The sequence below is a fragment of the Anguilla anguilla genome, chromosome 16, assembly GCF_013347855.1.
Source record: "Anguilla anguilla isolate fAngAng1 chromosome 16, fAngAng1.pri, whole genome shotgun sequence".
Lineage (NCBI taxonomy): Eukaryota > Metazoa > Chordata > Actinopteri > Anguilliformes > Anguillidae > Anguilla > Anguilla anguilla.
This window is the reverse complement of record NC_049216.1, coordinates 25,151,208-25,212,155: the sequence shown is the minus strand read 5'-3', so window position 1 is coordinate 25,212,155 and position 60,948 is coordinate 25,151,208. Positions and strand designations below refer to the sequence as shown.

General features: G+C 45.7%; 1 protein-coding gene across 3 annotated transcripts; it reads left to right on the top strand.

The window, feature by feature from the left end:
* The first annotated feature begins 876 nt into the window (after positions 1 to 876).
* On the top strand, positions 877 to 58,669 carry LOC118214720 (immunoglobulin superfamily DCC subclass member 3-like). 3 transcript variants are annotated; one of them, XM_035394892.1, is made up of 14 exons: positions 877 to 1,279; positions 8,573 to 8,878; positions 34,624 to 34,768; positions 35,538 to 35,668; positions 36,505 to 36,642; positions 42,389 to 42,547; positions 45,721 to 45,886; positions 52,535 to 52,782; positions 53,891 to 54,055; positions 54,703 to 54,891; positions 55,246 to 55,350; positions 55,690 to 55,825; positions 55,945 to 56,149; positions 57,020 to 58,669. In XM_035394892.1, the coding sequence occupies exons 1-14, from the start codon at positions 1,216 to 1,218 to the stop codon at positions 57,167 to 57,169; spliced, it is 2,307 nt and encodes a 768-aa protein (XP_035250783.1). In that variant the 5' UTR covers positions 877 to 1,215; the 3' UTR covers positions 57,170 to 58,669. The 3 variants fall into 3 exon arrangements, with proteins under 3 accessions (XP_035250783.1, XP_035250782.1, XP_035250781.1); XM_035394891.1 differs by having other exon boundaries at positions 55,246 to 55,368; XM_035394890.1 differs by having other exon boundaries at positions 55,246 to 55,380.
* Positions 58,670 to 60,948: the final 2,279 nt, after the last annotated feature.

The following is a 60,948-nucleotide window of genomic DNA, read 5'->3' as shown; positions in this document are numbered from 1 at the left end:
TGAGTAAAAGTTTGCAAAATGGCGACTTACTACTGCTATTACCATGGCTCCTGCTATTACTACTACTACTATTAGTACTACTACTGCTACAAATAATAATAATAATAATAATAATAATAATAATAATAATAATGTAGGTAATTATATTTACATAGGAAATAGTCTCCCCTCAGCTGGTTAAACCTGACAAAGAAACATCCGAAATTTCCATGATATGTTGCGCCGCAGATATTAAATCATTCATTACAAACCATGGTTTATACAGAATCCAAACATATATTTTGCGACTGCAGTAATCATACGATGTGTGAGTTTTCACTTTGCCAGTAGGTGTCGCTCCCCGTTGGCTATTCCATTCCTATTTCTGTCAAATTCGTTTATTGCTGGGCTTTGTTTACTGCAATCTATCTGAACTTCACCAATGAAACATGCAGAAATACACATGTGCCTATTATCTCTTATTTAAAATGTACAAACCGTGCTAATTACATTGCTGACCCATTCAAAGTTTGCATTAATTCGTAACAATGCATTTACTGATTAGTATGCTGCAATTAAGTCGTTTTTACGTTGCATTTGCGATTACATGGAGCAATATGAAAATCCAGGACTACTAACCCCCTCTGTGAAGCATTGCTATATCATTTACAGTAAATTATGTGATTTTTTATTTTTATGGTAACGTTTCATGATGTTAGTGATGCGCAATTAATAGCCAATTAATATGGTACTCCATCAGCATCGTATTTGCTATGGGACTATCATGGCCGCCATATTAAAATAATTTAACTGTAATTTTCACAATGTGCAACACTGGAGATTCAAATAAGCAAATCTAAGCTACCCTGCATTAGTCTTGAAAGTGGTCAGGTCTTTTGTTCCCCCAAGTGGAGCCTCTTAAAAGGAGACAGCGAGAGGCAGTGGGAGGAGAGAGAGAGGTGGGGAGAAGGAGAGAAAACGGTGTGGTTGTGGAAAAGGCAGCAACGTGAGCGAATGTTTGCAAGTGAAAAGGAAAGACAGTGGACACAGAAGGGAAAATAAAGGGAGAGCGCGAGATGCTGACAGATTCCTGATAGATGTGCAAAATGGCGCAAGCATGTTCGACCTCCGCGAGCCACCAATTGTTGTAGCTTGGATCATGAAGAGCTAGCTAACTGCTTGCCACCTTTTGCCTTGCTTTGTTTTTCCAAGCCTCGTATTATTTTAAGTGCTTAAATGGCTACCAGAAAGCGCTGCTGGGTTTCATGCTTACTTGGATTACTCTTGAGTGCTTTAGTCGGTGAGTGTTAATTGATATCACTTATAGCGTAGGCTACTGCTCTTGCTCCTTAAGTAACACCTGCTTTTTGTTTGGTGTTTATTGAATAGTGAGCTTTGTGCAGGAATGAACATTAACTTGCTGACCTGTTTTTTCCCCCTCATCGCTACTGTGTGGCATGCTGTTTCTATGTGGTTTAAGGAGCATGCAGCTTGTTAATATATGTGTAAGTCCCAGATCTACTTGTGCTGCTGCTGCTGCTGCTGTAGTTGACTGTACAGTAGCCATGTGTAGCGGTATGCGTGTTTAATCTTATTTCTGTTTTTCATTTTGACACTAGGACGCAGTTGTTTCCGTTAAGCTTAAAAGCGATCCTTCCCAAGATTTGCACTACTTACCTTTTTTTAGAGATACAGTGTTCTTTTGAAAAGCAAATTAACCATACTATATGTTTACGTTCATTGTTTCTTACGAAGCGTGTATGTATATCCCATTGGATTTATTATTATTATTATTTTATTTCTTTTCTTTTTTTTTGTACGAAATTCTACTTAAAACAGTGACACGTGATTTTTTAGGTAATGTTAAATTAATCTCCACATGAGCCAGATTAGCAACTTGAAATCGCTTCTGATCCTTTAACTAAAAGTCTGCATAGTTTGGGAATTTCTTTAAATATGGTGTGTACAGTAGTGTGTATTTATACTTGGTCAATTGCAGTTGCAATGAACAAAGATATGTATGTGGTTGAACCACCGTTTAAAAAAAGAAACTACTGGAACGTGCGCGTCAGTTTTCTTGTCGGTCTTTAGCCCTGACAGCACAGAATTCTTCTGGATGTGATTCCTGAAAATATTGATTTACGAGGTTCCGTGGCCGAGCCTATATTTAACGTGTAGACTATCCGTCATTTAACATGCAGGCTTTCACCAAAGAAAGGTCGGGAGTTCACTAAAAAGAGTTTGATTTGAACCCCCCCCCCCCCAGCCCTTTAAAAAAAAATTATTTATTTATTTGTTTGTTTGTTTGTTTGTTTTATGCAGTTATGCTGTGCAGTTCCTAATTATTCGCACACTGAAAATATTTTTCGCCCTGTACTCCAGCTCATTGGACTAGAAATTAAACAATTACATTTTAAAGTTCAGACTGTCAACTTTAAATGCATGTTTGGTGAACCTTGTAGGAATTACAGCCCTGTTATACAAAGTCCCCCCCATTTTGGAGCACAAAAAGTATTTGGACTGTTGACTGCTCAGCTGTTTCTTGGCAGCTGTGTATCATTACTTCACGCATAAGAAGGCAAACAAAAGGTTTAGAGTTGATTGTATGTGTGGCATTTGCATTTGAAGTCTGTTACTGTTGTCTCAACTTGAGGACCAATGAATTGGCAATGCCAGTGAAGCCAGCCATCCTGAGGCTGAAGAATCAGAGCCATAGCCAAAGAATTGGCTGGTTTGATACATGGTTAGGCAGCAAGAAAGCACTGAGCTCAGCAATAGCAAACAATGTGGTAGACCACGGAAGACCACTGTAGTGGATGACCAAAGAAAACTTTCTATTGTGCAGAAAAACCCCTTTTCAACTGTCGAACAGACGAGGAACACTCTCCAGGATTTTGGCATAGATGTGTCAGACTACAATAGGGATGTCTGCACCTGCATAACCTTAGAGTATTCACCACTGGATGCATACCACTGGCAAGCCTCAAGAACAGAACGACCAGGTTAGCGTTTGCTTAAAAGTACATTAGAAAAACTGTATAGTTCTGGAACAAAGTCTTATGGACAGATGTAATGAGTATTAACATGTACCAAAGTAATGGAAAGATGAAAGTATGCAGAAAGAAAGGAACTGATCATGGTACAAAGCCCCCCCCCCCCCCCCCCCCCCCCCCCCCATCTGTGCTGTGAAACATGGTGGAGGTAGTGTTATGGCTTGGGCATGTATGGCCGCCACTGGAACTGCCTCACTTGTATTCATTGATGATGTGACTGCTGACGACAGCAGCAGGATGAATTCTGAACTGTTCTGCTCAGAGCCAACCAAATGACTTAAAACTCATTGGATGGTGCATCACCTTGAAGAAGGACAATGACCCCAAATATACGCTGAAGCAACCAATTAGTTTTTCAGTGCTGTAACGTGGAACGTTTTTGACTGAACATGTGCTGCATTTGCTGAAGACTAGGCAACAAACCCCTGAAACAAACAGCAACTGAAGATGGCTGCAGTACAGGCTTGGCGAAGCATCACCAGGGCAGATATTCAGCATCTGGTGATGTCTGTGACTTCCAGACTACAGGCAGTCATCGACTGAAAAGGATTTAGGCACTAAATATGTCCACATTATTTAAGATTATGTTAATTTTTCCTCTCACTTTGGGCCCCCCAACAAAGTATAAATAGGGCTACTTACATGGTTCAGCCAATATAGATGTAGCCTAAATACCTATAAATTAAAGCTGATGATTTGCACTTAATAAAACTCATTCATTGTTTAATTTCAAATACATTGTGCTGGAGTACAGATCTAAAACAACAAAAATTGTATCACTGTCCAGATACTTTTAGACTGCGCTGTAGGTTGTTCTTACACCATTCACATCTCTCTCTCATTTTGATTGTGGAAATTCCTGATCGTTTGCTTCAGGGAACTGGGGGAAGGTAGAACATGAGGAAATTAACCTGTTTTGAACATGTAATAGGCTGTACATGCATCAACATCCCCTCATTATGAAGACACAATATTGTGAAGATTAAACTGATACCTTTCAGTTCATTTAATTTAATATTGAATGTATATGTGATGTAGATAAGCACATATGCAATATAATGTCTGCTGGTGTGACTAGCGGCACAGCACTATACAATCTCATAATCTCTCATCTGTTTTGCCGGTGTTATCATGTTGCAGAAGATGTGTATGTGGACTATAGAGTGAAAAGTGCTCATGGGAGTGTTTTCATACGGTAAAATTACACATAGAGCATTTAAATAATATATATTACCTGTATACAAATTTCTGAGCCTTCTTACAAACCCATTTTTAATCTTTGCATCAGTGGAGATGTACACTGGAAAAGGGATCACCTGTATCTGCACTTGGGTAGATATGATCTAGTACTATGACAAAACTCTGGATGCCTGAAACTGTGAAATTAGGGACTTCTTTGTCACATCATTAAAATCAAGAAGGCATGGCATGAGTACATAATTGAAAATGAATGTCACCTGTCTGCAGAAGACTGAGAGCTTACTGGCCCATGTTTATCAGAAGAGTTGTACCTCTGTTCTGGCTTTTGGGTGCGCTGGGCTCTGCCAGATGTCAGGTGTAAGTTAAGCCACTCGGTTCTTAAAGAGAGGCCGCCTCCTTCCTCCCGTCAGGTCCCTGCGCTTCTGCTGAGGTAATCCAAAACCCTGCAGAGCTTGATGGAATCGGTAACCCATTCCCATTTTAGAGCATGCATTAAGCGTGGTCTTTCTCGCTAATGTTCCCCACGTCTTGCTTGCATGGGCTGAGAATCCCTTGAAAACGTCCCCAGTGTAAGAGTGATTGTTGTCAAGTGCTGAAATTATGGCAAGCTCTGTAATGACCCAGGGATTGGGTTGAACCTGAGGGATTGTCATTGTGTGATAGAGATTCTGATTGTAGCATTTAGCTTTTTTCACCCCCTCTGCCCCTGTGAGTGTTATATGTGTAGGTTATCAGCAATGGTGAGGTAAAAAGAAAAGAGCTCTAGCAAAGGTAAAAATGCTTGCTTGTGTTCTTTATGTAGGAGTAGCAGACATTTTAAGAAATGGCCCCAAGTTGAAGACTTGTGGTATAAGCCCACAGTGGCTACTGCCTCTTATGGCTAAAGAACAACGTTGTTGTCATATCAAGCGATGGTAAAGATAAGTGGTTTTCTTTTTCCAAGTGCAGTGGCACTCGCTGCCTGTGTTGCTGTCCCTGTTCTCCGCAAACCAAGACTCAGCAGTGGGGCCAATGTCACTGAGCTGCTGGTAGTGACCCCATTTCAACTGTGCCTTTCCCACACGTCCTTCATTCCATGTTACATTACTCACTTCTTTCTTCTCAATTCAGGCCTTTGAATGCAAAAACAATGACATCCATTTCCCCTGTTCTGAGAGTGAAATGTTTGCACAGTGATCAATATCTCTCCCATGCACAGCTGCAGCTTGCAGAGACCTGATCCTGTTGGATTATGCTGCCGAGCCAGTTTTAACACCAGGGAAAGGCAGTGCTTTGTGAAATGCTGCTTCTTCCTGCTTTCACTGCATAATTCAGTGCATTTTCCTTGCGTGTTTTGAATGTATTAACTTTGCATCTGTTTTTTGACAGTAACAAGTAAGTGTTTAACAAGTGATAAACACTGGTCATACCCAACTTTCATTAGTATGGGATAAAATGGATTATCTTCCTATGGCATTTGTTTAATTATTTTGAAGTAAACGCCTCTGAAGGAAGGCAGGAGTCAAAGGCATCCAACATTTCGCTTAAAAGATTAGATTTTTTTGTTTGTTTGTGTCTTAAGTCATGGCATTTACAGTAGGTTTTTTTTTTTTCCCGCACGTGTTTCTCTCCAAACAGAAAGCGCCCTGATCGCTGTGCTCTAGGGCTCATCATGTGCTGTTTGTGTGCTGACATCCCAAGTTAAACTCTAAAAGTGAAGAACATAGACTGCCTGCAGCACTCTGGACAGAGCTACTGTGGCACATTTCCCCCTGCAAGCTCTCAGTTATTGTAGTTGAGTGTGACATGTTGTATGGACACAAATTGCAGGCCAGCCATTTCATTTCTCTTCATTTCCACGAGAGCCTGTGTTTATGGTCCCATTGGTTAAATGTTTGGTAGACTTGGGGGAGAGGGGGGAAAAGGCTATAGTGAGAGAGAGTGAGAGACCGACTGAGAGACAGACAGGGAGAGAGAGAGAGAGAGAGAGAGAGAGAGAGAGAGAGAGAGAAGTTTTTTTAATGATTTTTGTGTCCCATTTCTTTGAACATCACAAAAGATAATTGCAGATTTAAAAAGAAACGATTAAATTCACAATCAAAACAATACAGAGCAATGAAACCATCAGAAACGTAGCTCCAGTAAGACAAAGGTAAAACCAATAAATAAAATAAGTCAAAACACATTAAAACCAGAGTAAAAGAGTAAAACCATTTCTATTTGTCTTACATAATGTTGCTTAGAAACATATACATTGTGCCCCCCTTCCTCATCCACCACACACATACCCTCATTTGCACACCAAATTTTCAGGAAATGACTTGCATTGCTATGCAAACTAAAATACACATTCTGTGCAAAGACCATCCCCCTAAAAGCCAGCAATGGATCTGTTACGTCCCCCTCCTGTACCGTGTTCCTCCTTGTGATCCAAATTGCATTAACCAAGGAGAGTTTAAGCTTGTGTTTTGCACTGTACCCCGGACCCAGAATGAGGACCCCTGTGCTCAAAGAGAGAGTGCCATGGTACAGTGAACTTCACAGTGTGTTCCTGGGCTGCTCCTAAAGGCTAATATTTTGGGGGCTGGTATGTTAGTGATTATGTTGGAGGTACCCATCCCTCTCTCTGCTGAATCACCCCCCCCCCCCCACCCCACCTCACCCCACCCCTTTCCTACCACCACTGCACCCGCCCACCCACCTTCTCCAGCCTGCTTCTACGAGTAGAGGCTGCTCCCTGTCCTCCTGCCAGCTGAAACCTAATACTCTGAGCCATGAAAGCAGGAGAGAGTCCCCTGAGCTTTCCCTTTCATCAGAGACAGCGCTGGGCAGACTTCTTTACCTGACTGCGTTTAGTCACTGTTTTTTTTTTTGTTTTTTTAAACTCAGTTTCAATTTACCACCCGCCACATTAAGTAAAGCAAGGGCATTGAATCATTATGCTGTCACCTCAGCTTTTAGATAGCGAAGAAAAAAACCTTGTCATGCTGCACAAGTGTTTGACAAAGAACTTTTTTTTGAATGACAACAGGTTTTTAGAGAAAAGAAAAAATATTTTCTGGTTTTGATGTGGTGAAATGGTTGCTCTTTCTTGAGGTCACAAATAAATAAAAGATGGAGTGAGATGTGAGAGTTACCATGCGTTCGCCTTCTACTTTTGAGCTTTTGATGAAAACCGAGGGAGCTTTTTGTTAGTAAAAGCATGGGAGGGTTGTCCTTGATCAGCATTGATGAGCTGTACTTTCTCCACTTTTAGTTGGGCAGAAGTGGAAATATCACTAGAAATTAAGAGATCTGTAAAGAAGGAGAATAAAGGCATTGCACGACTGGAGAAGAGTCTGAGCAGGAGAAGAGCACAGAGGTTATCTCAGGGAATTAGGCTTCCTTTTCCTCAGTGCAGAAGGTGAAATCTGGATTTTTAAAAATGTGTCCTTTATTAAATGATAATCTTACATTTATTTTTATTTACCCTGACCCTAAGTAGTCTTAAGGCTTCCCCCCCCCACATTTTAGAAAACCCCATATCTCTGAAGTCCTGTATTTAATCATCCTTTTATCAGGAATCTTGTGCCCTTTGAGGTCCTCCGACCCCATCTAAATTCTCTGTTATCTGTCCTAGGACAAAGAGAATTCAAGGTGAAGGGGAAAGATGTTCAGATAATTGCTTTTGTACGGCTCTTGGCTTTGACCACCGAACCGACTTGCTTACAAAAGTGTGGAAGAGTATTTTATGTTTATAGGTAATACACAGTGTTTAATGCAAGACGAACATCAAAGTTATTGTGCAGAATTTTGCATAGATCACGTAACATCAAAGCTCTTTACATATCTTTGAACACAATCAGAAAATGCCGTTCAGATATGATCATGTCTGAGCTGAAAAGAGTCCCTTGGATGGTAAACACCTGGGCCCATAGCAACAGTGAAACTTACCATGTTGACTCTGACATCATGGAGAAATTAGGATGTATGGTGGCCGTTCCATTCTGTGTCTATTGAACATTAACTTCCTTTCCACTTGCCTTGCGGAAAACCCATACAGAAGCTTTAAACTCTAGGGAAACTGGAAGCACCCCACTGGGGTATTCTATAAAGGGAGAAATGATCAATAATGATGTAACTATTGTTTTTATTTGTGCCTTGCCTATTTGATGGTTTGATAATGGAAATTGGTTATGTGTTCAGGATAAGCTGGGGCTGAACGCTTCCGAGCCGTTACAGTAGCATGTGTTGTATATTTTACAACCTTAGAGATTGAAAAGTGGGATTTTATAAGTGTTCTTCACATATGATTTACATTAATCTGTGTGTGTGTGTGTGTGTGTGTATGTGTATGTTTGTGTGTGCGCGCGTGTGCACAGGTGTAACTTTAGGGGCAGAGCTATCCTTCACTTTGGAGCCCAGTGACATCATCGCCGTCCAGGAGCAGCCCCTCATGCTCCACTGTCAGGTGGATGGCATCCCACCGATCACCACGCAGTGGAGGAGGAATGGCATGCTCCTGTTGGAGGACCAGGACTATGCCATGTTTGCAAATGGCTCTCTCCTGATTGGTCGGTTTCAGAGGACCAAGTTGGATGGCTCTTCTGACGAGGGGGACTATGAGTGCGTGGCTCAGAACTCCTTTGGGCTGGTGGTGAGCCGCAAGGCCCGGGTGCAGGCCGCAAGTAAGTGTCTCCCTCCGATACTCCTGCCTCTCGTGTTTCTTGGGTGCTTTCGTGTCAACAAGGCCGCATATTTGATTTTGGGAGTCAATTGTAGCAATTATGTTATTTTCACTGTTATTAACCAACAAATCGATCTCCCCTTAAGTAATTTATTAGTGTTTCATTTTTTTATGATCCATATTATTATCTTGATTGTAAAGCAGCTCTTCTGCCCATTTTACAGATCTCCTTTTCAAACCAGCTTACTGCAAATGATATACACATACGTATAATTGTGTTTATGTAACATTTTTCATATCACAATCTCAGAGTGCTTTATGGTGAATGAGTGGGTGTTGGATAAAATGCATGCCCATTATTGTGCATGTCCTCCAAGTCAAATTACTTATTTTCTGGCATATTATTGTGTTGAACGTCTTCAGTTGAATGTGCGTTCAGCTCTTTCATGGCAAGGTGATAGCTCTTGTCAGCATTAACCATGGAAAGGCACAATCAATGAGGACAGAAGGCTTGGGAATTCCATTTCCTCAACATTTTAACAATATTAACACTTGCTCTGTATTAGCACTTGCTCTTGCAGAAACAAATAACACCACAAGCTCGATCTGAATAATACTTACTGGCAGATATACACTGCTAATACCAAATGCAGTGCTAGCTATTTAATGTAGCTGGTAGCATACTGGTTAAAGAACCAGGCTCGTAACTCAAAGGTTTAAAGCTGAGCTGCCAATGCACCCTTGAGCAGTGTACTTTATCTGAATTTCCTCAGTAGAATATCCAGCAGTATAAATGGATAGTTTGTACATAATTTAAGTTGTGAGAGTGTCTCTGGGTACGCGAGACTGCTAAGCAAACCAATAATGTAACAACGGTAATGTTCTGCCGCAGCCCGGTATGTCACAGTAAATTTAGAGCCTCTGCACCTCAGAAGCGCAGTCCACATAGTGAACATGTTTCCTCATGTACTGCATGAAAATATCTCTGCTTGTACATTCACTCCACTCATTTTTAATATGTTTTTTTTTCTTTTTCTAAATGAATTCTCTGTGCAACCTTACGGGCTAGACAGGTGTTTAGAGCTTGTGAGCTCCTCTTGCCTGCTGAACCCTGGTCGCCTGAGACTTTATCTGTCTTTCCATCAAAGCTGTGAAACGCGAAATGTCTGCCTGCCTCTCTCAACATATGTGCCCATCTATCCATATAAATAACCATACCCCTGTCAGCCTGTATGTCAGTCTATTGATTTATCCTGGCAGTCTCCAGAAGCCATTAATGAGGAGGAAAAACACTGCCATGCTGGACTCTGTCCTCTTCAGTGGCTTGGTCTTCGCCTTTCATGTCTGGTGTGTGTACATCATTGGTGCATCATGTAGGCACAGCTATAATATACTGTAAATTATTTAAAATGACTAATCAAAAATGACAAATGGGGCTCTCAAATGGAAAGGTTGGCACAAGCCTTGCTTTATATGTAGAGAACGAACAATTCCATTCCCCCTTTATTGATTTAATTTAATTGTGTGCTGGACAGGGAGGTGAATTGGGGAGGGATGGGGTATTTATTGAAAGTTAGTGGAGGGGTGAGAGATAAGGGGAGCATCTGGATTCTTTTAGCTTTCTGATAGTACTCACTGACCATTTCACAATGCAGCTCCAGAGTGCTGTGTGCCTAGGTCTGTTCCAGGCCTGTTCCCTGGCTCCAGTAGCAGAGCTGTGATGTAGTCTGACACTGAAACACAAGCACGGGGCCACAGAACCTCCCCAGGCTCAAAACCAGTGCAGGGTGCTGGGGCACACATGTGGTAAGGTACTCAGGCCACGAGCACTGGCTGTGTCCACTTCATGCAGGGCCCTCCTGAACAGAAGGCCTAGAAGTGATCCATTCCAGCAGAGGCCATAAAGATATTCTTGACCTGATTGGATGAACATCCAGGACAAAAATAACCTCATTCTCCTCGGTTCTTCTGTAAAGAGGTCACAAAGCAAGTATTGACACCGACACCGGGCCAAACCCCAGAGAAGCAATCTGTGGCCCGAGCTTTAAGATCTATTGTTTAAATCACTGGACACATGTTTGTTATTGATCACACTGCAAAGTAAAGCCATTCATCTTTGTTGATCTTCTGCTTTTGAAAATCATCCCCTTGCTCTCTATATTCTCCTTTCTCTCTTTCTATTTTTCTCTCTCTCTCTCTCTATCTCTCTCTGTCCTGCACGCACACACACACACACACACAATACTTGATCCTACAAAAATCTATATGTTCTAATAGAAACACCTTATTGTACATGCATTTTAACTCAATACAAGCTTGATACACCTAACAGATAATTTATTTGAGTGATGTTGTTCACTCCCATTCAGTAAACATGTTTACTTTCCTAGTTATTTCGTCTCGGTTACCACATTTGATATGTGGCACGTTGGAATGAATGTGTTTAGACAGTCAGGCTAGATGCTGTTCGTGTGAGTATATTTAGACTGTGTGCGATCGGGAGTGCAGGCCGTGGAGACGGTGGCCTGCTATGTGTGTGGACAGCTCTCTGCTGTGCTGTTTAAGGGCTCCTGGCGCTGTTCACTGTGAGAAGGCCTGTGCAGTCTTTGTCCGTCTGCTGCACATGGGAAAGGTTCCACTACACACACCAGTGCCGTCAGACATAAGAAACCTTTTCTCATAAGACGTTCTCCCCAGGGAGTCCTTTTCAAAAGGTCAGGCTATAGCTGCTTTTTCTTTTGCACATTTTGAATTTAATATCGGTGGAAAATCTTTAATGCCCGTCTTTGTATGATTTATGAATTAACCGCTGAACAGACTGACAGAATTGCTCATCCCTGGCAGAGTTTTCATGAGAGGGACCTATTGTCTCAACTGTCTGCTCACACCATGATGATAAGTAAATCAAGAAATGGTAGAATGGAAAGCAACCATATTAACAATGTAAATACTGTTTGAATTATGCATCGGGTTACAATTCACAGTATCAGATTGCCCTTGATTCTATTAACATTTAGGTTGCTTTTCATTTCAAAAGGAATGTGGAGATTATCGCTAGCAAATGTTAATAGGAGTGACTAGATTGGTACGTACATGACAGCACATAGACAGCACACGTGTGCTCAAACACACAGACACACACACACACACACACACACACGGATTTGCATATGCACGCAACACAAGCACTCACGCATACATTCATAAACTCACATACACATGCACACATATGCAGACATGTGTATGTACACACTTACAATACATACATAAAAACACAAACATGCCTACGCATGCGCACACACACACACACACATACACACTGTCACACTCAGATACCCACATGCAGACATGCACACTCGTGCACGTGTGGACATGCATAGACACACACAACCACAATCTCAGATGAGCGATTCAGCATTTTAGCAATGTGGCACTAGCCATTGCTGGCAGAGGAGTGTGATCATTGGAGGTTTAGCTGCCTGCACAGGCTTATCATCGTCACCCCTTTGCAGAGACTCCACCCACAGTCTACAATAACCCATTTTAAACAGAGCGAGCATGTACTCTCTACATCCTTAATGGGAGAGAATAAGAATGTGATTTGCTTCTCTGATTCTGCAAATTTTTGTTTACCATGCAGATTTGCCCCTTTTTGTTTATGAAAGAAAGGTTGCTGATATTAAGCATGACTTCATAAGACATGCGTAAAGCATGCATTGCAGAGAATGTAGCATTGCAAAATTGTAAAGCAGTTATAAACGAATGCGCTTTATGAGGGCTGACATACTAGTTTTGCTGCCAGTATGTCTGTGGCAGCCGTGATAAGGTACTGCATGAACACTTTATAAAGGTGTCATGCAACACTCATGAATGTGGTATATCTGTAGGTATGTACATATTATAATATTACTTATATTTAGTATTATAATATTACAAAGTGACAATGTACAATGTTAGCAATGCCATCAATTTTGTGTCCACTGAGCCCTGAAATGTCTGTTTACCTCACATGCTGACACAATGTTTTCTCACTGAGTGTTAAGTTATAGTTGATGTCCCTGTGATGGCACTTAAAGACTTGCTGCTTTGAGAGAGAGTTTGAGCTAAAAATCATTGCCTATCAATTGGATCTTGTAAAGGCACCTTGGGTGTTATTAATGTATGAAGCATAGCCATATTTCCTTTTCAATAGCAGTCTGTCACATTCTATATTCACCTCCTGCTCCCTCCGTTGTACTTTTGTCATCTCTTTCTTCTGAAAATAGCCTCAGTCAGACAGATGCCATCCTCTTCCTGGCAGAAGAGTCGCTGACCCGCATTTTGGCTCAAAATGTTTTAACCTGTGCTCGTCTGAGCCCGGGTGGCGTGTGCAGAAGTGTGTGTGTGATGAGAAAGGAGCGAACGGTCGCCCTTTAGAGGGAGGGAGGTGAAGGCTCGCTCTGTTCTTCCTTGTCTCTGTATATTTGAACTGGAAATTGGAAGACCGAAGTGATTTCCTGGACCTCTCACCTCCGCGCAATGCGGCTCCTGTGATTGGGTTGAAGGTGTCATGCTGATGGGTGTTAAAGAGAGACGATAGCTTGAGGGGAAGTTATTGAGCACTGGACCATCTGTCCTCCAAACGTTGCTCCAGAACTTGACTGTGATGCGTCTCTGATGACTACTTCCTTCTCTCATCCGTTCTCCCTGGTACCATTCAAATACCAGGCAGTAGGCACAGTGTGTGAGTTCCGGGGGTTTGGGCACCCTCGTAAAGGGTCTTGTGCGGCTTGCTCTGAGGCAGTTTAATTTCCCCGGAGGGACGGTGCCTATCCTGTGTTTCTCTAAGTGAAATAACCAGCTAGAAATGAGCATGAAACAACCGTAAGCGGTGCAGGTTTCCCCTGCAGAAGGGCTGCTGCCGACCGTATAAATAATGTACGGCGATGTGCTGGAATCTCGGAGGGCTTAAGCAGCAGTGCGTTCGCTGATTTCCAGCGCTTGAGAGGCGTGGCACCTCTCTCTGTGTGGAGCAGCTGGCTCGCTGCACTGTCCAGGTTCAGGGAGCCGCCGCAGAGCCCATGCTCACTGGGGGGGGAGGGGGAGGGGATGGATGGGTGTGCTGGATAGATGGATGAGTTTATTGGGTGGCCCCATCTGTCATGGTATTGCAAAGCAGAGGATGCACTCTCTAGGTTGCAGCAACGCAAACTGGCGAAACGGATATCAGTAGTCTCGCCGCTCGAATTCGCTCGCTTGGTTCGCTCTGTCGTTAAAGTGACCGCGATGGTGTGTCTGTTGTGCCATGTGCGCTGTGTCTCAGACTATGTTTATTCCACAAGTGAAGGACTGAAGGGGTCTGAGCTAACCATACCGTGATGCAGGGTAATGCATTGTGTATTGTTGTCGCAGTGGGCCCTGCCTACTGTAAATACTGTACACACAGGGAGATCGGTCTAATGGCCGACCTCAAGCCAGGGCATTTAGCATATGAGTGCATCGCCAACAATTACAGCAGGCATTCATTCTTTCATTTCCAGCCAATGGAGGGACATTTTGAAAGGGGAACGGAGGTGGGGGGTTGGGGTTCGTGTGGGTCTTTTTATTCCCTTAAGTGAGGTGAAATATAGATCCTCTTTCAACCTTCTAAAGATCAAAGGTTTCTTTTTTGTGTTATGTATTTGTCAGCATCCGCGCTCATGCTCAATTTGTACTTGGGGGTAATTTGTGCTTATTACAGACCCCCTACAGCCCAGTGCTGACAGCCGAGCCACCATGCAAAGGGTGCTGAATTAGAGGAGGCTCCTTTTAGAGCCCCCACGGATAAAGAAATCCCATTCGCTCATAAATTGCCGTTCTTATTTGCTTGTCTGCCATTTCTGTGAGCTCGCGGTTGGGGAACTGATGTAGCGTGGGTTCCCTGTCGGCTCTCTCAATCACCAGGCCATCCAGGAAACACTCATTTTTGTAAATGTTATCACTTTGATGGACCCCCCCCTCCCCTTACCACACCACCCCACTTGCTTTTGCTCACCCTCCTTTTCCCCCTCAGAGCTCCTCATTAGCTTGGACTCAGGAAGCTTTTTATCCTCTCTGTGAATTACGGGAGCTGTACGGTGGACCGAGCCGGCCGTTTACCAAAGGTCCGGCCCTCATTCCTATGTAGACCCGTTTCTAAGCAACCCAACACAATAGCCCCCCATACAAAATGGCTTTAATGATCAGTCGAAAGGACAGGCTTTTCTCCCTTTCTTGGGCATTAATTGGAAAGAGTTTAGGCTTTGTTAAGTTAGTATTTATTTTCTTTTTTCCCGCTTTCTATTCACCACGTGAAACCATCGTTGACCTGGGGATCCGAGTTTTGGAGAACTTTGGAAAACTGCAGCGTATATTAGCGTTTTTATATATATATATATTTTTTAAAAGACTTCTGGATATTATTTTTTAAAAGTAACTCTGTGACTTACACATTTTCCGCCAAGTTTAAAAAGTCACTCTGCAATTAGACGAGAGTTTAATCTGGAATTCCAGGGAGCTGTCAGAGATGAAAGGCTCAAAGGCAGGGGGTTTGAGTCGAAGTCCCGTGGTTAAAGATTTCTAGAGAGAGCTGTCACACTTCCCTCCCAAGGTCAACCAGGCGTGTTTGCCTTTCCACTTTGCCATCTCCTGTTTTGATTGAGTTGATGTAAAAATGCAATGACGTGTTCTGTGTGTCACCGAGGAATCGATCTGTTTAGGTTAAGCTGTCTCTGTACTGCGGGGAGGGGGGCGGCATGTTGACATATAATTGTTAAAGAATTGAAAATTGCCCGGGTTGGTAGGTGCGGTCCTGGAGGGGTGAAGGCATTTCTGGGACCGTGTTCAGGGGACGCCCCCACCCCCTAGCCTCATGAGTGGGTCCTCACTGAATCACATGTCCATCTCTCTCTGGTCTCCTTTGTCTCACTTGAGAACCTACACACACACTCACACACACGCACACACACACTCTCGTCCAGACCCCCACCCCTGGTTCATTGCTGGGCTTTGAAGTTGTGCTTTCTACTGTCAGTGAGCTCAATGACAGATACTCACAGGGCAGGAGACAGGGACAATAGATTAGGCATACATTCAGGGGGCTCCTGTGGAGGGTGCCCTGCTACGGCTCTTGTTCTTGATGCTGTGACGTGCCATAGGACGGCCCACGCTAGCAGAGGCTCTCCCCAAGAGTAATGAGGACCCCCTTCTACAATTACTCACAACATTGCCTGAGGAAGGAGGGCTTCTGTCTGCAGGGCTTTTCCTACCTCATTGAGGAGACTGGTCTTGCCAATCTGGCACCAGCTGTGCATGAAGCGTAGCTCTCCCACACATTGACCGCACAGCCCAGCTGGTAGACTGTGCGGGGGAAAGAAGCAGCAGCTGGTGGAATGTGCTTCAGAGGACATGTTCCAGGTGTAAGATCACAAATACATTATGTGATTAGAATGTTTTTAACTGAACAATCTAATGCTGATGTAACTGTCCCCACTGGTTATTGAAAGCAATGGACACAAACATTCTGAAAAAAACTACTCTTCAAAGGGTTTAAATGGGTTAAAAGGAATACATTCAGGGTAATATAAATATAAATAGAAGGGGAAAAACTGCTTGGAGGCGTGTGATTATGAGCCTGCTGAAGTCCTGATTCGGAGATTCCACCAAATTCCCCATCCTTCCAGAAACATTGTTCAGATGGCTGAACCCAGAAACTACTGTAGGAAAGAAGATGACATTCTCTCTAGATGTTGAAAATCTAGTCACATTTGAATCCAGCCTGTCAAATCGCCTACATTTTTTGTGTGGAAATCCTGCTTGTCTTTTCCGTGTGTGAAGAGTGTGGGTTTTAAGAGGCCTGTCTCTAGGTTGCCTCTGATTTCGTTTTCACGGTGACGGTGTGTGTCCTCTTTGAATCGTTTGAGAGATCGCCCGCTTACAGGCAGCCCGTTAAGCCTGCACTTACTTTGACAATAGAACATGGCTCTGCAATCTCTCTCCTACAGCCCTGTGCATTACGGTAACAAGGAAAGACAATGAGGGCAACTTAGCAGGGGCTTTGCTGTCCTAGTAGAATGAAACCGTATCTGTATCTCTCCCACTCCATTGTAAAATCGATGTGCGGCGATGTGAAAGGGCTCTTCTCAAATCCTAGTTTTTCATGCACCTGTCTGGCTGTGTTAATAATGTGGCTTAACCTAAGCTTCATTTTCCTTTCACGGCGATGGAGATCATTGTGACGCTCTCCGTTTTGTTTACAGTACGCATCTCGCGTATTTCCTCCCGTATCTGTCCTTACTCCCTTACTCCGACCCCCCTCCCTCATGTGCACATGTTCCTGCGCTCTCTTTAGCCTACCCCTTTGTTCTGTACAACGATGGCGCCCATTCCGCTGTGTCGTGTTTTCAAAAAGCTGCATATATTTCCTCACTCCCTCGCTACATTCTCTCTTTCTCTCTTTCCCTCCCCCTCTCTCTCTCTCTCTCTCCCCCCTCTCTGTCCTATGTGATAGATTGTCAGGTGTAATTAAATCGCGCTCTTGTTGAACGGTTCTGAAATGCAATGCTCTGCCCTTTGGCCCGGAGCTACTGAGCACAACACAAGCCTGAAATCATTTGGTCCAAATGTCAGTCTTCCAAAGGATTTACATCAGCTGTTTGTATCCTTTGTGTAATGAAGACATAACTTTCCTCGTTTCCGTTTTCCAGTGTGTAAGAACATTACACACGATAGTATGTATGCGGCATCTTATTTAAACTTGTATGGTACTTGTATTAAAAGTACATTCCTATCTCCATTCCTGGTCTCCACATTCAGCACATAGAATAGAGCAGAACATACTGTCTATGTACTATGCATTGTGGAAATTCTAGAAACATACGTGGTCTCCTTTCCCGTAAAGTAGCCATGTGTGTGTGTTCCTGGAGTGTGGTTGCATGATCAGGGTCTCTTCTCCTGTTAAAAACAATGGAATCATTTGTATTGATTACTGAGCACCTTCTGTAGTTTGCAGATTGCCCAAGGGGTATACAGCTTTAAGGAAATATAGATTTCAACTTTTTTGTCCCCCGAAGATAATAAATCACAGGCCTTATGTGCTCGGACATTATTCATACGTCTCCCGTCTTTGGGTAATTTAGTTTATCTAATAGGGTGGCTGTACAGAGTAATTTTCATGCAGCTTGGCTTGCAGTGAGAAGTTTTCTGATTCAGATCCTGAATGTGATACTGTTGTACTGCTCAGTAAGGTACTAACCTGAATAGCTTCAGCACAGTTCCTTCACGTCCAGCTGTGTATGTAAACATGTAAACACTTTCATATTACATTCAAGGCTTTCTGCTAAATATCCTTATTGGCATTATTGATTTGCTTGGTGGACACCCTTTTATATGCTGGGATATTTACTGATGCAATTCAGATTAAGTGCTTTGGTGCAAGTAGAATCTGCAGTGCTTCACTTGGGAGTCAAGCCTGCAACCTTTTTTGTTGTAAGCTCAACCACTTAACCGCTGCACCACATGAATGCCCTTATTACCAATAATGCTGTTCTGTAAATAAAGCCAGGTTTTTGGTTTTTTTTTACACAAGGAGACCTTGTAAGCAGTGTTGCTTCAATGTTACTCATTGGTATCTGTATCACACCAGCCCAGCCCTTGTGTTCTCACATTGGGGATTGGAGAACTGGTATAATAATCTGGGTCCCATTCCATGCTTTCCTAAATCTAACTCAGAGTTCAGAGTGGGGAAAAATCCTCTGGCTGAAGTGGGATCTTGTGGAATATTTGCCATGAACTGTGATCTATAGGATCTGTTTAATTTAATAGATTTTTATTTTGCTCTGTTCTCTCTTGTTGAAGGTGGACAGAGAGAAAACAACATTGGGGGGGGGGGGTGATCTCACCGCGGCAGCGGAGCAACATCTAAAAACTCTCAGAGACGCTCCAGTCCCAGCGATAAGGGGATATCACACAGCTTTTACACAGAAATGAACTGGATCAGGCAAAGGACCACTTAACATGTTCGCAGTATTCATTCACAGCGAGCTATGCCGTCTCATTTAATCTCTTTAAATAAGATTGATTAAGTGATAAACACAAGCGATAATTTATTCTAAGTATCCTGAGATACAATCATACCATTTTCAGCGAGCAGTTGTTTTTTTTTTTGTTTTTTTCTCCCCCCCGTGTGAGAAGTAAAAAGTTGGCAACGTCCCAGCGACAGGCGGGGGAAAGAGCGGCTTTTTTCCCGTAGCTGAGCAATTAGACGACGCGCACTCAGCCACATCTCCCTCTTTGGTGCCTTTCACCGAGAGCGGCCCGGCCATCGCAGACGGCGGCACTGTTGTGACAAGGCCGCGGCGAAAACACGGCTGACTCGGTAACGTTTGGAGGGGTCTCCCATGGCCGCCTGCCAGGGATGTAAATAGGTACGGCCCCGAGACTTCACATCCTTTCAGTGGAGATGAAGTGGGGACAGCTGCACGGTAAATAAGAGAGGAGTGTGTTTTGGGGTGATGTTTTCCCTTCCTACTCCTCTCTCTCTCACTCCCTCTCTCTCTCTTGTTCTGTCTCTCTCTCACTCTCTCTCCTGTCCTTCACTCTCTCTCGCACATTGTCTTTCTGCTTTTTGCCCACCCCACTCTCTGTCCCTGCATCCTCCATGGCAGAGGTGTGGAATGGAATGTGGGTAGTGGAGAGGGAGGAGGGGCCTGCCTGTAAAGCTGCCGATCACTGAGTAACGGTTGAAAAAAATCTTATTAAAGTTATTAATATTAAAAATATGATATATATATATATATATATGTATACACACACACTCTCACTGGCTGCAACTCAAAATACAGTATGCATACATGGTGAAGAGGTTTTGTTGTTTGAGCAAATATTAGAATGGGCAAGATGTGTGATCTAAGTGACTTTGGCCGTGATATGTTTGTTGGTGCCATATATATGAATGCTGGAATGGTGGATATTGAGCTTTCTTGGTATGTTGTAACTAAAATTAAACTAAAAGAAAGAAGTACTCAGTCTTATCTGAGAGGTTTGGGGAGCCACTGGATCCCAGAGGAGTGGTATTTTCTTTATCAGTTTTGCCTTGGTCCAGAGGTTTCATGACTGCTATGGCCTGTATCGGACAAAGAGTGGAACGGGGACCTAACCCCCACCCCATCCCATCCCTCCCCTCCCCTCCCCTCCCCTCCCCTCCCCTCCCTGCTTTCTAGGCTCGTCTGGAGAATTCCTGAGTAATAGAGGTTGAAGGCCATAAGCAGACGGGGCAAAGGGCGGGTGGAACACCAGGCAGTGTGTTAGTGCGGGTTCTGCCGCAGCCCGTCGCTCCTCCGCGCGCGTTCGTGCTCTGTCCACTTCTCCCCATATCAGCATCCCTTCGTGTGTTTGTATCTGTTTCTGGGCCCTGGAGCAGACACTCAGCAGCTAGTGAGCTTTAAAGCATGTTCTGACCCTACGGAGGAGCTTCACTGTCCGGCCCCTGCACGTCTCTCTGTGGCGTTTCTCTGAGTCGCTCCCTCCATGGAGCTCTGATTACATTCAACCCGGCCTCCGCAACCACACGCTGCAGTACATTTTTTAAAAAGTTATAGATGTCATTTTTAGGAGACAGCAGATGCTGTGGTCTCTCATTAATGCCGTCCTCTGCGCTGTGCCGTTTCGTTCATTCCTCCATCTCGGTTTGAGGTAGTCATAGTGCTTGCAGAGGAGGCAAACGGCACCCCATCTTCTCATTTTCTTGACCCCCCCCCCCCCCACACACACACACTGTACGAAAGGACAAACCCCTGCTATAGTGACAGACAGCAGACGGCTATAATATGACAGAAGACCCTGTCAGGTCCTCCCCACCACCCCCAGCCCCTTTCCTTTTATATAAGACACCCCAAAGCGTTTGGTCTGATTGAATTGTGGAAAGTCTCTCATGAGTGGCTTGGAACAAGGGGAGATGCTGTTTATATAGACCGCCGTTTGGGACAACGTGTCTGTCAGAACGGCCGGGACGTTGTTCTCTCCTGACAGACTGACAGGCTGAGGGAGGCCCCCTTTTGTCACACTGTGTTTTCTGAAAAAAAAAAAAGAGAGAAAAAAAACAGTTCCCCCTCCCGCCTGCTTCATCACCACCCTCACACTCTGTCTCTGTATTTACTCAGGTGGTGCTGTCGTAGGTCAGGGCAGGATGCTGGGGTGGGGGGTGGTGGGTTGGCCAGGAAACGGGCGTAACCTATGTGAGTGCAATGGGGCAGAATATCCTGGGCCCACCACCGCCCCCTCCTCCTCCCTCCCCCGGCCCTTCCCCCACCTCTCCTGCAGCCCCAGGACAGGGACTTTGACCTTGGCTTTGACAGCTGACCCCGAGCGTGGCACTGACGCCACCCCGAGAGCCCACGCCTCCACCTTACCCCCAGCCCCACCTCCCCTCCACCCAAAACATGGCCGTTAGAGCCAGGGGACTAGCGGAAGACGCCCACTGAACAAACGCATGCTCACATGCAGAAAAAAACATTGATTTGTCACGCTGTCAGTAGAGATCTGTTTCAACGGTTTAATGTTTCTCCAAGCTGCAGGCTGAATGGATTGGCTGTGTGACTAAACTGTGCACAGTGCCCCTTTCATGTACAAATAGGTTTGATCCTCAGTGTCTGAGCTGGTTTTTCTGTCTTGTTGGAAGACAAAAAGCCAGAGTGACTCTTAAGGGATGATGGAATCGCATTAAAATTGACACTGATAGACAGATGTGTTCTGTTTTTTATGATGTATTTTTATGTATTTAATTATGTATTATTTGCCAGACACTCCTTTGTCTACAGGGGAATTATATCGCGGTACACAAAATACAGAGCAAATAAGCGAGCCTATTCATTACCTGTTTGTGCATTAGTCATTTTTATTATGCATGTAATCCTTTCATTGCTTGCTCATTCTCAGTGGAAGATATGCAAAAAGCAATTCATGACATTTCGGCGACATTCTACCCGGCATGCAGATGATGGATAAAAGTGGCGGTGTGCGGGACTGGGATAAAGATGGGCGGGCGTTTATTATCGTGTGTTTGACTGGCATGCCATTTTTCTCACTCAGGGGTAGTGCACCTGAATTAGACAGGGTTAAAAGCCATTCAAATTTTCATACTAGGAGCAGGTTGCCTGGGGCTGAAATGGAATTCCACTGGAACCAATTAGATGAAGTTGCTAGGCTGGAATGCATGCACAGGATTCTGGGAGCCACACACCCACCTCCGTGTATGTCCTCCCTCCTCCCCTCAGCCTTGTTCCAGGGGCCATTTTAGGGCACAGAGGGGAATTGCATATGGACAGGAGGATTATGGGGATATTGATCCCTCCTTTTCAGGGATGGAATTAATTAATGAATTGTTCAATTAACAGTGACGACGGCGGCAATGCATAGGCATCGGACCAAATGTACTATCATCAAATGCGAAACAAATTTTTTTTAAGTTTTTATCTCACATACCTAGTCTCTTTCGATTTCAATAGCTTAATGCCAATACGTATGTTTTGTGTGAGTACTAGAAGGAGGAGGAGAGAGATGGAGAAAGCGACAGATGAGATGGGGAGATAATAGAGTGGTATTAAATCTATGTTTGTGTGTACCCAGCGCACAGGATTGTAAATGGCCCTTGCTGGGTTGTTTGATAAATGTTTGATAAGGTTAAACCACCCACAGAGTTTTCAGGGTTTATGTGTCATAGAGAATTGCTTCATGGCCCCTTTATGAATAGCTGGATGAGCTCTGAAATGAAAATATCGTTGAGCCTCATGTTGTTCATTGCAGCCAAGGGCATCACTGGCCGCAACATTCCAACCGGTGGGAACATTCCGGAACACGGCGATGCACGAGTGCCCGGCCGTGGAGCCGGACGGACTGTGCCGTCTCGAGAGCTCACCTGCACAAAACACAAACGATGCGTCCGGCCGTGTGAGGGCCTTCGGCTCCACCTCAGATCCTTGACAGACCGCTCTGTCCAATGCTGGCCGTTCTGCAGCCCTACAGCTGCCTGTGTGGACTGTGCTCATGTTAAATATGCTGTAATGGGGCGATGGGGAGCCCTCTGGGCGGAGACTGCAGTGCATTGCGAAGGTGGTTTTATAGATGCTGTAAAATCCCTACCTGGTTATGTGTTCAGGCAAACAGATAGAAAAGACTTATAAATGTTCCTTACCGTTTCACTTAGGTGTCAGAGGTCAGACTGCATCCTTTCACTTGTCATATAAAGAATTTATATTGTGTGTCGTACCGGGAGCCTTTTTGACTGTGTAGCTCAGTTGTGTTAACAGAAGATTTTTTCACTCTGGTGGAAGAAGGCGGTCTGCATCATTGCCAGCATAATAGCTGGCTCACTTTTCTGAGGCATTATGGGAAAAATGAGTCTATTGTTGCTGGGGGGTCGTTACCATCTCTCACTGTTGCTTAGCCGGTAATAGTCCATTTTATTATGAAAGTCGTTTATAACCTTCTGTGGGAGAGCCATGTCCTGGGTCAGTTAAGGCCTGGACTATATCAGATGACAGAGAGCACGATTTACTGCAAGTCCTGACTCGTGGTTGCACACTTCGTGACCAGCATTTTGATGTGACTGCAAGGTTCCTGCAGTGCTGATTTGACCATTTCCAGAGGGGAAAAAAACCTGTGCAATTTTGATATAGAGAAGCCAGAAAGGCCAAAGAAATTACCCTCTTTTCACCTTCTTACATTTATGACTTTTGAAAGTATCTGTGATTGTATTTTTAAGAGGGCAGGGTCAAAATGTTCTCTGTGCACCTGTCCCATTTGTGTACACCAAGTCACTGTCACTGGAGAGTCTATCAAAGATCATAAAATTATTTAGTCAAAGACAGGATGCTAATCCCAATTAATCCAGGGAAATGCAGGGTTCTGTGCCATTTAATTGTTTATTTATTTATTTTTTATTGGTTTGTGGCCATTTTCTATGCGTTGTCTGTGATGATTTGTTAATTTCATGCTGGCAGTGATTCTAGGTCAGGAACCTCATGCTGTATATGTGTGTTTGTGTGTGCGTGTACGCATGAGCTTGTGTGTGTGTGTGTGTAAGAGGGGTGGAGAGAGGTGGAGGACAGAGCGGGAGGTGGTGCGCATTAGCATTAATTCATATGGATTAGTTGGGTTGGAGGGGACAAGGGGTGCTGATCTGTGGAGGCAATGATTTCCCTGGTGACAAAACTCAGCTGGTGGCTGGGAGGCATGGCAAAGAAAAAAAGAATGGCCACCCAACTGACAAATGCACTGTGAGGACCTGATACAGAGGTCTGGACACCGCCATGGCGACTGTTTCCCTTAGAAACAGGCTAATAAGACACGGTCTCTTACTTACGTGCCTTCATTATGCACACAAAGGCACCAAATGTCTTCTCCACAAACTGTCCGCTGTCCATCATTTTTTAGTCAGGAAACTGGTTCATTTTCCTGGGCATTCTGTCATGACTGTTATCTTTGACTGAGCGTGCATCTGATTTGTGTTTATTATTTATTTCCCCTTATAAACTGTTACTGTGTGCATTCATTACTGTTTCTTCTCTGTCAGGTCAGCTCCAGTGCACTTGCAGGGTATGCTATGTGGAGTTTGCTGTGTCCATTTCCAGAAACATTAGCAGGTCCTCCCTCTCTGTGTGTTTCATTCCTACACTGCTGTATAATTGGGTCTCTAGTAATTGAGCCCTGTGTCTCTGGTGTAATGTGTGGCTCTGTGGCGGCTAGGCTTTCGCCGTAGTTCTGTATGTTCAAATCCCAAACGCAGGACATTCCATCAGCCTTGGAAACACAGGCGCTGTAGCTCAGACTGAGGAAGATAAGTTTTTCTAATATGGATGACTGTGTGCCATCATTTTCTCTTTCTCCCTCTTCCTGTCCTCTCCCTCTCTTCACCCTCTTCCCGTCTTTCTCTTCTCTCTCCTTTCCTGTCTCTCGTGAGCCCGTCACTGCTCGCCACACACGTGATGCCACAGTTTTGCCCCAGATTGTGATTAATGGCCGCAATTCAGCCCGAAATATTCCCCTGAGTGGGCGCCAGTTGGCTTACGCTTATAACAGGAGAGAAGAAACCTATTACCACTGTCTGCCACGCTGTCAAAGACATGAACGGTGTGTGTGTATGTATGTGTGTGTGTGTGTGTGCGTGCGTGTGCGTGTGTGTGCGCGCGTGAGCGAGCGTGCATGCGTGTGTGCATGTGCTGCACGTGTATGTACGCGTGTGAGCACGCACTTGTGTGCAAGAGTGTGCTTATGGGGGTGCATATGGCATATGTGTCTGTGTGTGTGTGTGCGTGGATATATCTGAGATAGACAGAAAGTTATGCTAGTTAAGGGAACATTTACAGATACCATTCAAAGACCTGTTTTGTTTGGGCAATACAGATTTTTAGGCTGAGCAAAGTCAAAAAGTAAAGACTTGGAGACAGATAATTCATTTTGGACCCTTGCGACATCTTTTAAAACTCATGCCTAGGATTAGCTGAAATTCAATTTCTGATCCAGATGTTAGCCAAGCAGGATGCGATGGATTTTTCTTTTTTTATGTAAAAGTGGCTGCCAGCCTTCCAGCTTGATGTCTGGGCTCTTGTGTGTGCTGCCAGTGTGCAGGTTGCTTAGGAGACGTGGTGCCATTGGCACGGTGCCAGTGCCAGGCTGTGGTGTCGGAGCAGGGATCCACAAGCTGTGGAAGGGGAGGGAGAGGAGACTGGCATAGCTGGCACGACTACGTACCAGTGAGCAGAGGTGCCAGACAGCACTCCCTGAACACATAACAGAGAATACCTGATGGGACATTGAGCTCTTTAAACATCTGAATGCTTTATTGACAAACCTGTAAATATAGCAAAGCACAGAAATTAGCCGAGCGTCAGATGGCAATAACATAAAATATGCATGCATGTCCGTATTAATGGATGAAATAAAAGAAGTGGGTGTGGCTAAAATAGCTTTTGTTTTTTTTGACCTCTCTTTCTCTTTCTCTTATCCACACACACTTCTTCTCTCTTTCTCTCTGTCCATCTGTCTCAGGCTTCCAGGCTCTTAAATGTCACTAGGAAGGTGTTATTGTGGGTGAAATGTTTAATCAGTGGCAGAGACTAAATAAATAGTGCAGTGCATTGTAGCATGGAATGGCTGAGAGCCGCATATGAGTAGTGATTTCAGGCTGATGTGACCCGCCGTCTCCATCTGTCACCTGCGGGTCTGTTCATTTATTTTTGCTCATATCATCTGGAAATGCATCATCCTGGGATTTAACCTGAGTCTCGGCGACCGCGTGTCATACCTTATTTTATTCCCTCGTATGTCGGTAGCAATATTACCTCCCAGTTATCACTGTTGGTCCAGCGAAACTCCAGGCACCCTCTGAACCAGGTGGAATCTCTGGACAGATGGCACAGAGAATGATAATGAGGCAGTGTGTATAGTGTCTTCGTCATCATTAGTGGGGAAGGGTCACACCCTCCCTCCCCCACCAATGACACACTGACTCTGTCCGTGGTGGCCCAGTTGTCACTTATCTGGGGTCCCTGGGCTGGGGTGTCAAACAGTGCCTTTGTGTGTATGTGTGTGTGTGTGTGTGTGTGTGTGTGTTGCAAGGGAGATTTAAGCTGCCATGTTCAAGTTTAAAATGCACGTTGCTTCTTGAAGTGCACTGGAGCGTACTGGGGGTGTCCCACCCAGGTTCTATTGTGAGGGGACACAGAACTGCCAGATGTGAGGCCATCCGTCACCTCCCCCTCCCCATTCTCTCTCTCTCTCTCTCTCTCACTCACTCTCTCTCCCCCTCCCCATTTTATCCCTCTCTTTCTCTCTCTCTCTCTCTCTTTCTCTCTCTCTCACTCTCTCTCCCCCTCCCCATTCTCTCTCTCTCTCTCTCTCTCTCTTTCCCTCCCTCCCTCTCTCTCTTTCCCTCTCTTTCTATTCAACTTGATTCAAATGAGCTTCATTGTCATGGCAATGAAAAGGATTGTGTTGCCAAAGCATTTTAAAATACAAACGTATTCACATATTCTAAAAATATACGTCACTGGCCTGGCCCATATTTCACCATCCCCTTAATATATAAAAAAAAATTACACACATCTGCTAAAATATTTACAGATTGATTCAACAGCATTTTCAGTGTAGATAAGATCTATCTTTCTGTCCTCCCGTTTCTCATGCCTATGGGATGCATTGTAGGTATCTTTCTCAATATCAGAGCTTTAGTGAAGTTCACAGTCAGTTGTGGACCTGCTGGATGTTAGGTTTTCCTAGGAAGGGTTTTTTTATTTATTTATTTATTTATTTAGTTTGGTTAGTTAGTTAATTCGTTAGTTAGTTCGTTTTTTGGTGATTTTGTGGTATTTTCAAAACGGTGAACTCCAGACAACAAGTGCAGAACAAATAAAGATTTAGAACCATGCGTATGAGAATGGATCTGAACAGTTTGCACCCTAATGGAGCGGAAGGAATTGGCCTTTGCCTTGGGAGATTTGTGATACCAAGTGTCCGGCCACTTTGTGATTCAGAGCAGAGATGGTTTATCGCGCACACAATTCATGCGCTTAATTTCTGCTCTGACCCACAAAGGGGGAGACCGCTTCCATCTGAATTTCAATGGTCATTTTCCCAAAACCTCTTTAGCATTTTCAATATTTCAAACTCCAGGGAAGAATGAGAAAGAAAATGGCACTTCTGTTTAAAAGGTTAGCCTTTGTTGGGGCAGGTTTTTCTCAGTGGAGAGGTGGCTGAGATATGGTGCCTATTTGTGGGAGCATGAGTTCACCTACTGACAGAAGAAGGCAGAGAAAAAAAAACATAATTGAGATTCTAAAGCGGCCAGTTGTTTCAAATGCTTTTGGTGAAATAATTAGGTATTTGGCCCAGGGCAACGGGATAATGGCAGTCTCTATGATTTCTCCACCAACAATCAGTATTTGAAATGATTTCCTGGCAGTAAGATGGGATAGGCAGTGATTGGGAAATCTATTTTAGGGTGCATTAGTTATGCCACTCCGAAGTCCTCTGAATTAATGAGTCACCTCATCGAGGTACATTGTCGCAGTGTGAAATGGTGAGGAAAAGACAGTAAAAGTACTACTAATAATGATGTGTTAAAAAGGAGGAACGTAGACTGGCCTTGGCACTAGGACTGAAGGAGATCATGCGTACCATAGAATCAGAGGGTAGGTGCACAACATTTTTGGCTTGACTCTTCTCTCAGATTAAATTACACTATGACTTTCTTGAAGCAATTCAGGTTAAGTATCTTGCTCAACTGTACGACAGCAGTCCCCCAAGCTGGGAACCAAACCCACCACCTTTCAGTTCCAAACCCAGTTCCCTAACCTTTATTTGACCCTGTCCTCTTACATATGCCCTCTTGCATATACATACATCTGTATTTCTCTCTGTTACTTCTCTGTCTATGTCTCTCCCTCTGCCTCTATGTCTTTCCCTATCTCTTTCTCCCTCTGTCTCTCTGTCTCTCTCTCTGTATCTCTTCCTCTCCCTCTCTGTATCTCCCCTCTCTCTCTCTCTCTGTATCTCTTCCTCTCCCTCTCTCTCTCTCCCTCTCCCCCCATCTCTCTCTCTCTCTCTCTCTCTCTCTCTCTCTGTGTATCTCTGTCTCTCTCTCTCTCTCTCCCTTTCTCTCAGCCCGGCTCTGGCACTCGAGCGGCTCCCCCTCGCACGCCCCTGTGCGCCGCGCCGCGCTCCTGCCACGTTCCACCGGCTCTCTGCATTAAACACCCTGAAATAAAGGAGGAGAAAACCTGGAAAAGCCCATTAACTCCACAGAGCCCCTCCCCGCCGCCCCCACGCCACTCCGAGGCGGGAGAGGGGGCGAGCCGTTTGAGATCACGAGCAGAGGCGACCGGCGGTCGTCAAAGCCCGGCGGTCTCGCGGCAAAACCCTTAACGAGGGGGTCAGGAGGGGGAGTTCGAGAGTGAGGGGGAACACGAAGATGGGATCGGGGTTTTTCACCTGGGAAACTGGAGAACCGGAATTATCCAAAGATTCTGGTGTTCTTCAGCCCTTGAGTTGCTTTTTAATCAGACCCGCAGTGACAGGGATACGGGACGTTGCACTGCGCTGGATGATCCAGTTCCCTCTGTGCGACTGTGTCTTTTTTGTGTTAGAACTCAATAGGCTCGATACCGAACGCAAATAATGATGCAAATGGAAACGGTTTAGCCTCTGTTCCGTCTCTGCCGCCAGAATATGCCCATCATTTTAGCACAAGTTATTCCTAATGGAGGGCTTGAGGCTTTCACCTGCTGTGCAGTGCATTGCCATTCGGTCATTTATCAGCCCGTTTAGCGTTTGATCTGCGCAGCGCGAACTGGCTTTGAACCCTGGCCGTGGTCGAGCGGGCCGATCGCTCTTCCTCCTGTCCGCGGACAGTGTGGCGAGGTCTCGGGGTTTTCCCCGTGCGCTTTGAAGCTCAGGCTCGCGTAATGCAAAACAAATGAGATTTTAATTGAGTGAAGCCAGCGGTCTAGTTCCCAAGAGCCTGTCCACTGCCAGCTCCGGACTGCTGAGGCAGCTTCGAGCCTGGCTTACCGCACGGCACCATGGGAGCCCTCGGACCCTGGAAAAGGAGTCGGCCTCCCTTGGATGTGCACTTGCTGTGATTCCTATGGAGGTTTTCTGTAATTGCTGTCCTTTTTGAAGTGCTCTAATGAGCATGAAGTTCATTGGTAGCCAATCATTAAGGAAAACAAAAGGCCCTCTTATGTTATTATTCTGAAGCATCAAGGTTTGCCTTTGTTGTCCCCCGCCTCCTTGCTCACAACACTTACTGATGCATTTTTAAAAGGATCAAAATATCAACAATGACAGCCACAACAAAAAAGACCCTTGCTAATTAATTTCAAATAGAGCGCAACCACTCCCACTCCCACACCCCCTCACCCCGGCTCCCATTTACTCCCCTCTCTCAGCTGCCTCCTCTGCCGTCATTTAAATAATCTCTTCATTTTTTTCTGCCTGTTTTATTTGTGATTAAGCTGAGCGCATCAATGTCCGTGCGAGTGCTTTTTATAGAGTGAGCGCAGAGATTCGCCTCTCCCCTTTGGAGCCTGGGAGGAGGTGATGAGACTGAGACCCTAGTCTCTTTGCCGTGGGGTGCAGGGGGCAGGGGGTCGGCGGTGGGGGATGTGGCGCCCAGCCTCACCACAACGGGAGGATGGGTTAATGAGTGACGGGGATTCCCACCAACCCCCTCCAGCTCCACTTCATCAAAAAATAGCTTTTATGTTTCTCCACTAATTACCTCGCTATCTTCTTTTTATCCTCTCCTTGGTCTGGTATGCACAGGCCGCCACCATATTCTCTGTTTACAAAATAAATCACATAAGAGGCTTTTCATAGGTTGCTCTGCTACTTTCAAAGAAACAGAACCTCAATAATGTGTTAATTAGCCTCGGACTCGGTCAACTGCTGTTTCTCTGCCACATCCCCTATATCCCCCCCCCCCCAACCACACACACACACACACACACACATACTCAATCACATACTCACACACGCACATTCACACATACACTAACACACACAGACACACACGCATACACACACACACGCACGCACACGCACAGTCGCTCAGGATGAAAAAATAAGAACAGTTTCTGAGCGAGCTGCAGCTTCTGATCCTGTTTCTCTCGCTCTATTACCCTTCGTCTAGTATCAGAGACTTTGCTTGCTTTCAGAAAGTAAAACCCTCCACCTGAAAGCCGAGCAGTCTTTAGTGTTGGTAACGTCGGTATCAGAGAGTGGTGAAAGTTCAGGCTCTTTCAGGCTGGAGAAAGCACAGTCCCTTTCTTAATCTGTTGTGCAGGGTAACCTTGTGGTGAAAGGCAACTCTGTATGACTCGTGGGCAAGGAATTTTTCCTCTATAACATTTTAGCCTGTAACATTTGCTTTTCTTCCAATGTTATTTCTAGGCCTAGTGAAGCACTATGTCCTTCCTGTGTCAGGAGAGTATGCCCTATTACACACCACCCAGTAGGACCCCCCCCAAAGCTTGTGGGGCACTTTACTGCCCTGAGCCTTATCCTTCAGCCGGATGATCCACAGTATTGCTCCTTCCACAGCTCGCCTCCAAAGCTCATTCGTTCTCTCTGAGATGCATTTTATTTATTTTTCTCTGCATGGCCCTGTGTCCTATTCTTACCAGAGCTATGGTGGAGAGAGGAGCTGGGCAGGTTTTCACAGATTGGGCCGTACGCTGTCTACCTGTTGGTCCGGCGTAGCAGGACATTCCCGGACAGGTGGCAGAGCAAATACCTACGGCGTCTGTGTATTGGTAGAATTCCCACCCCCTGCACACTGCTGTCTGGGTCTGCTTGCGAGCTCACGCGGCCGAGAGTGAAGAGCCTGCACCGAAACGGGTCCAGTGCTATACGGACCGGTACCTCAACCGAACGCGATCCGAACACGAGTCGCTTCATGAGCTCAGTCACAGGACGAAAGGAGCGGCCTTTCAGCGCACCTATTTAAAGCCATGTTGTGGGACTCGTTGACTCTCCGCGCTGAAATAGCGTCATATATGCATAATTTATGGCTACCGTTTCCATTATGCATGCTTACGGTGAGCGGAGGAGCTATCTCCTGATGGAGAGCAATGCGTGGAGGATGATGTCACAGCTCTGTATGGGGGCCATGAGTGCTTGGGGTGGGTGTGGGTGGTGGAGGGGGAGAGATGAATTATAATAAAGAGGAATGCATGGCCAGCCCACTGGAGCCTCGTAACGCGGTGGGCTTCTGTGCGCGTCGGGTGTGCGGTACACTGCGGCTCCGGCGTCATTAACTCCAGCTCCGGCGGTGACATTAACCGGTGTCATCTCAATGAATCAGAGCCGCGGAAGGACGTCTAATGGCCCTCGTCCCCTATAGAGGACGCATATATCACAGGTGCGAGTGCACGCCTCCATGTACCTGTTCACACGTGTGAAAACTGTTATTTCGCTGTCCGTACACTTGTCACCACCGCTTTCTACATGCTTACTAGGTTTTATATCACTTTAGGCCTGCTCTGTTCTTCACACATCAATTACTTGTTAACGTATTCCACCAGATTGCATTTGATATGCAGTAAATATGCCGTCCCCCCGTCCCCCCCCCCCTCCAGTATATATTGTTCTCTGGGGATTAAGGCTGGCCCCGTTCGCACCGTGAGGGTGACTGATGGTACTTAATGAAAAGGAGTGAGATTAAATGAAGTTTTGCTCACTTGCAGCAGTAGAATATTGAAGGTGTTAATGATCTTGCAGTGGAAGCACTTGTGACAGGTGTGAATGCACCGTGCCTTCCCGCTCTGCGGTTTCCTGTAAACAACAGAGGATTGGGCCCCCTGCTTTACCATCTCTGATGTCACTGTTGTCCTGAAACTGGCTGCATGTGAATGGGACTGCATTTGTGTGGAGCTGCATGCTGCCCCCCTGTCTCTCTGCCCCTTTGCTCCTCTCATTAGATCTGCTTATGTGTTACAGTGCAGAGCCATGCTGGAAACGGCCAATTTGTAATAACACGCAAGTGTTTCTGAGCATTTGGCTGAGTGACAATCTGTGAGGAGTGATTAAAAACAACATAAAATGGGGCTTTTGGGCATTTACTACGAGCGTCTTCCACGATTGTGAGCAATCTGCTGCATGTGTGAGCATACGTTTACACACCGGACCTGTCTGCGTGTGCATTTCTGTGAGTGTGTGTGTATGTGTGTGTGTTTTACTGTGTCTCTGTGAGCTTGGTAACTTAAGCATCTCCATATGAGCATGCGTGCATTTGTGTGCGAAGGGGTGGAGGGGGAGGGTCATAGAGGTGTGGGGTGCTGGGTGTGGGCCAATCTGTGCCGGCCATGTTTAATGCATGAGCACTAATAGCTGGGGCCCCATCTTGGCTGGTGTGTCTGTGGATGTGGGGGGGGCGAGGGGGGGGGCTGAGTAATGAAGGTGCTCAGACGGAGCACCATGTTCGAGATGGATGGCCGCAGGTTTGCCTGGGACAGATGTAAGATGAACAGCATTTAGGTGGTGTGCCTCCCCCCCCCCAGCTTGCTTACTCCCTTGGGGGCATTTGGTCGAGTGGCACCATGTGCAGAGAAACCCTGGTGGATTAGGCAGCCACATAATGCATATGCGTATACGTGCTTAATGTGTTTGCTCTTGTGTTTACCAAAGGGCAGGGCGGTTAGGCAGAGGCAGTGGTTTATGGCCGGGTTCAGGCGTACAGTAAGGAGAGAGAGAGGTACGCGTAATTGCATCAGTAGCTGTTCCTGTACCTTGCCTCCTGTGCCTTCTCAGTTGCCCTGGATACAAGACGGTCGGCTCATCTCCCTGGCTGAAATGGCCCGTCGCGAGTGAAGCCACGGCTAATTGTGCGATACAGACAATAGCGACAAGGCTGACACCCCACAATAATTAGCACTGCTAACGATGTACCACACGAAGATGAGGAGATGGATCTGGAGCATCCAGAAGAAATGTCTCTGCATAGGGGCCCGTTCCACAGGGGACCAATTAAATGGAGCTTTCCTGCTTAGATACAGTACCATGCACCTGTAGCATAACGCCATTGCCTGCTTCTGTAACTGTGCTATATTTGAGAGCTCCGCGGTTGTACAGTTACAGTAGGTCTTTTACTATGAAAACCTGCAACCCCATGGTGCAGTTTTGTCCAGTAGAAAGAATTTTAAATCAAGTCTGTTTAAATTTTAATCAGAAGACCAGTCCTCTGTGCATTTACAGGCTGCCTTTTGAGCCTGGTCATGACGAGGGGCCATACTTTTCTCATTAAAACTGAACAACTTGGGCCGCGGTCGAACGATATCGATACACAGCCCTGCCTGATGTTGCAGCTTTTTATTTGCTCTTGCGTCACAGCTTTACAGCAGAAATCTGTGGGCAACGATTTACTTCCCCCTCACTTTAGGATCTGACTGCAAGGAGCATTTTCCCTCTCCTTGCTGTGAGATTCATTCTACAGGCACAAGTTATTTCAGAAGCTCAGAATTTATCCAGAAGCTTTAAAAGTGCATCCATGCATGCGTGTGTGTGTATGTGTACATGTGTGTGCATGTGTGTACATGTACAAGTGTGTGTGTGTGCGTGTGCGTATGTGTGCATGTGTGTGCACGTGTGTGTGTGTGTGTGTGTACACGTGCATGTGTTCGTTTGTGTGCGTGTGTGTGTGCAGGGGAGAGAGAGTCAGAGGGTGTGTAATTGTTATGCCAGTTCAGCTTAAATTAATGTGTCAGTTGGGAAAGAATAGAGGTGAAAACCAAGTAGGGGGTTTATCCCTCTTGTTATGCAGAGAGTGTTCGGATAAGTCCGAGTTAATTACGTCTGACATTTAAAGAAGTGCACTTGTCTTGAAGATGTTGGGAGAGCTGTAAAAAGACAGGCATTCCACTACTTTTTGTTGTTGAGTTTGTTTTAAGCCCCCAGAACCCCATACTTTCCTCCAGCATCATGTGATTCTTCTTAGTCTTATTTTTAACTAAGAATAATAATAATAATAATAATAATTATTATTATTATTATTATTATTATTATTATTTTTATTCTTAGTTATTATTATAAGGAGAAGAAGAAGAAAATAATAATATTAATAAACCATGAAGGACATGTATGGGGGGCAGCACATACATTTTTGCACACTCACTCAGAAGCCTTCCTTTGTTGTTCAGATAGCGGTAATTAGCGCTGTGATGATGTGTGACCCGCCCTCTCCATCTCTCCTGCTCTTAGCGATGGCGGAGTTCCACGTGCAGCCGCAGTCGGTGCGAGCGGAGGAGTCGGGGGTGTGCCGCTTCCAGTGCCAGATCCACGGCCTGCCAGAGCCTATCATCAGCTGGGAGAAGGATGGGCAGGAGGTGGACACAGAGGACGAGAGGTACTGCAGCGCTTCAGCCCGAATCTCACTGTGCCACATGCGCAGGGATTACCTGTACTCCAGCCCAACCCTCACTATGTCATATGTACAGGGATGAGCTGTAATCCGGCCCAACCCTCACTATGTCATATGTACAGGGATTACCTGTAATCCAGACCAACTCTCACTATGTTGTATGTACAGGGATTATCTGTAATCCAGCCCAACCCTCACTATGTTATATCTACAAGGATTACCTGTAATCCAGCCCAGTTCTCACTATGTCATGTATAAAGGGATTACCTTTAATCCAGCCCAAATCTGACTATGTCATATGTACAGGGAATGATTATACTTCTCCACTCTGTCACAGGGATTGACTGTACTTAAATTCAGTCTTCACTCCATCATATTTACACAGATCACCTGTAATCTGGCCAAACCCTCACCATTGCATATGTACAGCGCACGTCTGTAATATAGTTCAACTTTCACTCTGCCACGTGTAGGGAATTATTTTTAATGGAAACAAACCCTCACGCGGTCATAGATGCCATGTTCAATCTTCACCGCGTCTCTTGCATGGAGATAATCAGTAATCCAGCCGAGTTCTCGCTCTCTTCAAAGAGAATGAACAGCTGTTTAACTCTGACCTCCCCACCGCTCTGGCTATTTCCTCATGTGCGCCGCGGTTACACTGTATCATACGGTACAAGCGTGCGCCTGCCGCGCCGGGTCCTGCGGCGACTCTGGGACGGGGGCTGACGGGGGCGTCCGTCTCTCTGCCCAGGTACACCCTCCTGCCCACGGGCGTCCTGCAGATCACGGGCCTGCGCTCGGAGGACGGCGGCGTGTTCCGCTGCGTGGCGCACAACAGCGCCGGGGTCAAGCGCAGCGCCGGGGCCAGCCTCGCCGTCTCAGGTCCGCACCGCCGCCAATCCCGCCAATCGCACTGCCGCCTCGCACCCGTCGCCCGCTAAGTCCCCCGGAGCAGCAAAACAAATGGCATATTTGTGCTTACAAACACAGTGTCGTGGTTTAGTCATATGGGTGTGTGTAAAGAAAAGCGAAATTTAAGGTTTTTGTTGTGGAATGTGGTGAAAGCTCTCAGTGAGCCCTTTGAATACAGTGATGTCTGCAGGCTTAATAGATTATAATTGCAACCTGCACATTTCAATGATGGGCCTGTATTAAAAAATGAGATGGGAGTATACATAATTTACATTAGTAACAGTATAACCTCAACAATACCAGTACACTGTGATTTTTTTTTAACTTAATTACAGTATAATGTGTCATTTCTAAAATTGGAAACCATGGCCTCCTATTTAGCAGCCATCACTGAACATCTAGAATGTATGTTAGGTTATTCATTATAGATTAAAAAAATAATAATAATTATATGTTTTATTGAAATGCTTTTCCTACACTCAAAGCACTTTACCATAATGCATTAATAACTGTACCATTTTGAATTATTTTCCCATACTTAATGTGCTCAATCTAAATTCTCCTGCTCTTAGAGCTGTTGCGCACTTAAAAATTTTGCTTTTATGTGTTTTGCGTTTTCACTGTAACGTGCATTAATGCTCTATCAACCTCATGTCTCTTTTTGTCTCACGCACACACACACTCACTCACTCACTCACTCACTCACTCACTCACACACTCACTCATTCACTGACTCACTCACACACTCACTGAACTCATTCACTCACTTGCTGTTCTGTCTGTCTCATTCGCTCACTCACTCGCAGGCTCTCAGTCTTCTGTTTACAAGGAACCCATGATCCTTGTGGGCCCTGAAAACCTCACTCTCACCGTTCATCAGACCGCCATTTTGGAATGCGTTGCCACAGGATACCCGCGCCCAATCGTGTCCTGGAGCAGACTGGGTAAGGCAACCTTCTCTGGAGAGTGCTTATTTATTTATTTATTTATTTATTTATTTATTTATAAATTTGGCACCCTTGGGACTGAGTATATCCAAAACTCCCATTCGATTCGGGAGAGTGTAGATATTCATGGTTCTCCTCTGAAGCATGTGGTGTTACCAGCTGCTTCTTTTCACATTGCAGACTACAACTAAGATTACTTATAGCGGTCAGAGGAAGACCTTTCACATGTGGGTTTGACTGCCGTTTACAGGCACCCGATTGACCAGCAGGGGTCACTAAATAGTGATGAACGCTGAACCCTTTCCAACTGAACACTTCTATTCCCTGGGTGGCACAGTCACTAGTTGAGTGTTGAGCGTTGCCCTATGCAGCTACCGGCCACATTTGGCACTGGCATGGTTCGTATCCCGTCCGAGGCCTTATCGGTGCACCATGGCATGGTGCCTTAACCGAATGAGCCATCTTGCAGCCCTGGAAGTGCTTTTTTTATTTATTTTTTTAAATCAGTGTATAGAGCAGAAAGCCCCAGGGGACTATGTGGCCCCAGGGTTGAACACATCTCTGAACTCATGTGCCCCCAGCAAGCCAGTGGAGTAAATGTGTCAAGCAAGAGCCCGTACAAAGAAGTGACACTCACAGTGTAACACTCACACATTGAAGCTCACACTAGCCGGGAGCTAAGTGCATGTCATCCCCTGTGAAGGGCTGAAAGAGTTCACCCGCTCCGACAGCACGCCTGTCTAACACATAGTGACAAAGATCGGGTCTGAACACTTTCTGTGAATCTTTGTAATGTGTTTAGCATGACGGGCAGCTTGACAAGGACAATAAAATACACATCTGCTGTCTTAGAAATAATACTGACGCAACACCGATACTCAACCATCAGAGGATTTATTCACCATAAAAGTCCCTGTAAAGGAATGTTGCTTTCCTCCTGGAGGTAGCACCTAATGTCCTCAGTTAAATCATTACATTTATTCTCAAAAATTGAATTTAGGAAACCCTCATTTCCTTTGCTGAATTTTGAAGCTCATGAAACAGAAATGATTCATTTGTCAAAGATCAAATATGTATGAAATCATTTTGTGGCTCATTATTGCCCATGTCTGTGTGTGTGTGTGTACGACATAAAAGTGAATAAATTTCAATTCAAAATGTAAACAACAGCTCTTTTTATTTTTATGTAGTTTTCATAGATGATGTGTGCTTTTCAAGCGAATGTGCTTGGAACTGTGCGTGGAATGAACGAATAACCTAACGGCAGTGCAGAAGATGTTCGCTCATATGGCATGTAGCACAGTATATATATAGGCTCATTTCAGTAATGCTTTTCTCCTTCATGAACAGTGTTTCTCATTTTAATCAGAACATATGAAATAATGCATAATTTCAAAAAGAATATGGGGCAGATATGAAATGGATGAATATTTTATTTAATGGGAAAAATGTTCTATATATCTCCCACAGAATTCTTTTTTTTTTGTTAATTTCTTCCCTAACTCATATTAATATCCAGCATGGTATATTTGCAATTGCTTCGTAAATGAACACTTCCAGCAGTGCTAAGCCTTTGGGCACCATGTTGTTTTGTTAAGAGAAATGGGTTGATGATTATGGTTTATTACTGCAATACCATGCATTGAATGTAATCTCCTCCCCAACCCATGATCTACAAAGATTTATAAAAATGCTAACCAGAAGAAAGGAAATTATCTTATTTCCCACATCAGGAATGCATACGGTTGCAACGTCGTTTTCTCTATACTGCATGCATACCCCATAGGTTTTGTTGAAAATGTATATTGCTGACCTTGGAGCAAATGAATAGAAGGAGTAATAGTTTATGGTTACAGTGTCCGAGCAGGCCTGACAGTAGTGATGAAGTGCCGCTATGCAGAGCATGAATGTTTGTCACGCTGCACGTGTTTGTGTGTGCGTGCGTGTGTATGTGTGTGTGTGTGTTTGTGTGTGTGGGTATATGTAGTTGTGTGATTGTGTAGGCATGACTGTGGTTTACATTTGTACATGTTTGAACATGTGCTTGTTCTGAATTATAGCACATACAGATGTGTACTGTTTGCATTTGAAATCTTTTTTTATTTTTATTTTTTTGGTCATGCACTTTTTTCCTGTATGAAGATAAACGTGCTATGAGCAAACCAGAAAATAAACGAGGGTCGGGCGTAGTGTGCAGAATTCACCCCTGCTGGAAACAATAGCTGCGAACTGACCTCTGCCCCTGCCCTGCCAGTTTTCCAGTTTAATGTTTTTGAAAGCTGTCAGCCAATCTAATTCAAGCCCCTGCCTCCCCATGCCCCCAATCAGATCAGCCTCCTTTAATCAGATTCTGGATACTGCCTTGCATTTTCGCTGGAATTAAATGCTAACATGATGGGATCTCATCGCATTGGATTTGGAGGGAGGGAGGTGACTGTGGGGGTGTTGGGTGACGGGTAAGCGGCATATTGAATCAAATTGATTTGCATTAGGCAGTCTTTAATGCCACCGTTTGTTGTGGCCCTTTTTTATTCCCTTTTTTATCTTATGTTCTCCCCCTTTTCTTTCTCTCTCTGTCCATAATCCAGTTAGTGCCAGAGTTATGGGGTTCTATGCAGATGCAATGTTCCTATGTTTGGGGGGGGACTGACCGTACGGACTGTGTGAATCCTCTGTCTTTTTCAACCAAGCATGCAGCAATTGCAGTTGCGGTCATCCAAGGCCTTCAGTGGCTACGCTAATGCACGCTTTTTATCCAGCTGGTACTTAGTTATTTAATTGGTTTCTCAACATTTTACACCATCCAGTTGCAGTTGAAAGTCTGTTGGTGGATCTGTGGGAACTTGCCATAAATATTTTACCTTGCCGAGCTGAACAACCTCTCACATATCGGCTAGATTCTAGAAATGACATCATATTGGTAAACCTACCCCTTTTAGTGCTGTTCAGTGATGTCATTGTCATTATGTAGTGGATTTCACGTCCTGCTATAACCAAGCTCCACCACTGTCTGCTAAGAGGGTCTGCAGATTGGCTTTACTCATTATTGAAAAGAAAGGAAAAATAAGCAAGGAAACTGCAGCAAATCTATGCTGTTTTGACAGTGTTCGTAAACGCTGGTCATCCTGGATTCTATTCCTGTCGGAATGCTCATATTACTCTAATGTCCGTCATTGTTCACAGCAGCTTCACAAATGGAGCAAGGAATTTGACAGCCTGCTGTTATTTAAACCAGATGAACTTACTGCACAAGTTCTTGATTAAAAAAAAAAAAAAAAAAAAACCTATTTGTGTGATAAAAAGAAAGCAGTACGCTGCTTTCAGGGCTTGCAGCAACAATACAAAATCTTAATACAGCTGAAAGAGAAGCAGACACTTTGTGTGGTTATAAAGCAAACTGTTTACATTCGTTTTTAAAAATACTTTATAAATATGAATTCTTACATTTTTCACTAATCAATGCTCATGCGAAGCTTTTAGGAACCAAAAGACTGTTGTTCTTGCGATCTACCATACTCAATGTTTTGGAATTGAGGAAAATGTGAGCATGGATACCTGTACTGTTTCCAGAATCTTAAGTAGAACATGCTATGGATTCAGTGCAGTCCAGCATATGCAAATATTTTCATTTTCTGTCCCATTACGTATTCATTTAATGCTCCACTGCCTATGTGCTGGAGTGACCAGAGAGCGTTTTCTAAAGCATGGCGGGCCATATGGCTGCTCTCCCTGCCTGAGCAGAGAGATAGCATAGCCATGGTAACCTGCCAAAGAGGCGTCCCATCTCGTGCCCCCTGCGCTGCTCTTTAACACGTCCGAGCCCGGCTGACGGTGACGGCAGATGTTGGGTAAATGACGGAACGCCAGGAAGAGGGTCTTGTCAAGATCTCTTAAAAAATCTAAATTGGCCACCCGTAATCATTCACAGGGCCGAAAGAGAATGTGACTGAATAATTCAGGTGCAGGGGGCCGGCGAATCACAACTGAAGGGCTCTGGAGTATTCTGCATGGCTGCTGTACGAGTAGCCGCTCAGGTTATTGTGAGACTGATATAGACAGGAGACAGGAGAAATGAAGGAGAGTCTAGTCACTGGAAATACTGTATGGCTGCAGTGCTCTCTGTACCTGCTTTTTGTGTGTGAAGGAAAGGCTCACTCAGGAGCACACACACTCAATCTCACACCTCAGCCCCTTTCAACGCTGTCACTCCCGTTGAAACCATGGCAACAGGAATGTGTGTCACTGGCTGCATGTCAGCAGAGGTTGGCCTCACGCGGCCTTGTCCTTCCCTCACACACAGCCACTGCCTGCCCCTCCCTCACACACAGCCACTGCCTGCTCCTCCGCCCTCACACACAGCCACTGCCTGCACCTCCCTCACACACAGCTACTGCCTGCTCCTGCCTCACACACAGCCACTGCCTGCCCCTCCCTCACACACAGCTACTGCCTGCTCCTCCTCCCTCACACACAGCCACTGCCTGCCCCTCCCTCACACACAGCTACTGCCTGCCCCTCCCTCACACACAGCCACTGCCTGCTCCTCCTCCCTCACACACAGCCACTGCCTGCTCCTCCTCCCTCACACACAGCCACTGCCTGCCCCTCCTCCCTCACACACAGCCACTGCCTGCCCCTCCCTCACACACAGCCACTGCCTGCCCCTCCCTCACACACAGCCACTGCCTGCTCCTCCCTCACACACAGCCACTGCCTGCTCCTCCTCCCTCACACACAGCCACTGCCTGCTCCTCCCTCACACACAGCCACTGCCTGCTCCTCCCCTCACACACAGCCACTGCCTGCTCCTCCCTCACACACAGCTACTGCCTGCCCCTCCCTCACACACAGCCACTGCCTGCACCTCCCTCACACACAGCTACTGCCTGCTCCTCCCTCACACACAGCCGCTGCCTGCTCCTCCTCCCTCACACACAGCCACTGCCTGCTCCTCCCTCACACACAGCTACTGCCTGCCCCTCCCTCACACACAGCCACTGCCTGCACCTCCCTCACACACAGCTACTGCCTGCTCCTCCCCTCACACACAGCCGCTGCCTGCTCCTCCTCCCTCACACACAGCCACTGCCTGCTCCTCCCTCACACACAGCCACTGCCTGCCCCAAGTGTACGTTTAATTCTGTTCAAAGTAACTGTCCTAATAAGCCACTTTGTGATGTGTGGTTGTATAAACATAAACCACTGTTTGTGTACATCCTGTTCTGTTGGAGTGTGTGTGTGGATTTGTGCATGTGTGCAGGCAAAAAAAAGTGTACTTGTTTATGTATTAACTGACTGTTGTAGGAATTATTATGTCATGCATATCCATTTCCACTGGAATACCTGAGTGATCAGTTACCATTATGCGATACATGAATATGATTATTTTTGAGACGCATGCATGTGATTTGTTCTCTGCCAGGATCTGATGTCTCGAGACTAGAATGCACCTGCTGCTCGAGCTGTTGGATTACACATGCAAAATATCTGTCTCTGAGTCTTTGTCTCTCTCTTTCCCTCTCTCTCTGTCTTTCTCTCTCGCCCTCTCACTGTCTCTGTCTTGATTTCTCTCTAGCTCTCTCTCTCTCTTTTTCCTTTTTTGTGAGTTTTTAATGTAAGGTCAAACATTATTGTCGTCTGTGTTTGTTTATTTATTTATTCAATGTGATTGTACAGAGGATGTTTTTGTTTTTGTTTAATAATGTATTTCGCTTTCTCTCTCTGTCTGTCTTCCTCCTGTTAGATGGGCGTCCGATTGGTGTGGAGGGGATCCAGGTGCTGGGCACGGGGAACTTGATGATTTCCGACGTCAGGGTGCAGCACTCAGGGGTCTACGTCTGCGCAGCCAACAAGCCGGGGACCCGAGTGCGCAGAACTGCGCAGGGGCGACTGGTGGTCCAAGGTGAGGGGGGCTGGGCAATCACATGTCTGTGGGAGCAGAGGAGGAAAGGAGAGAGAGAGAGAGAGAGAGTCCTAGTGCGGGAAGCTCCTATTAGGGAGGGTTTCCAAATTTGGTCAGCTGGCTGGAGTGAGATTTATTCCCTTCCATCAATAGGGTGGGGTGGGAGGGGGGAGAGTTGGTTTGGTCAAAGATATAGCCATATACACTACATTGCCAAAATAATGTGGACACCTGACATCTAGCATCTCATCCAAAATTATGGGCATTAATATGGGGCTGGTCCACCCTTTGCTGCTACAACAACCTCCATTCTTCTGGGAAGGCTTTATTCTAGATGTTGGAGCATTGCTGCTGGGATTTCCTTCTATTCAGCCAGAAGAGCGTTAGTGAGCTTGGGCACTGATTGGGCGATTGGGCCTGGCTCGCAGTTGGCTTTCCAGTTCATCCCAAAGGTGCTCGATGGGGTTGAGGTGTGGGCTCTGTGCAGTTCTTCCACCCCGTTTTTGACCAAACCATTTCTATATGGTCCTCACTGTGTGCCAGGGGGCATTGCTGGGGTGTGTGTGTGTGTGTATAACAATGGTTACCAACAATGATAATTATATATTAGTTAGTTTTATCTATCTATACATATCTATATATCTATCTATATAGATTTTTATCAACTTAATTCGCTGGATTGAAATATTCTTCCGTGGACCTTTGGGAATATTGTTTTAACATTGTCAAGCAAAACTCTGATTGATAGTTCTATTTGGACCATTTTTTCATATCAGGAAAAAAAAGTTCCTTCTTGTTGAACACAATCGTTCGCAAAGATACCGAACAATTGTGTTCCATAGTCTAGTCCGCTCACATGACGCTTCTTCTGCTTTCCAAATACGGGATGATTCCATATTTTACGGGACGATCGCAACCCTAAATCAAGCTATAGGCTACAGTAACTACGCGACCTACAGTTACTCTCTACAGTCATTTATGGAAAAGCCGATTATGCTTGAGTTGGCAGTGGCTGGACACATCCCTTAGCACTGCTGCAAGCATGATGGGCTATTGTAACGGTTGGCTTGCTAGTAATTTATGGCCAAAAAATTATCATTATCCAGGTTTGTTTTATGGATTCAGACCGCTGATGCGCATTCATTTTGAATCGAGATGAAGTTTTTGCCTGCGCTACTTGAAAGCCGAATGTCTATTGAAAATGAATGCACACCCTTGGGCCAGTCAAAATTGAGTATTAAGCCAAGCCGCTGTTTATAAAAAAAAAAATATATATATGTATGTATGTATGTATATATATATATATATATATATATATATATATAAAGCTTATGACAATAGGCTAAATGGATATTAAAATGATAGCATGCGGAGGTTACAATCGCAGCGCCTGCTTGTTGATTAGCCACACGCTGTGGCAAAGGATGGGGATTGATTCTGCGGTGGATGCTGCAGACCCAGCGATCCCTCCTGCACACTTCATTTACGTCAGAGAGAGAGAGAACCAGATAGAGAGAGAGCAAGAGAGAGGGAGCAAAAAAAGAGAGAGAGGGAGAGAAAGTGAACAAGAGGGAGAGAGTGAAATGGGGATACAGAGGGAGAAAGAGAGGAAAGGAGAGCAGCAAGGAGACAGAGAGGTAGGGAGAGACAGAGAAAGAGGGGAGATAAGAAGAGACTGAGAGAGCGGGGGGGCTGATTAGGCCACTGGTCTCACATCAATATTGTCCATGACCCGCCCTGCTACATGCTATCTGCAGTGGAGGAGAAGGAGAGTCACAGAGCATAGGAGATGTTATCTCTGGTGTGAGGAAGGAGGGAAAAGGAAAGATATGGAGCATTGGATAGAGAAGACAGAGAGCTATCCCTGGTGTCTGTTGTCCCATTGTCACCGGGGGGACATATTTACCTGTTCCTTGTAAATATTTGATAATGTATATGACTGACTCAAGGTGGATCGGAGGACTCGCATAGAGAGCAATAAAGATACAAAGCAATAAATACGGGCCTGCGGAGGCACAGTAAGGATAGGCAGAGATTAATTAGCCTTGACAAAAGAGAAGGAGAATGACGTTTGTCACACAAACCAGCCAGATAGCTGGCAACACAAGAGCCCTGTTATGAAACCAGAGGGTTGAGCGAATAGGAGAGTGACTTCATAGCAAGTTAATGAAACATTTGTTAAATCTTTCTAATGGGACTGGGACCTGTCTGCTTTGCACCTGCAGTATTCCTGTGGCAGCTCATCTGCATCAAACCTTTTACGAAAGTATCCTAAATTATCATATTGTTAACTGCAATAATAAAGCAAATAAATAATTATATGAGTATAATTATGACAACAATAATAGCAATACCCAGCACATTCAACACAGCAGTATTAATAAATTACCTCTGAATTGAATGCTGTCTAATTAGCACTTAACGCTTAGAATATTGGATTACCTACAGTCTCTCCAAGACAGCTTTAACAATCGCTGGTAACCAGGCATGGTTTGAACAAAGAAATGATTCATGGGGAATTGGGAGAACTGATAATCTCTTGCTGGGATGAGACAGAGCTCGATAAAGTGCAAGGACTCTTCTCTGCCAGAAATGTATCCCCCCGTTGCACCCCCCTCCCTGTTTTTATTTGTTTATCTATTTTATAATTGCAATTTGCATCCCTGAATTGATTCCCTGTTCATCTCTCTTTTGCCCATCTCTAAGCCTGCTTTTCACAGCTGCTGTCAAGTTAATCTGGGTCTTAGCTGGGTTTTTGTTTGCTACTTGTATACTAATGCCCTGCTCACAATACCTTCATAATATATGTGATCAGGCCAGATTAAACTCCATGTGGGTGTCCGTTCTCACTCACTCCCTGTTTGTAAGAACGACAGGATCTTGGGACGTGGAGTCATTTTCATGCCATCATTTTCATTCAATATATTAATTGAACTTAAGCAAATGTAAAAAGAGATATCATTCGTGTCATACCTCTCGTGGCAAAACAATAACAAGGCGAAAGGAGGAAAACATTCTTACATCAGAATCGAAACACTTGGGGTACTGAAGGTGACCCAGATAGCAGCAGGCTCTGTGGCCATAAAGAATTAACCCTGACACACACCCTCTCTCTCTCTCTCTCTCTCACTCTCTCTCCCTCCCTCCCTTTGTCCCTCTGTCCTCCTCCTCAGCCCCAGCAGAGTTTGTCCAGCCTCCCCAGTCCATCGCCCGTCCGGCGGGCACCACTGCAGTCTTCACCTGCCTGGCCCAGGGCGAGCCCGTGCCGCAGCTCACCTGGCTGAAGAACGGGCAGATCCTGGAGCCGGGCGGTCATGTCAAGCTGAGGAACAACAACAGGTGAGCCATGGTTTGAGCTGAGAAGAGTGGGTGAGCTGCCAACCACAAGCCTGTTTAGAGAGAGCAACAGCAAATGTGTGGTGAACTAGCTTCTCAGCACTGCCGAGCTGGATTAGAAATGTCCCCCATAATACACCTGAGGTCACGCCATTCTATGAGTCCCCTTTCAGAAATATCAGCATCAGCGCACACTTCTGAAATGATTGAGGTTTGTAGACCCTGTCTGCTAGTTCAGTAGCTAGCAGAGCCTTCTGTCAAGTGAAGGGGATGTTGCCTGTACAGGAGGGCAGTGAAGGAGAGAAGACACTATTACAGTGTTCCTTTGTACCTCCTCCTGTTTATGCCACAGAGCACAAACCTGAGCTGCTGTATTATTCAGCAGCAAAGACAGTGAAAGCAATATGGCATGGCAATTTCAATGGCAAGGTCTGAGCTACGTGCTATTTAAATATGTAGGCTCTGGGAGCGGATTTGGGGTCGGTTACTGGCCAAGGTCCAGTGCTTAACATACTGTGGAATGGTTTCTGGGTCTGGCATGTCATTTCTGCATGCGGATCACCATCATATTCTTCCCTAGCCATGCACACTGGAGGGGTGTTTGGCAAGGCTTGGAGCATTTCAACCCTTGGGACAAAGGGGGTGGGCTGTGGAATGCTTTGGGCAGTAATTAATATTGCAGTTTTTTTTCTTCTTCCCAGATACAGTACATCAGGGGAAAGGTAGAGTACATCTGACGTGAAGTAAGGCAAAAAAAAAAAAATGCCTTGTCCTCAGGCATGGGCTATTGAGCCAAATCTCAACAGTCGCTAACAGAGCATCAGCATTTGGCATTAATGAATCAGTCAATTAAAAAATTCCTCATTTGTTAATTATTTTGAGAGTAACCCTTACAGAGGGAATTTGCCCAGTTTTAGACTAAGCCTGACTGCTTACTTAAACAAAGGTATCTGGACACAGGGGGGGGGGGGGGGGGGCGGCAGGGAAGTTGGGGACCCTAAACTGACACCACGGTGACCCCTGACCTCCCTCTCATGCATCACACTGTGCAATGTGGCCGTTCAGCTGGGAGTGGTCCCCTGCAGTACCGTTAGCTAATTGGCTCTTAAACCCGGCTAAGGGAAGGAGGGGATGGGGCAAGCTGTTTGTGTAATGGGAATTCATCTAGCTGCATGGCTACAGCCATGTAAGTGATGTGAGAGGCAGGTGTGTAATCTAACTCATTGCATTACGGGGTGAGTGGTCTGGCTCAGGGGATCTCCAGGGGGTTCCACAAAGGAATTGTGGCCTGAAATCTCCAGATCAAATGCATTCAGTGTGTAGGTTTGAAATGTAGCGGTACTGTTAGTGTAATTGTGTGGGGGGGTTGTATCCCCATCTGATAATACCATTTCATAAGTCAGAGCAATAGGAGGAATAATTATTAAAGGGTCAAAGTCAGGGTCACGCTGTTCTGTTCAGCTGTGGCAGTATCTGTGCTGGTGTGTAGACGTGCACGCCCTTGGTTAAACTCCAGCCTGGGTCCAGCATCTCGGGGAATATGGGGGACCAGGGGGGATAACTGAACTAATCCTGCGAACACTCACCCTCTCTCCCCTCAAGTGGGGCTATGTGGCACTTGTCTCTGTGTTCGTGTTTGTGTATGTACTTGTGTGTGTGTATTTGTGTGTGTCTGTGTGTATTTGTGCATGTGTGTTTGTATTTGTGTGTGAGTGTGCATGTGTGTGTGTGTTATGTGTGTGTGCATGTGTGTGTATGTATTTGTGTGTGTGCGTGTGTGTGTGTGTATGTTTGTGTGTGTGCGTGTGTTTGAGAGGACAAAGAGAGAGGGGTGAGAGGAGAGACACAGTGTCGTACTTAGTCTGTCAGTCAGGAAAGATCTGCAGATACAGCACCTCTATCTTCCCTGCAATCCCCCGTGATGACCTTCAGGGGAGAGGCAAGGGGGCTTGGAGAATCAATTCTGTTTTTCCAAGTGCACACACATGCATGCAGGCACACATCCATGTACTTACTCACACAGATGCTAAGAAACGTATGGACACCGAGACACGCACAAGCCTACTCACATGCCTAGTAATGCGTAGACACCCTTTTGCATGTCATCAACATAAGCACTCACTTTAAAAGCAAAATTATGCATGCTCTTCCACATGCATGTAGTAAAGCACCTTCACTATCATTTACTAGTAATCAGTACTGCTTGTTTATATTAGCACTGTATTCAGTGGCTCGTCTGATTACAGTTCATGTTTTAATGCCTCCCTATTGCTGGTCCCCTTGTCACTTTTTTAACGTCTCTGCATAATTCCCATTTGCAGAGCATGAATTGAAGGATATGCTGACTCTGACCACTGGATGGGACTGTGACAAGTTCGGAGGAACAGTCCTGTCCTACGTGCAGAGAATAAAGGGCACATATGTCACTGCCTAATACATTCCTATGAAGTCTAATGTAGTTATTCATTGAAAATGATTTACTGGCATGCGCTCGGAATGAAATTCAGCTGATCCCGATGCCCGATTGACTTTTTTGAAAGTATTTTAAAGTAATGTCCATAGTTAAGTTTGACCAAATCCTGAAGCTACTGATATATTTCACAGTGAGTGCGCAAAGGATTGGGTATTGGGTACATTCACTCTTTGTGTGAAAGGGCTCTTTAAATCTGTGCATTTCAACCAAATCATTGTGGCAAAGGATCTGAGTTAAAATATTTTGAGGGCCGACATTTGTATCAATTATGTCCCCGATGTTTAAATGAAAGGTGGAGGGTTGTGACCTAATCATCCTGTGGCCTGCATATTGTTTTCATGTTGTGGAGATCAGCACAATGGCAATTTTCTTGATAAGTGAGTGAGCGGGAGTGAGAGAGAATGAACCGCATAGAGACGGAGTAATGAAGAGAGATTCCTTCCTCTGTCTGAGTTTCGCTCGTCTCCTCCTCCATGCACTTGAATCTGCTTGGAGTGCGCGCCTTTTTCCTCTCTTTCAACACAGCATTTTGACCCTTTTTGGTGGAACCTCCCAGCCACCCCCCCCCTCCCCACCTCCCCCCCCCCCCATCCTTCTTTTCTTTTTTTTTCTTTTTTACTCAAACCGCGGGACCTGGGCGCTGGCTCTGACCCCTGACCTCCTGCGCAATCAGTCATCTCCATCGCCTTCCACCGAGTCGTGAGACAGCTCCTCCAGCCTGGCCGTGTTCAAAGACACAAACGCACAGCCCCCCCATCCCCCACCACCCCAAATCCCCCTCCCCCCCCCAGACCCTCTTTATTTCTTCTGCCTATCGGCTTGGTGGGAACCAGCCCTCCCCCCCCCCCCCCCCCCCGCCTCAGAACAGGCTGAAAAGGCGCCGACTGGCAACTTCGCAAGCATTGCCCCAGTCACTGGCGGCCCCCCTCATCGCCCCCACCATCGCCTCCATCAATCTGTGAAGTGGCCTTGAACTGATGAGTAAATGTTGCTCTGGGCCTGCTGCCACCCCCACCCTCACCCAGCAAGGCCAGGCAGATGGTCCCAACACTCACCTTTTGTTTTTCCTCTGAAAAACGCTCTGTATTCTTCCCCTGTCTTTCTTTCTTTTGATTTTGTCAGTGGGGGGGGGGGGGTGGGGGATTTGGTAGGGATGGTGTGCCTGTCCCCCCTCTGTTTGCTGCCCCTCCCTTCGCAGGGTTCCGTGGCGTGGATTTCCAGCTTAAGTATATTTTGATTATCTGGGGCAATTATGTGGTGCTTGAGGAATGAAAGGAGAGAATGGGAAAGGGAGGGGGGGTGAAGCCGCTCCTCTCCGTACGTGTGGGAAACCGCACTGGCAACAGGTCAGAGCCAAGTCTGCTCCCGAGCTCTGGCAGCGCCTCTGCGCGCGCGACTCGAGAGAGAGACGCCGACCGTTTGGCCGAAGCGCGCCAGGCCTCGCTTGCCAGATCTGTTAGGTTGTTGAGTCTTGCCTGAACTGTCAAAGCGGTGCCCGTAACAGAGATATCCGTTCTTGTTCGGTGCCTGGAGAGCCGTGATAGCCAGTGCCAAGGCAGTGCATTCTGCTGCCACGGTAACGCATGTGACCGAGGCACCACGGCCGGCTCATTTCTGCCCATTCCCCCTCTACCTGGCTGGCATGTGGACTGCAGGCACAGCTTTTCAGTGGCAGCACATGGAGGTCCAGCAGCTGAGATGCACCAGCACAGGGAGGGAGGGGCTAGTTGGTGCCTAGTGGAAAAGAAAAGGGGCGAGGGGGTTTGGGGGGGGGGGGCGGAGTAGGTAGGGGGGCAGGAATGTTGCCAGCGGGTGTGGAATTTCACAAGCAATGAGTCGACAGCAGGCTTCCACGGTGTGTGCACTTTTGGCAGGGAGGGGATTTGGAGAGGGAGAGATGCACGGAGGACAGGGGTTTGCCCACCTGAATGAAATATGGGGTGCTCTGTGAAAGATCCCAGAGCACCGTTCAGGCGCAAGGGCTGGCAGAGCGCTTTCCCGACAGGGGCCCTTTGGCTATGCGTCAGTGGCGTCCGGTCAGGTCGCCTGAGTGAAAATGCGCCGTCCATCCCTCACTCAGACAGCGCGAGCGTGTGTGGGAGGGGTTAACAGGGAGCTGCCGGCTGCTCAGGGGTCAAAGGCAGATTGGCCAGGGGAAGGTAAGGGGCTCAGGAGAATGAAATCGGAAGCCTTTTCCATCCTGTTAATTAAGAAAAGAAGCCGGGGAGATTGATTCTGCCTGGCAGACACTGCATTCAATACGCTCTCTGACAAAGGCTCTCTCCAGCGCCTAGCTGTTCCCATCTGAAACGTGATCAATGAGCTACTCAGCATCCAACTGCTGGCAAAACAGACCTTTATCTATTCTTTTTTAGATATTCAGTTGTACATCATCACATTTTTTAACAGACCACAATTCTCTTCTCACTTCGATTCAGCGCATGTAATGCCTTCTGAACAGTAATCGTATTGTCTCGTTCCTTCTTTCTCCCACATGTCACATTGCTCATAATGGCCTATGGTACAACGTGGTGTTGCTGTGCTTGTAATTTGGTGTAACCGGTCCTCGGGTCATACATATAAATTCTGTGATTGTACACGTGTGTGCTGTCAATGATGGCTAACAAACGCAGTGATGAGGTGGGGAATTTCTGCAGTCATACTCAGCCTCACCACTGTGGTTCTATATGTTATGCATGTAGAATACTTTGTCAGAATGGGTCTGTGGATTGTTGCAGCGGAGATTGGAGAGTGCAGAATTGACGAGCGATGCCGCAGTAGTTAAGCTACACTGGGAAACTGTAACTGGGGGAAAACTGTGTTCAGTGCAGTAGAAGAGGTGTATGAGACTATATTGGCCCGTTGGTGTGGAAGCCCAGTTTGATTTGCGATCAGATCACTCAATCGTGCTGATAATGTCTAAAATCATATTCGTAAAAAGGCTTATTAGTATTTCTCTATTTGGCGCAGAATTCATATAGGAATGATCATATGATGAAATGTGAAAGGGTCATAGGTTTTTGAGGTGGTGAATGCTGAAAGGTTTTAATGGATTGATTTAGCTCTTAATTAAACAGAGCTGAGGGTAAGCTTTGGGAGAGAGGGTCATGGGGTGACAGCTTGATCCAGACGAGCATCAGATCTCTCTTGATCCCCGAAGAATGGGTCTGAACCCTAAGAAAGGGTGTTCTGCCTTTACTGAGAATTCCCCCATTATTGTTATCATTGCGATGGGCAGCTGCAGTTGTGTGTTTGAATAGCTCAATGCTGGTGGAGCTCATCTTTGTCTAAGCCCACAGCCTTGAATGTACCGAATGAAAAGCATATTTAACTTTGTTTTTGAGCGCTGTTTGCAAAATGTCCCAGAGGCCCGAAAGAGGCTGCACAAGAACAAACCTGAGGGAAAAAGGCGGGAGACGGTTTCTTTCTCTTCAGTTTGAAATGGCTGTGTAGCTGTCACACCATGTCACACTCCCGTCCTCAGCCCCTTCCAGTGTTGAACAGTGCTTGTTCAACACTGGAATGCCACACCCCAGTCCACGTACCACACAAAAAAACTTTCTATGTACTAAGTCTCTTTTTACGATTCTCTTTGAGACTGCCACATTTTAATTATTTCTTGCAGTGAAAAAAATGGTCTTGACAAGAAATGTGCATAAGTAAGTTAATCCATCTGCATGCAACGTGACATTAAGCCACAGGGCATATTTCAATATTCTACTGCTTGTACATGTTAAAAGTTTTATTTCATCATAACCAAAAGATTAACGGCAACAAGCTGTTATATTATATATTCAGGTCTAATAATAATCCCCTTGTCCTCTTGCAGCAGCTCGTGAACAGAGGGAGGGGGAGGGGGAGGGTGAGGGTGGAGTAAGGTGTGTGTGTGTGTGTGCGCACAGATGGTGTGGTTTCACCAATGGGAATAAATACAGTTCCAGGGGAGGGGACTTTCAGGAAGTACTCCTTTGTGGAGATGGTGCATTTCAGATTTGGTTGTACCTCCTCCTCCTATGTACACTACATCACCTCACACTTTACGCATTTGGTGACCTACACAGTGGGCCCTTTTGTGTGTACCGCTCTCGTGTGCGTTCTCCATGTTGAGTTGTTTAACATCCTGGACTTTCTCACTTCTTCTTCCCCCCTGCCTGCCTCCTGCCCCGCCCCTCCCCCAGCACGCTGACCATCTACGGGATCAGCCCGGAGGACGAGGCCATCTACCAGTGCATTGCCGAAAACAGCGCCGGCTCCATCCAGGCTAGCGCCCGGCTGACGGTGCTGTGGGCCGACGGCCTCCCGGGGTCCCCGGGCTCGGTCCGAGCTGACCCCCTCTCCCCCACCGCCATCCAGGTCTCCTGGAAGGAGCCCGTCCAGAACACACAGGACATCATTGGATATGTCCTCCACATCCGCAAAACTGCAGGTCAGAGGCTGGTCCTGATCGCGGATGGAACTCTGCTGTTGTATCTTTGATCAAGGTGCATAACCTGAATTGGCTCAGTAAATATATAAGGGATAATATGTCAAATAAAAGATGAGAAAGCTCCCCCTGGTAAGGACCTGAGAAGAACATAAGCAGGGTAAGCAGAAAAATAATGTAAAAATAATGTATAACCGCATACCATGAAGGCCCAGGGATCTACAGGGGTATTGAGGATAAGTGTTTACGCTCCGCTGAGTTACAGTTTCTGCTGTTGAAGACTGCCTCTTATGGTGGTCTTACCGGAGCGCCGAAACAACATTCGCTGGCCGTCACGGGTTCGAACGCTGATTGACAGGCTGAGAAAGGAGGGGCTGCCTTCTCAACTGCGGAAAGGATGCGAGCCGCGTATCATCCATCCTACTTCTGCAAGCTATAAAGGGCCTTTCAATTGATAATTGGATCAGCATTAATTTTATGAAGGCATGTTTCTTATTATTTATTTACGGTTTTGTTGGGGTTGTCTCTCCGCTGATGCGATCCTGCTCTTCTGTAGCTCTGCTCGTTGCCTGGCCACAGCTGGTCCTCTTTGCGTGGTAGTGCTATCAGATGGATAATTAAAGGCCCCAGGGGCCATCCAATAGGAAACGCTTTAATTACCAGCCATAGACAGGAAACCCTGATTGGCTAAGGGCCAGAGGTAGATGGCAGTTATGGGTGAGTGGGTCTGAGTTAACACAGCCTCTGTGCTCTCTCTCTCTCTCTCGCGCTCTCTTCCTTTATCTCTCTTCTTTCCCTTTACTCCACACTTTCATTCCAGCTCTAAATACAGCCTTTATATCTTGATTCAACACAATGACTTTAATAGCCAAAACCATTCAGAAAAAAAATGAATGGGAAAATAGTGATTACAACATTGAAAATTAAAAAGCAGCGACTGGGTGTAATAAATAATGACTGTTATTATCTTATCATTTTCACCACTGTCTTCATTCGCGCTCACCATCTCATTCCTCTCTCTCTTTGTCTCTTGCCCTCTGCCTCCCACGCTCTTTTTCATACCCCTCCACCCCCACCCCCCCACCCCCCCACCCCCCGCCCCTGTTCACAGACCCCATCGAGATGGAGTACCAGGAGGCTGTCAGCAAGAGCACTCTGCAGCAAGTGGTGAATGACCTGGAGCCCTCCACCAGCTACACCTTCTACGTGAAGGCCTACACCTCGCGGGGCGCCAGCAAGCCCTCGGACCACGTGGTGGAGAGCACGCCGGGGGAGGGTGAGCCTCCTCGCGCCGCAAACACGGGCCAACGGCTGCTCCCGCGCGATGCCCTTTTGTCTTTACAGTAATTGGAGCAATTATGCAGGCCTAAAATTAAAATCTCCCGTTATTTAATGTGCTGTTCTATCTATTAAGCTCCTGCTAGAGGCTCCAGGCTGGAGTGCGCATTAGCCTCATTCTGGGGTTCAAGTCCATAGGGAGTCGAGGGCAGCTTTTTGTTTACATCTTTTTTTTTTTTTTTTTTTTTACACATCTTTTTTTTTTTCACCCACTTGCAGTTATGCAATCGGTAGAACGTCCTCCATTGGTTGAGGAGAGAGCTCACTGGGAAGCGCTTCCTCTGGAAGGCGTTCAGCCAGCAGCTGGCTCTTTTTAATCAGCGGGCCCCCATCGAGCTGCGCTCCTAGCACTGCTGGCAGAGCCACATCTGCTGGCGTGTGAGGAGGCAGGGTGGCCATATTGGCTGAAACTCCCCGTTCTTGTGCAGTGCCAAAGCCCTGCTGTAGAATCGGCTCCCGCGCTTCATGGCACTAGGGGCTCGTGTTGTAAATGGGCTGAGAACTGCTGTGGTACAGTGGCTCTTTTAGGAGGCTTTCCGTGGCCGTAGGAGTTACTCACATGAGGAGGGGGTTTCTCTTCCACAGTGCCGGCCCCCCCAACCCTTTTCACTAAGGTGGTGAACTCCACCACGGTGCTGGCCATATGGGAACCTTCTGGAAAGATGGGCCAGCACGAGGGATTCAGGCTGTACTATCGTAAGGTCCACTCATCCCCTTTCACAGGACCACTGACTTTTGCTCGCAACATCACCCAGTACAACATCACGCAGCTGGGTAAGTGTGTGTTTGGGAGGTGGCAGGGGCAGGGCTTGAGATGGGTTAACACTGGTTGTGGTGGAGGGGGAGGGGAAAGGACTGTCTGGCAAGCTCATGTAAAATAGATGTGTGCCTTTTGTTATTTATTCATTTGTGTGGTCATGCATTCATTAATTAGCTCTAGCTGTAAGAGTCACCTTGAATGACTCTCAGTTCTGACGCTTATGCTGCCAGGCTGTATCTAGGGTAATGGTCTATTTTAAGTTTGATTAGTTTAGGGTGGTGTTCAGTATGGATGTGGAAGTATGGATGCAGTACCCTGTCTGTGCCCTTGGGTGACCCTATGGTCCTGCCCCCCCCCCCCCCCCCCAGACCCATCGCTGGTGTATGAGGTGAAGGTGCTGGCTTTCAACCAGCACGGCGACGGCAATGCCACAATGCGCTTCATCTCGCTGAAGGAGGCCATGGAGAGATCTGGTGATTGTCCCCTCACCGGTACACAATGTGGTCAGCCTCACAATTTAAAATGTTTCCTTTTCAAGTGGTTAAAAAATGTTGTGTGTGTGTGCGTGTATGTGTGTATTTATGTCTGTGTGAGTTTGTGTTTGTATGTGTATGTGTATGGACATGTGTGTGTGTGTGTGTCTGTGTGAGTGTGTGTGTGTATATGTCTGTGTGTGCATGTGTGTGCCTGTGTGTTGTCTGTGTGTGTGTGTGGGAGGGGGACATAGGGGGTGTGTTCTTTGGGCATGCAGCCTCAGCTACATAAAGTAAATGCGGTGTTGATCACTTAGTGAATTTTTTTGATCTTTCCAGTGCTGAACACACCCTGTGACTGCGTGAAGGACGAGCAAAGCAAGACCTCCACCACTGGCATCATCATCGGGATCCACATCGGCGTCACCTGCATCGTGTTCTGCGTGCTCTTCCTCATGTTCGGCTACAGGGGGAGGTATGCGCTCCTCTTCAGCCCGGCTGTTCGAGGCTCGAACCCGGAGCACACGGACCTGGCTCAGAGGCTGTGCCGCTGTGTCTGAGCCCCGCTTTATCCTCTGCCCCCTGTTTGTGCAGGTTGATGATGTGCAAGGCGGTACGAGACAGGCTGGCCACGCCTCCAGCAGGACGCAGCGCACCCCTGGAGCCGTCCCAGGGCGCAGTGCCCCTGAACGGGGTCAGCAGGGCGGGTGGGGAGGGCAACGGGGGCATCGCCGGAAAGAGCAGGGGAGAAACCAAGGAGCTGGAGAGACTGTTTCCAGGACGACACGCAGGGCTTACGGTGAGTGGAGCTAGTTTGGGGATGGGGGGGGGGGCGGGATTCTGGGAGTTCTCTGGAATAAAGTGGTATTTAAGCTTTCTGAGTGGGGCAAACCTTCAGTCCATTTTCACTAAATGATGAGTCTCGCAGTGCAGGGACAGAAATGGCCCCTGGTTTATACACCGCTCTTGTCTAGTGCACACACAGATGTCGTCACTCAGAGAGAAGTGGGCCAGTATTTTTTGGTTTTTCGCCCAGTCAAGGTACTGTTGTAGTGCATGAACATGTCCCACAGTCCCGGGTGGAATCCCAGCCATGCTCGACTGTGGGCGCTAGCCCCGCAACTTGAAGCGTGAGCGTGAGCAGCATGACCAGGGTTAGGAAGGGTTCAGTCCGTCAGGATCCACGTTTTGTCTCTCGCAGGCATTCCCCGCTTGCTAAAGCTGCACATCTGAAGCAGCCTGTGACGTCATGCGATTTGCGGGAGAGTTCATGCTTGTCTGTAGTGTTCTGTTATATCAAACTCTCCTTCAGCAAATGTAGAAGAGCTTTGAACGAATATAATCGGTTGTCAGTGGATCTTCATTCAAATAAATAATCAATCTGTTAATTTATACTATATGTTACTCTAGCCATTCATCAAATATAAGTATATTATATGCGTATATACATAGTATATTATGTGTGTATAATCCCCAACATAGTTTTTAATGTCCTCCCCATTGCTGGTCATTCAACCGAGTGCACCACCAAGGGACTGTTACACTATTCATTGAGGGAACATTGACAGCAAATTCATTAGATTCAGAGATGGTGCTGTCTCTGCAGCAAATAAATGATCATGCTCCCTTGTGTGCTGTGCTGATGGCCAATGGTTGTTGCCGTTCGTAGGTGGAAGGCGTGGCCTCCTGCCCGCTGGACGAGACACAGATGTCCACTTTGCCCTTGGATGACTTCAGCCTGGTGGAGGAGGGGGAGACACAGTTCCAGGAGCTGCCAGCAGAGGGCAGGGGTATGAGCGGGCAGCAGGGAGAAGGGTGATCGTCAAAGCCCATGACGTTCATGCACCTCACACGCAGTGTCCCTGCTATGACTGTTCTCGTTCTCAGGTCAATTTAAGTAATTCTTTTCAATTCTTTTTTTTGTGCAACAATTTATTAGCAGTAAAAGAAACACCCTTTGGGGCAAAAAAAAAATTCTAAAGTCATTCAAGGAAACATCCCACCCCTTGGATTAGGAACGGTTTTATGCCAGACAGCTACACTTAGTCTTGACTAGTGGGAAAAGAGATTTTTCTTTCATCCTTATTTTGTTTTGTTTGACCGGCTGCCAGCAGCACAAACAGTATGGCCCTGGAGTGTCTTTGCTTTCTGAAGAAAACGGAAAAAAACCTTCCATATTTGCATTTGGATTGGTCCTCTTACAATTTGTTCTGTTTTCATTTTTCAAGACAAATCAACCCCTCCTGCCTACTTTCAGCCAATCGGTGATTCCATAAACCCAGCTGTGAAAGACGACTAAGGCCTTCTTCCAGGGATTTGATACAGTATATTCTGTCTCAGGACTTTTTTTCTGTGCTATCGGTGGTTTTGTTTGGTTCTCGGCCTACACGCAGGCTGATTATAGACCTGGACATCAGCCCAAGGATACACAACACAGACCTACCTCAGCCGGAATGAATGTGTTGAGGGAAGCATTCTTGACCCTGCGTCTTCCCTTGTCTTCAGTTACTTTACACGTAGAGCGATTGGTCGGAAAAAAAAAACAAAAACAGATTCCGCACTACCTCAGATGTTACGTACCTTCACTCTCCTGCTAATTGAAGCGAATTAAAAAAAAAAAAAAAAAATCCAACGTAAAGCACTTCCAAACACTGAAGTATATATTCTACCTCAAGATGATTATGATGATGATGCTGATGCTGATGTTTTTGCTGTTTGTTGTCGTTGTTGTTGTTGTTGTTATTGTCGTTGTTGTTGTTATTCTTTTCCAGTGAAACTTTTCCGTTTTGTCGTGAGATCCTGGCTTCACCCCAGTGAATCTGTGAAAGTGTCAGTACCTCATGCAAGTGTGACAGATGTTGTTTGATTTCTGCTTGTAGAACTCCATATTTACACACTTTCCTGTGTACCCCCCCCCCCCCCCACCTCATACAGAGTGATTGTTCATTTTATATCCTTTTTAGATTTTTATTTTTATTTTTACGTAGACTGTTAATGGTGCACTGCACTTACAACTTCAGGAAAAATACAGCTATGAACAGGATTTCAACTCTTTACAAATGTGCATATCTGCATGTGTGTAGATGTATGTATGTGTGTATATATGAATATGGTTACTATGCATACCTTGTATGCATAATAATTGCATATGTGTGTGTGTGTTGGTATGTATGCGTGTGTGTGTGTTGTGTGTGCATGCACACACACATGTTAGCCACATTTACACATTAAAGCAGATAAATATATCAAAATGTCAGTGTGGACATTGACAGGAATGAATGTTATTGCAGTTCTCAAAATAAATTGCTCTCTGAACTGGCAAGAGCATCACTTGACTATGGATTTGAAATAGGGATGCCGTCACTCCAAGCTGTGAGAGTGAATTGCGAAATTCTAATAGCAAAAAAAAAAAAGTTAATTCAGGGCTGCTGTGCAAGACCTGCCAAGTCCCATAAAGCCTGTCAGTTTATTACCAATCCCACCCACGCATACCCTGCCAGCTCCCCCCGAAACTGATGAATGAAACCGTATCAAAAATAAGATTAGACCACTGCACGCCAATCAAACTGCAAGAATAACAGCTGGAGCAGAGAAACTGCTATCTGGCTGCGCGTTCACGGCCAGCCAGACCTTTGCAGAAGCAAGCTTACGATTCAGGAGGAGATATTTTGGCGTGATATAGAGGGGGGGGCGTGCTGCTTTTGGGTGCTGTAGTAAGACCCTAACATTGCTCCACCTGTACTGCCAACAAGCAAAATAGCATATGGCGTTTATAACCTTTTCCAACATCACAGTGAATCCTGGAAACGATTCATAATTTTTCTTTTTTTAATTGTCTTTCTTCTTTTGCCAACACAGTTTAGCAAGGTTAGCAGTCATCAGAATTACCTCACCAAGCTGTGTTTGCAAAGAGAAAAAGACAAAAAATTAAGGACAAAGCAAGCATGACAGCTTTCCCGTTCAAAGTTCATCACTGAGACCCAGGCAATCTGGTCATTTTTTATCTGATTGGCCAAGACCGACAGCATAAAAAACATCCTGACCTTGAATCACTTACACCCTTCCAAGCTCTAGAGGCAGCGTGGTACATCTCCTCGGCTTCTCCCTGTTCCCTTCAGAACCCTGGCACATACGAAAGGCCTCAGCATGTCAATGGTGTCCTACCTCAGTGCAACACCCATGCTTTCAGGTGCCTGGCCTTCTGCTCTGGAGGAAGATGCAAGAACACTTACTTAAACCAACAAACGCTAGGAAGGGAGAAGCTTCCCCTCAGGGCTAATCACTCAGTGGACATGCAGTCATGTGTCACAAAAACTATTTTTATGTTTTCATATGTAGCTTTTTGTGAGCGTGAATGTGCGTGGATTGGTGTGCTTCTTTTTTTTCAGAATATCATTTTTCATTGTCTCACTTTTTTCATCTGCATTTTCTTACATTTTGTTCACTGTTCAAAGCGGAGTCTGATTTGTTGCCTGACTTGGAAAACAACTTCTTCCCGCAGCTTCTGGAAAAGGAAAAAATGCTTCCTGCCTTTCTGCTGACAGAACATGACATAAATAACCTTTTAAGTGTGAAAATAGCATTGAGAAGGACTACTTTAAAACAGAAATAGATCAAATCTCAACACCATTTTGAGTGGCTTAAATGTGTTTATTTTATCAGTATTTTGCAATAACATTTGTCCACCTAGTTCCCCTGATGAATGTGGTCAGTATATTAAATCCAAGGCAGGGGAAAAAACTGGTGCTTTTGCAACTTTAAAAATTGTGTGTCGCGTGGTCAATTCTTTCTCGATATGTCATAGGAGTTTGAAACTACACTGTTTAAAGGGGAAATATCGTAAGCTGTTTTGTAAACTGTCGCTATTAATGGAACTCGGTAAGTGCTATCCATTGTACAGTAAGAATACACATTCCAGAGAGAATTGTATCTGTTCTACAACCAGAGAATCAGTTGTTGTTTTGATTTGATATACAAAACTTTGTTAATGTTGGCCAATGCTTTTATACATTTTACATATAGCAGAGAGAAAGGAGCTCTTCTGCTGTTGATTTGTTCATTGTATTGCTTGCTTTCTGCTTCAGTTTTCCAGGTATATTCCCATGTCTGTTATCGTTACTGTACATTTCAGTGCATTCTGTTCTGACAAGCCTGAAAAAAAACGACAATAGTCACTCTAGCTGAAGTACCCCATTTAATGTTACTTGTGTATTTATAAACCAATGTGGTACTCAAACTCTGGTGCTTTTTAATACTTGAGGGGTCTCTCCTGAGAAGCAGGATGCTGATTGCAGCTAAGACTGATGCAGTGTCACAGTGCCAATCTTTCACCCTGCACCCTTGCATTGTAGTACAATAGGAATTCTTTCTTAAATTGTTCATGATTACATCATAATCATTCCAGTCCAATCAAGTAGTTTCATACGGAGTCACCTTTCTTATTTATGGTTAAAAGATTGATTGTAATAATGTTGCACCTCTCATTACTTAATTTTTCTTCCCAATGCTGTTTCTGATGAGGGTCTTTTTTATTGGGTTTGGTTTTGAGGATGGAGGGAAGATGCCGACTCTTCATGCCATATATCCAGAACACATATC

Coding starts and splice junctions, on each gene's coding strand:
- LOC118214720 (XM_035394890.1), top strand. CDS start 1,216: ATGGCTACCAGAAAGCGCTGCTGGGTTTCATGCTTACTTGGATTACTC. Junction 42,548..45,720: donor GGGGCGACTGGTGGTCCAAG/GTGAGGGGGGCT, acceptor CCTCCTCCTCAG/CCCCAGCAGAGTTTGTCCAG. Junction 45,887..52,534: donor AAGCTGAGGAACAACAACAG/GTGAGCCATGGT, acceptor CCCCTCCCCCAG/CACGCTGACCATCTACGGGA.